General features: G+C 41.4%; 3 protein-coding genes and 2 long non-coding RNA genes across 7 annotated transcripts in view; 4 read left to right on the top strand and 1 right to left on the bottom strand.

Moving 5' to 3' along the window:
• Positions 1-10,641: 10,641 nt before the first annotated feature.
• Positions 10,642-13,059, top strand: LOC147800368 (protein SPATA45 homolog). Its single transcript, XM_087144255.1, has 2 exons — positions 10,642-10,900; positions 12,793-13,059. Exons 1-2 carry the CDS (start codon positions 10,642-10,644, stop codon positions 12,813-12,815), a joined length of 282 nt encoding a protein of 93 aa, XP_087000381.1. The 3' UTR covers positions 12,816-13,059.
• A 1,874-nt stretch (positions 13,060-14,933) lies between these two features.
• On the bottom strand, positions 14,934-39,758 carry LOC147800367 (uncharacterized). 2 transcript variants are annotated; one of them, XM_087144251.1, is made up of 3 exons: positions 39,586-39,758; positions 27,044-27,186; positions 14,934-20,635 (listed from the first exon to the last, which is right to left on the bottom strand). In XM_087144251.1, exons 2-3 carry the CDS (start codon positions 27,099-27,101, stop codon positions 19,929-19,931), a joined length of 765 nt encoding a protein of 254 aa, XP_087000377.1. In that variant the 5' UTR covers positions 27,102-27,186; positions 39,586-39,758; the 3' UTR covers positions 14,934-19,928. The 2 variants fall into 2 exon arrangements, with proteins under 2 accessions (XP_087000377.1, XP_087000372.1); XM_087144246.1 differs by lacking the exon at positions 39,586-39,758 and adding an exon at positions 28,649-28,925.
• LOC147800366 (uncharacterized) lies at positions 21,660-50,258 on the top strand. Of its 2 annotated transcripts, none has more exons than XR_015427371.1 (3): positions 21,660-22,189; positions 48,626-48,753; positions 49,044-50,258. It is a non-coding gene; the product is annotated as an uncharacterized LOC147800366 (long non-coding RNA). The 2 variants fall into 2 exon arrangements; XR_015427370.1 differs by lacking the exon at positions 21,660-22,189 and adding an exon at positions 39,775-39,918.
• A 221-nt stretch (positions 50,259-50,479) lies between these two features.
• LOC147800365 (uncharacterized) lies at positions 50,480-53,293 on the top strand. The gene is made up of 3 exons (XR_015427398.1): positions 50,480-50,571; positions 51,979-52,087; positions 53,023-53,293. It is a non-coding gene; the product is annotated as an uncharacterized LOC147800365 (long non-coding RNA).
• A 3,798-nt stretch (positions 53,294-57,091) lies between these two features.
• Positions 57,092-61,819, top strand: part of LOC147800364 (uncharacterized) — an 11,393-nt gene continuing 6,665 nt past the window's right edge. Inside the window, exons 1-3 of the mRNA XM_087143806.1 lie at positions 57,092-57,159; positions 57,373-57,444; positions 59,076-59,147. Of these exons, the coding sequence (XP_086999932.1) occupies positions 57,092-57,159; positions 57,373-57,444; positions 59,076-59,147 (212 nt within the window). The remainder of the gene's footprint in view (positions 57,160-57,372; positions 57,445-59,075; positions 59,148-61,819) is intronic.

Genomic DNA, 61,819 nt, shown 5'->3' with positions numbered 1-61,819 from the left:
CCATGGCCAGACAGGTAACCCCTTAACAATTTTCCAATCCCATTCCCCCAATTCGCGCCAGTGGCTATTGGTGTTGACCAGTAAGGGCCCCTATTTGCCCAAACTGCAGGCAGACAGCAGTATCCCGGGGGAGGGTTGACGGATTTTATTAATATATATTGGTTTTTTTGTTACAAAGAATTTACTAGGCCTATCAGATATTACCTCCAAACCCCTACGAAAACATCAACATGAAATGAAAGCCAGGATGTTGGGACCATGAATAAGACCTTTGATTTTTCTCCCAAACAACATGTTGAATGAGCCAAATCGCCACTGCGCCATCAAAAGCTAGACAGGGCCTACACTGCTAGACAAGCCTTTGGTTAGTTTGCATCATGACCACTAATACATTTCCCAAACGTAGGGAATATTTTTATCCAATGATGTAATGTTAATATCCATATTTAAGTAACTATCAGCGAGAGAAGGCAAGGGTTCTTGACCTACTGTTTTCTAATTTTGTACAATTCAACCTTTATCTACACTTCAGGTCCTATTGGCGCGCAAAGAAGTCTCCAGCATAAATAACCTAACAATTGTCAAGGTCTGTCAGTCGACGTCATCTGAAAGGGCACATGTTATTCTATAGAATGATGAACGTTTAATATCGTTATTTCATGTAGTTAGGGAAATATCTGCGAAAGAAGGAGAGACTTCTTAACCTACCGCTTGCTGTTTTTGTGCAATTCCACATTTCTCCGGTCCTGTTCCCACGCAAAAAAGTCTGCATATATTCGAGTATAAATGACCTGAAAATTGTCCTAACTAGTCAATCGTGGTGGCATCTGAAATTGCACTTTCCAAAAGTGTGAAGGCGAGAGCTTGACTTAAATTTGTACAATTCAATCTTTATCCACACTTTTGGTCCTTACGTACAGTCGGCACTTGCAAGGGTCGACTTTCGTCGTGTCATTTCAAGCCTCAATTTCCATTGTACCACCGTTAGGGAGGTTCGTGTGTAGTCAATTCAGGTCTAACCAGTCCAGTAAATTAAGTACAATACCAGACTGAAGAAACACAAACACAAGGGTCTCAACTGAAGCATTAATTGAAAGAAGGGTGCAAACATTCGAGAACGAATACATTACCAATAATAAACACATATTGATGGTAGTTGTTGGGTGTCCTCAAGGTGTCATGGCTCTGTAGTTGAGTTTTTGAGTAACTAGTAAGTATTTACCATAAGCTTATATAAGTTTCATTTATTTTGAAAGCTCTTTCTTTCCTCTTTCACCGATTACCAGAAAGTTGATGTCCATTTCACATAATAAACTGGCATTTAAAGTCAAATTAGCCCTGGTGTTCTTTAGCGCGGCCCCTGATTCTTCCCAACAAGCTTGGCATGTGAAAAACATGGAGTCTACATGCACGTAAATCATTAGCTTCTCTCAACCTCTAACAAATCCACATAGGCCTACCCGCAGTGCAGTGAATTTTTCCAAGGGTCAAGCCATGGTTTTTGTAGCAACATTTGACCCGTCATTTTGACACCTGATACTAATTATTTTAAAATCAAACATACCGCTTTCCCATCTGTTCCGTTGGAGAGCTTAGTCAAAATGTAGACACATTTTCCACGAACGTCCCGGATGTACTTTGGCCGACATGCGTGAGGCCGTGAAATTCAACTCATACATCACAGTGAGTTGAAATAGAAGTGCGTCCCTGCTTAAAAAAAGAGATGAAACCATAGAATAAAAACATTGACACCCTGATGAGTTTTTTCTACATGCATGATGCCAAAACAGATCAGGCATAGGAAGCCCGAGTGAGATTCAGATTGTGCGAAAAATATCCCGCCTCTTTTAGAGTCGGTGTTGGTATATAATCATGTGTATTACATGTAGTTGAGGTTAAAATGTTTAATAATATTTTTTGTAAAGGTAAATGTATGATATGATTTTTTTTGGTAAAATCATTGAATAATTACAGGGAGGGAGTTATGTAAAACGAATCAAATCGGTTAGATGATACGATAAATAATGGACTCTCTAATGAGAAATGGATTCTCAAATGAGAAAAGGGGCGATTGGTAAAGCCAAAGTAAATGGAAAATGCCAGTTTTGTGTTGTGTGAAGTAGAGTAGAGGTTCAAATTTAGTGCATGTGACGTGTCCATTGTTGAAGTCATCTTATGTAGCGGTGTCATCATGATCCCTGGGGATGATGCTGTACCCATTGTGAGATAATATGTTGTTTGATCTGGTTGGTTGAAAATAGGTTTCACGTGAATCCCTGGGGCTACGACACCTTGTTTGTTATATCACTTTTGGTGCCTAATTTATTTCCTTAATGTGCTAATTAGCACATTAAGCACAAGTATAGCCGTGTAAGGGTGGGTGAACACACGTGCGCCTGAGTGTCGGCGAGGTTCCAAGTTGTTGGTGCATAATGGTGCAATTTATTTTTCGTGCCCTGCGTCACCTCTTCTTATGGTGTACTGTTTAGTGTGGCGCGTAACTGACATTTATTCAAGTTAAAGCGGTCTCTTTTGATTATTGCAAGGTATCCCAAAATGGATATTAAGATTTTAGTAAATCGTATTTGAGATAGCTTGAAATCCATTTTACGATATCTCAAATTCATTTCTAGATATCTTATAATCTGTTTGAAGATATGTCTAATTTATTTGGAGATATCTTGAAATAGATGTACAGATATCTGAAATCTGTTTTTACAATATCTGACAAATGGATTTCAAAATATCCTGAGATCGAATTGTAGATATCTTGAAAGTAATTTAAAGATATCTTGAAAACGATTTCAAGGTATCTTGAAAACGATTTCAAGATGTCTTCAAAACGAAAATATCTTAAAATACATTTAGAGAGGTCTTAACATCATTTGGAGATATCTTGAATATGAGTTCAAGATATCTTGAAATTGATTTTAAGATATCTTGGAATCAATGAAAAGACATGTCAAAGGCCTTAATCAAAGGCTTTGAGAGTCGAGAGTTTTTCAAGTTATCTTGAAATAATCAAAAGAGACCGCTTTAACTTGAATAAATGCCACTTATGCACGCCATAATTTATAAATTCATAAATTTGAATTTAGTAGCGTATGTCATATTTTATTGAAAAAAAAAGGAAAAAAAAGAGAGCAAAATCTACATATAGGAACTGCGCTCACATGATAAGTATAATCCTAAAATTTCTCACTCTTTAATTATCTGGCCGATCCTTCTTCCAATTTCTGACCAATTTCTTTTTAAGAAATCTCCAAGCAGTCTCCCACCCCTCCAGGCAATATTTGTCAACAATTGTACTACTGCAAGTTTGACCACGGGTTTAGGTAGTTTACCACGCAGCCTGCATTATATTATTACCCTCAGAATATTCCATCTTCAGTCTTCCGTCGGTCCAGTCTTCCTCGGTTACCATCACACTTTCAGTGATATCAGTCTGTGTTTCTAAAATAAAGCACTAGTGCTGTAGATCCTACTATCATTGTGACAGTGCCTTTTCTTCAACTCTGTTTGGCCACTCGCATTTCCCATCGGATCCGCATATTACATTAGCAAGCTCGTACAGGTCTATTGGCTCTGAGCGGAACAAAAGAGGACGTGTTTGTAAATTAAATTAAAAGTCTTTTCACTTTCTTTTCAAACTTCTATTCATTAACCGACGACCTCTGAAGATATTTATTTCCACTTAAGGTCAACCCTGAAATGCAGTCTTGAAGTCCCTCGCCATTTTGAAATATTGATGCCTACACATCCCGAAAAGTAGACCGTTTTCAGACACCGATTTCTTCCAAATATCACTGAGACGCTAACTTGTATACTCTTTAAGTTACCCGTCTAAATTTTACTTTTCTACAAATCTTCAAGTTCCTGGGCTGCAAAATGCTCAATTTCGTAGAGGATTTGCGTGCACACAAATTGTGATTTGGCTCGCGAGAGCAAACAGTTTTCGGCCTATTTACTCTCCTGCATCCTTTAGAAAACGCCAGTTTTGACAATTTTCCCGAAAACGTGTAAAACAGAGGGGAAAAAGGTTCCAATATCGGTTTGGGGTGAAAAATTGGAAAAGGTTGTCTCTCATCCAGGTTATGGGCCTATGACCTTAGGGCTTATAGTGCATAACTGCGTAGTTTGGCCGTTAGGCTAACGTCTGTGAATTTCCAACTTTTTCAACTGCTGGAAATAATCGCATGTGACTGCAAGCTAGGGTCAATTTCTGCTGCGCTGATAAGCGTCAGGGTTTTGCCGACTGTAGGTTCGCAATTCGCAAACAGGGTTTACCCTTGACCGGGGTTGGGCGCAGTACAGTACTCATGTTTTGAAACTTAAACTCTATGCTGGACCAATCAGGCCTTTGAGTTTCAAAATTTGGGCAAGCAGCCCATCGCTCTCCTATCTTGTAATAGCACATTACACCCACCAGTCAAAATATTTGAATCGACCAAAATTTTTCAGACAAGCCAGTGATTGTTTCCCAATCCATCAGCCTTGAATATGGAAATGAAATTTGCTCAAGTTACTAAATGGCGCTGACTTGAAAAAAAAAGGAATTTCATCTATAATTGTACGTTTTTAGAATAAAATAAAAGATTTCAAAACATTTCACATGCATGAGAAAAGGTATTCAGAGCGGTTTCTCAACTTGGTTGAGTGCCAGTACTATCAAAAACAAAGCTGTCCGTTATATGTACGTGATTACTTTACTCCGCCCAACTGTGCCACCCTTGGATCTGTTACTTCTTAACCATAAACAATCACTAGATACGCTACTGCTTTTATATTGAGATCACTTATAATAGAAGAAATGTAACCCGAACACGGTTGGGATCCATTTTTATTTTCTATGTAGGAGATTAAGATTACAAATGAAGCCTGAAAACAGCATCAATCCCTTTGGTCACTGTATTCAAACCTAGAAAATTGCCTCGTGGGTTCTGGGTCCCCAGGGACGTGAAAAAAATGCGGCGAGGGGGGGAAACAAAAGTTATGCGGTGTTGACCAAGCATTCAGGCGCACGGACTCCTGAAATTCGCTACGAATCGCAGTTACCGGCTTCCATATAGGACTCTTCTGGGTCTCGGGTTCCCGGCCCACCGCACTTCCTCCCTGCCCATCCATTTAACCCAAAAGGGTTTGAGCGACCATGCAAGGGAGGAAACGAGACAAGCCCCTAAGCCCTGGCCGCCGAGTCGGCCATACGTCTCGAACCTGTACTAAGGCGCTCACCTGGACTTCACGGACAGTCCCAACAGAAGAGCTTACCCGGTAGGCTAAGGTACTGATGGTATTTGACAGGGTGAATTTAGCGTCTCTTATAGCTACTTTCTGACAGCAAGCGCTGGGAAAATAAAAAGATACCGCTGGGATTCGAACCCACCGACTATCGATGTGAAAACCGCGCCCTTAACCATTTGGCCATTTCAAAGAAGTTGCATTTGGCTGTTCATATCAACTTAAGGAGATAACAAAACCATTAACCTTACTGTATAGAGAATGTTTCTACGTAAAGACTGAGTGACCAAAATTCTACAGTAGTGCATCACGTAGCCAAAAATACACATAAAACAATGGTCGTCAACATGAAATGTTTTTCCTGACAGCTTCTCCTTAGTATTTCATAAACGCGCGCATTAACACGGGCAAGTGCCCGTACCGTGCACGTCTGGACACCCGTCTACATGCATGAACTATTAGGTTAATGGCACTCGATTTTTTTCTCCTTTTTTAGGGGGGGGCGTTTTCCTTATTTGCACAAAATGACAGCCGAAGGTTGGATCAGGACCCCAATAGTTCTGCTAAATAATATGTTAAGTGGTGGATCTGATTTGTGGTGTAGTTCTCAAGACACATTCCCCTGCCCCCCGAATGGTGCCTCTTAAAGTGAATTTCTTCTCTATAAATATGTAATTGAAAATTGCGTAATTTTCCTGTCATGTTATAATTCATTTTTAACATGTGGACCTTAAGTTGTCGTATTTTCAGTAGTGTGAAATGTCAGTGCGCTTCTTCCTATCAATACTATCTTGCGTTGAGGATTTCTCCCGGGGTAGCATCACAGTTGTGCCATGAATATGGAAAAACTCGTAGCATGAAAAACAAAAAGGCAATAAAACACCCTTTGAAAATCTTGAGACAAAGTTGAAAGTAAGGTTAACTGAGACAGAAAGGTGCTCGTTGAAGTTTTACATTAAAGAAATTGATTGTAAGCTGTCCTTTGTTGCAAATTCAAATTGTCAAAATGTAACTTGATACAAGATATGTTGTCAGTGAATATTCAAACTGTATACATCACATGATCGCGTCATCTTTTTATGCCATTTCGCACATGTCAGTCTGAGAGCCAGTGTTGGAACAAAGGGTTTGATCCAAGACTTTGACCCACAAGCCTTACGTCCAAAGCTTTATTTACCCCGAAGGTCAAGGTCCTGCATTGTACTACGTCTGTAAATCATGTCACATCATATCATGACTTGAGTATCGTCGGATTGGCAGTTGTTCTCAATGCCGGCCAAAATAAATTTGTTATTTTATTACAGTGATATCAAATCGTCGCTTGTCCCAATGCTACGTAACTGTTATACAGTATAAAATTTTGCCGTCGCGTCGTGCCGTTACTGCATCGTATTATCCTGCCGTTGTGTCGCAATTTGGTGTCCGATCAAGCCTTGCCTTGTGCCGTCTTGTTTGCACATTGTGCTGTTGCGTTGTGCCGTCGCAACGCGCGTTTGCGTCATGCCGGCGAGCTGTCGCGTCGTGCTATTGCAGTGTCGAGTCTTTGTCCTGCTGTCGCCTCAAATTTGTGGAAAATAGACGCACCCTTACAGACGTCGCCCTGTTCCTACAGACTCATTAAAAATATCTATAGACCGACAATAGAGGCCGCAAGAGCGTAGTCTCTATGCTCGAGTTCGGGCGTCCTGTTCTTGACACGGGTTTCTTGTTCTCGCGCTCAAACGGCGGGAACACGACTCAAGAACACTGTTCTCGGAACAGAAGCACACACTACCTCGTCGTCAGGTTTTTACAGGAACACACGGAAGAACTCGTGAGATTTTCATTTTTGAACCAGCCGCAAAAAATAGCGAAATGGCTCACAAAGCCAGAGACAATTTTTTGTTATTTTCCATAACAAAGAAATGAATGTTCCTTTTTAAACAGAAAATAACTCTGTCAAATTTTCTAAAGTTTACTTTAAAAGAACGTACATGGATGCCGCCATGTTGCATGCAACAACCAGCGATGACTGGTTGTACGTTCCCGGCGTTCGAGCGTCCGACTAACGAGCGCCAAATTGAGCTGTTCGTGAACATACAAGAACAAGCCTCCCGAACTCAGCCTCTGGTTGCACTCACAGGTTATTTATGTCTATGGTTGCACTACAGCAAATACGTGCCCATAGAAAACAGCGCAAAATCGGACCGAAATGGTGCCGCGCCGCCTTTTGACTCTCGTGGAGAGGTTGGCCTCCATTTTTCAGCAGTAACACTATGCACTCAGCTCTGAATGTAGCCGCCCGCCTCTATCCAAAATAGGCCCGCAATTTGGAGCTTTTTGTGAAAGAAATCCCCGAACAATACCTTTCAGTCCTAAATTCGCGATCTATAGAAATATTTCCACGTTCCCTCCTGATTATGGCATGCCTTATTGTAATATCCCCGAGAGATCACAAAATATTAATGAGCTCGCGCGCAGAAATACATGGAACATGGTGGAATAGATAAATACCCTAACTTCAAAACATTAGGAAAAATACTCACGAGAATCTCAGGCGTTTCAAATGCACTTCAAATTAAAGCCCAGTTCATAATTTTCAAATTTCCATTCATTAACCGATGATCTCTGAAAATATTTGTTCGAATTTTATCGCTGGAATATTCTTTAACTGTGCATAATTAAATTCCTTATACCGAGGGGTGAATTTGGCCACGCTTTTTGATTTAGTCACGGGCCGTCTGTTGCACAGACATATAAACGCATAGACCACCGGGTCCTATTCAAAACTACAGGGGTTTTTCGCGACCTGCGCGGCGCCCGTCTAAAATCAAAACTACGAGGCAAACTCACCCCTCGATATAGGGAATTTACGCACAGTTAAAAAATTCCAGCCATAAAATTCTACGAAGCCATTTTGATTGCCAAAAAACCCTCTAACTTAATCTGGCCCAGAGGGATTCAAAACAACAGTGTGGTTGGAACAGTTGAAAAGAAGAGATAGCTGTACCCGGCCGGGAAGAGCAAAAAAGGCGAACGTATTTGGGAGCACGTGTAAAAAAAGTACAGGCCATACTTTTTTTTTTAAATCATGGGTATACTATGGTGTACTATTTACGACAAACATTTCTCTCTCTGTAGCCTCCCTCCAGGCGACGCAACTACACGACGCGACGGTACGACGGCTCCCTTGCGGCGTGCCGTCGGGTCGCACCTTCGCCTTCTTGCCATTACGTTTGTATACACACGACACGTCGCGTCGTGCGTCGCGTCATGCCGTCGCCCGTCGCGTCGTGCTACTTTAGGTATTTTCCATGTTGCATTTTTTGCCGCCTAAACGTCGCCCCTTCTGTCGCCTGTCGCGTCGTGCTGTCGTGCGTCGCGTCGTAGATTGTGTCGTGCATCGCGTCGCCTGAAGCACGACGCAACGCACGACACGACGCACGACGCGACGCGTCGTGTGCTGTTGCCCTTTACTTCATGGTGTTTATAGAGGGTGCCTTTACTGTTTTCTTTCACCTTTCTTGCAAAGTACATGCTATTCGCTCTTTGGTGTTGATTTTTCATTGTTTTTATCTCATCGATTCATCGATTGGGATTAATTTCAGTCATATTTTATTGAAAGAAATGATAAAAGTGGACAAGAAAATCCGAATAAATAGGAACTGCTTTCTCAAAATAAGTGGAAACTGCAAGCTCAGAATTCGTCACTCCTTAATTTCCCAGTCAATGATTTCTTTTGTTTTCTCTAATTTCCGTCCAACGCGCTTGCAAAATACATGCCCTGAGCCGCAGGCGTTAATTTTTTTTTGGGGGGGGCTTTTTCATCCGTTCATCAAATTGAATTAGTTGTGTCATATTTTATCCCCCCAAAAAATGAAAACGAGCAAAAAGAAAATCTGCGTATGTAGGTGCTCTCACATAGTAAGTGTAAGCCCAGAATTCGTCACTTTTTTACCCGGCTGATCCTTGTTCGAATGTCTGTCCAATTTCTTTTTAAGACCGATGAAGTTCCCATTTGTGGTAAATTTGTAACCTTATAAATATTTCTCTGTGATCCGTGCCTGCAGTTTCCAAGTAGTTCTCTCACTCCTCCAGACAACTTGTCTACAATTCTACGACCGCAAGTTTGAGCACGGGTTTAGGTAGTTACCATCCAGCCTGCACTATATTATTACCCTCAGAATATTCAGTCTTCAGTCTTCCTCTAATTTAGTCTGCCTCGTTAACTTCATCAGCACCACACTTTCAATGATATTAGTCCGCCGGCGTGTTTTTAATTAAAACACTGTAGATCCTGCTACCGTTGTGACGGTGTCTTTTCTTCCTCTCTGTTTGGCCTCGCGCTTAATTTCTCATCAGATCTGCATGTTACATTTCTGCAAGCACGTTATACTGATTGACGTATTGTATCTTAGAATTGATTTACAATATTTATTAGAAAAATCACAAATAGATTAGGAGAAGCTAAAACATTGTAGTGGCTGACGTTAATGTTATATATTTCCTGGAGACAACGCCGATTAGTCGCGAAACTCTTTCTGATTACATTTAATTTACAAAAGAAAAAGAGTTTTCTTCAACAAATCACTCTTAATGAAAACACAAAGTTAGAAAGAATCCTCGAAAGAGAACAACAGAATCATGGCCTGGTACCTATGGCATGTACTGTGCAAGCAAGGGTCGGGGGAAGGAAATGAAAGAAAACAGTAAAGGCGCCCTCTATAAGCACCATGAAGCGTCGTGCGTCGTGTCGTGCGTCGCGTCGTGCTTCAGGCGACGCAATACACGACACGATGCACGACGCGACGCACGACAGCTCGACACGACGGGCGACGGAAGGGGCGACGTTTAGGCGGCAAAAAATGCAACATGGAAAGGACCTAAAGTAGCACGACGCGACGGGCGACGGCACGACGCGACGCGTCGTGTGTGTACAAAAGTAATGGCAAGAAGGCGAAGGTGCGAACTGACGGCACGATGCAAGGGAGCCGTCGTGCCGTCGCGTCGTCTGGTCGCGTCGCCTGGAGGGAGGCTAAAGAGAGAGAGAAATCTTTGTCGTAAATAGTACACCATAGTATACGCCCAAGAATTGGCGGTCTATGCGTTTTTGTCTGCGGTCTGTGGTACCAATCATAGACTTAACCAACGGGTTGTCAATAACGCCCTCTTTTGATATGCATGGCGAGGATAATGATCAACCGTTGCCAACGAGCATGGGACCGGTTGCTACGTGTAAATAAAGAGCGTCCTCAATTGACAATATTGAAGCGTTCACCTTGTACGAAGTTATACCAAAGATTGTATAGCGCCGCGCAGATTGTATAGCGCCGCTGCGCGGCGCTATACAATCTTTGGTTATACATGTACGTGTACGGTGTAAGCCTAGTTTTCTTTCCCGGACTTTTGAAAAAGTTCTACAACATGTCCAAGAATACGGCCCAGAGCGTTGGCAGTGACAAGTCAAACATGTATGAGATCAACGTGCAACGAGAATCGTGGTGCACGGTGGAGATGAATAGTCGGCAGGACTGGTGCAGAGCCGAGCGGAAACACAGCAAGAACGCTTTCAAAAGCACCGTGTTCAGCGAAGGACAGTCACAGCCCGAAAGCGATTCCCGCTGTTCCTTTGAAGTTAACGACAAGACGCACATGGAGCGGAGGCATTTCCCGAACAAATCATGTAAGTTCTTGTGGGACATTGTGAGCTCGATTACCATACAAAAAAAAAGGAGCAAGCATTGCCCCTTTTCCTTCCCACAATGCCTTTCTACTATTGTGCAAAATCACCCATGCAGTATTTGCGATAAGACTTAGGCCTGGGCCTGTGTAGGCCGACAGGGTGTTGGTCACCTTGCTCCATTTGAATCTGAAAATTGCCTTTTGCCTTGTCTTTCTGGCCACTAGTACAAGGTTTCCGTTTCCACTTTGGCCCACTGAGTTGTCAGGTTGTGCTTGATTGTTTTTGAAAATGTTGATAGCAACGAGCAGCCCCCAACAGAATTAGGCCCCTATGATGATTTCAGATGTAAAATCACTAAATGACAAATTTGGCATAACCAATGCCCCTTCTGTATAGATGGTGTGGATTAACACGTCAGAATTGCATTACACCAAATATGCCCCATAGAAAACAGTGATAGCGCCACCTGTTGACTCTTGGGAAGAGGGTGCCCTCCATTTTTCAATGGAAATTCAGTTATGGCCAGATGATCACTTTTGTTTCAATTTTATGGGGGTCAGCCACAATTTTTATTTTACTTGCCTTTCCCCAAAGATACCCCTAAAATAGTAGTAAAACTATACTGTACGGTTCGTGTATGTGCTTAGCTCTGAATATAGCTGCCTGCCTCTATCCAAAATAGGCCCGCAATCTGGGGCTTTTTGTGAAAGAAATAACCCAAACTGGAAACTGGAAATCAGTCCCAAATTCGAGATTTATAGAAATATTTCTATGATTCTTCCTGATTTTGACATGTCTTATTGTAAACATCCCGTGGGAAAATTAAAATGTTAATGAGTTCGCGCGCGCATAAATACAATGATTTGGTGGAATTCACCCTTAGCCCTGTGACAGTGGATTTCATAATAAAATGGAACTAATGAAAGAAAGGATATACAATTGATTTAAACTTTCGTCAAACTTTCCCCCATTTTCTCTCATGGATCGGCTCCGGTCTTTTCTTCCATTTCAGTCCTTCCATTTGAAACATTTCACGATAGGAGCAGTAAAGTTTTTGGAATCCATTACCAACAGACTTGACTTGTAAATTAGACAGGAACACAAAATTGAATTTTAATTAAAAAAACACAACAAAGACATCACCAGGCAGCGAGAGATCATCTTACCAGTGTGCACTGTCTGATACTTGAGATTGCTTGACATTACAAATGCAATATTCACATTACGTGATCGATAAAGAGTTGAAGTAAACCAAAGGTTTCGATAACTAGTATATTTTGATGCAACCAAGTATGTGCATTACAACTTTTTTCAACATAACTTCGCTCCTAAAGGCAAAGACCATCGCTGACTTTGCCAAATCGAAAGAATTAGATAAATTTGTTGCCTGGCCATGTTACTCTGTATTGCATTACTTTGCATAGGCTTGTAGGCAGAGATCTTATTGACGATTATGTACATGTAAGCTTTTCTTTGGCAAATTTCCTAAATTGGAATCTTTTGGGCATTAACCGTCCAGGTTGCAGCATCTGCCTATAAGTTCAAACTAAAAGTAATAACGTTTACACCGGGGGTGAAGTGGTAACCTGTAGGGTGAAATGGGGCAAAGTGGGTATAGTGCAAATTAATTGAGGATAAGTGGCATGTCTGGGGGGCACACATTTTTTCAGGGCAAAACGAGAAAAGAAGTTACAGCTGCATAGCTATTATTCACAGATTCCAAATGGAGCGGGCACATGCATCCACTTGGCAACCCCCCCCATTAGGGCAAAGTGAAATGGGGTGAAACTGTAAAGTCAGGTACTTCACCCAGAGCTCAAGCCCCTTTGTCTCTATGATTTAATTGATTTGGGTAATGCTTATCAAAATACATGTAATTGCTTATTCTACAGACTACAGCCATCTAGCAATTTAACTGCCAAAGAAACAGTGGGCCATGTGCAACACTTAAGTGAATGGGCAAGTTTCAAGTCATCTTCACTGGACACTGGGCTGACGAACTGGAACTTGGTCATACGTAAATCTGCTTAGTTTGAGAAGAATATGCTGGTGTGTGCTGACGCAGAATTAAACTTTCTACTGGCCTCAGTGTTAGATTTGTGGTCAGTTTTGTAGTCAAATCATCGCAAGGCCTCATGAGACTATCAAAAGACTTCCAAGAATTCCAGTCGGGCTATTTAAGCGCACTGCAACAAGAGCATCATTTATTTTACTTGTAACTGTTCGTGTGGACATCTTGAAGATACTGATTTTAGTTAATCAAGGGGGTAATACCTAATCTCTGTTTACTGCTGTATTATTATTGGAGGTTGGCTTTTATGACTTTAACTCTATGTTACTCTAACATGTATGTAGCTCTGGCCATACATAAGCACATGTACTGGGCGTACATTACTAGAAACTGGTTTCACTGTAATTTTCTTTAATCCTTTGAAACACTGCATAACCATGATACAATCAAAATGTACATATATTTTGCATATAAATTGCTTTTCATTTGTCTTTATTTTCTATAAAATGCTTGTGAGAAGTCATGTAAGGGGTGAGATTTGTCCAGAATTTCCTTGAATCCCAGATTTCTTAGCAACAGTTTCCTGATTTCAGGACCTTTCAACCAATCTTTCTTAATATCTTGAAATTCCTGAGTTGATCACTAAGGCATCTTACAAACTTAATATATAAGCTGATGTGGAATACAAGATATGGGTGGTTTTAGGACACTTTCAGGCAAACAAAAATGAATACTGCAGACTCTATGAGACCCTCAAAACCTCTGGTTATTATTTTGTAAGGATTTTATTTCCTACAATACAATGTGTAAACAATGTACATCAATAGCTGACCCTGCAAAATCTACATACATTGTACATTGTTTAAGCAAGATTGTGACAAGAGCATAGTATTTGTTCAAATGCTGTAACTAATGTCTATCAGGAAGCCAATCAGCAGGCCCATTCTACATACATGGAGCAAAAGCTTAGCCACCATGCGGCAATTTATTAATGTTTTAAAAACGCACAGACCGCCAAGCCTTGGGTGTATACTTATGATTTTAAAAAACATGGCCAAACAATGGCGAAACGATAGATGGTAGCAGGTTCAGTGCCTGTACTTTTTTTACACGTGCTCCCAAATATGTTCTCCTTTTTTGCTCTTCCCGGCCGGGTACAGCTGTCTCTTCTTTTCAACTGTTCCAACCGCACTGTTGTTTTGAATCCCTCTGAGCCAGATTAAGTAAGAGTGTTTTTTACAATTAAGATGGCTTCGTAGAATTTTATGGCTGGAATTCTTTAACTGTGCGTAAATTTCCTATATCAAGGGGTGAATTCGCCCCGTAGTTTTGATTTTAGACGGGCGCCGCGCAGATCACGAGAAACTCCTGTAGTTTTGAATAGGACCTGGTGGTCTATGCGTTTATATGTCTGTGCAACAGACGGTCCGTGACTATATCAAAAAGCGTGCCCAAAATAAACCCTCGGTATAAGGAATTTAATCATGCACAGTTAAAGAATATTCCAGCGATAAAATTCAAGGAAGCCATTATCGATTATGAAATTTCCTCTGTTTACTTATTAAATTTTGCCCATGCAGATTCGAAACAATTTTGCGGCTGCAACATTTGAAAAGAAGAGACCATAGCAGCATTAAAGACGGAACGTATTGTGAGAGCACATGTAAATAAACACATGCTATCTAACTGCACCACGCGCAAGTCACACTAAATGCACTTGTGGACTTTGCGTTATGTCTGTGAATGGTACGCACCATATTAATACATCATAAGTAAAACTTATTGTGTACTATTTACGACACATTTCTGCCCCTCTCGCTGTAGGCAACGCAACTGTACGACGAAACGGTATGACGGCTTCCTTGCGTCGTGCCATCGCGTCGAATTGTCTCCGCGTCTTTATTGCCATTACGCGGTTTGTATACACGACGTCGCCTGTCACGTCGTACAGTGAGCCAGCTCAAGGTCAAACTGCGCCAAAATTGTTTGGCGTATTTATTTGTGCTAATATGAAGGTATTGGGGGTTTTATGACCAGCCAAAGACAATAGGCATAATTCCAACACGCTGTGACGTCATTTAGATGCTGAATTTTTATTGGCTGAAATATTAGTGCGTTTGGTATTGTGTTTTTGACGAGAATTTGAGAATGTCTTCTTTGATTAAGTTTTTAGGAATTTTAATTGTTATACAAATGTATGTCAATGGTTTATAATCTCATTTGAAGCAATGTTCATAAAATTTTATAACCATTATAATTTTGATTTTGTATTACCACCCGATCGTTGTTTTCAAAATGAAAACAATCAGAACTGAACAAATTAACAAATTTTATTCAACACTATAACCAAATCTACGAAATGTTTATTTTGTCAAGGTATGAAACCATAAAAATAAAGAAAAATTAATTCTAAGTAAATATAAGAATTAACCATTAATCATTCGTAACTCATTTCTACCTGTTGTTTGTGTTTGTTATTTAGTAGTTCAAATTAACACTTATATTCTAAGCGCGTCAAAACAAAATATAGTTTTCGGCAATATCGGTTAGAAAGCAGAATTATGCATGTTCACTTTATGTCCAGTCACATAGCATGGCGAAAAGCGACGATTTGATTTCACTGTAATAAAATAACCAAAAGGCTGGCATTGAGAACAACTGCCAATCCGGTGATACTCAAGTCATGATTGTTACTCAGTGAACGTCATCGTCAGTGCACTGGTATTAGACCTTACTTTTTAAAAGAATATTGCTACTATCCCTGAATGAACCAGGTTTTTCTTTTCGGACCATCTCACAGGCGGTGTTTGTGTATGTGGGTGGAGGGGGGGGATAAGCCCCAAGAACTCGGCCGTCCCATGCTAGATCAATCTAAAACTAGGGGTGCATTAAAAAACATGGCGTTTGAGCTCATCTGAATTTTTTTTGTGAATTTTTTTAGAAGCTGTATTTCAGCACAACGTGGTGTTTATTGTTATGGTTCGCAACCTCAAGAGCTTCAGAAAGCGTCCGTTGAACACGTCAATGGGAAAAGTTCACATTAAATTTTTTTGGACATGTCTCGGGGGAAAAGGTGGTTTGCGAAAATCGTGAGTCCAATTTTCATAAAATTGAAATCGATGGGTTTGACAAAAAATGTATTCGCAACAATATCAATGAAAATGTGGGGGAGGGGTCGGGTTCCAACCCGGCTGTGTAAAGGTTAAAGGGATCGGCGTTTACTTACTTGCTATACGGTAAACCTCGGCTAATAAGTCAAAATTTTAAACCCAGGAAAACTTGACAATATGCTCATCGTGTCATGCATGCACATTACAATGCAGCTATACTTTTAATGGCATGAGTTCTGTACCATTATTATGAAAATTCTCACTTTTACCGCACCCTCCAGTTTCAAGTCACTAGGTATTTGTCAACCCACTTCTTGGTCCGTCCCATTACAAAATTCGATGAAAATAATTACATATACATGTATTGTCAAAATACCGGTACGTGATCAGCGAGAGTCAAATTACAAGGGTGCTCTGGTCAAGTGAGGTCATGGACATTTCGGCTCTGAATGTGAAAATGGCACAAAGAACTCCGTATCAAAAACAGCAAGACTTTGGATATTCCCCAGCAATGATATCTGACATTTCTCTAGTTCTTACTTTAATTGTAGCTTTGGTACCTTGTATGTGTATTTGTTTTTTCGGGGGAGGGGGTGTAAACTTGTGGCTCAAAAACGGTCAGAAAGTGAACGGAGTCGGGATGTATCGCCCATCTCAAGTATATAAGCATACATGTGTATTGAGCAATATTAAAAATAAGGCAGCACTTTAGGATAGGTTAAAATAGGCCCAAGTATCTAGCCAAAACCTCTACCCGGCAACGGTTTTGGAATCAATCATTTTCGTATACAGTATAGCCGAAATTCAGTGGTTATGTTGGGGGTGGGTAGGACCGAATAATATTGCTGGTTCCAAATTTCCGATTCTTGGTATCAAAACGGGCCAAATTGCTCGCTCCTATGATGACTGATAAAATTAACGGCAAGCAGACCTCAGGAGGGCCGTCATCATCGAATCCTCAATTGCGTTTGGGAGCAAGGAATTAAAAAATCAGAAGCGACCACGGTATGTGGTAAAAATGTTATGGACGAGCTTGAGGGTGCATCCTTATAGTTTCAAATTTTGTGTATGCATGCATTTAAAAAGCATTTTGAAAACAACATAAAAACGGTGAAAGCAAATGGGTGGTTTTCGACATGACTGACAAAACAACCTCGGTATATACATACAATGTATGTAAATTACAAGATAGTGGTCTTTAATGGAACTTTTAAAAGTCTCCAATTTTAATGTATGCGTTTGTAGCATGTGTCCTCTACAGTCACTTGTAAAACGGAAGGATGCAAAAAAATTATCTTCTTTTCCAGTTTTGATGATTGGTGGTTGAAGTTTTAATGCTATTTAACAAAAAACAAATGCTTTGGCAAACGTTTCATGCACAACGGCTGTTGTTACGGGGTCCTGTCTGTCTCATCTGAACTATTACATGTATACATTTTTTTCGAAAGTTAACTTGATACTTGAAATAAACACCACACTATTATACACAAGCGGTATTGAGATTGTAAAAGGTTTATTTACATCATTTTGTAAACAATTTCGTAAAAAGGCTGTACACAGGCTGCACGGCCTGACTGAAAACGTAACATGGAAATTCGTTTATAAAGTAAGTTTAATGACAAGGAACGAGGTTGATATTTTCAGCCAATGTTTATATTGTGTAGACAATTTCAGCTACGTTTGGCAGTTTATCGCACGTTACTGCATGCATTAATATACCATATAATATATTATTAATATAAGAACATGTAAGCACAACCTTTTTAAATAGTCATGCAATGCCACGTTGGATGCTGTTCCTACAAATGGATATTTTTACCTTTCGCAAATTTTGTTTACTTTGGTATATTGTTGACGCTGAAGTAAATCTTTTCCATTGTGCACATTTTGGATGCACCAATTAGAAACTGACATCACAGCTGCAGTATCCTCATTTGGCAGGGAAGGCGTGGGCAATTTCAAATTTGTTGAAGTGCACTTTTAATTTATAGGGCAACCTAAATTATGGCACATAGCTTTCTTATACGTTTAAGAGTTGTGACAAGTTGCACAGAACATAACGTTCCTGGTGAAAGCTCATCATCAACTCTTTTTTAACGGGCGAGAGTGTGTAATTTCATAAAGTAAAGAAGCAGAGGTGAAGTGTAGTTGACAGGTTTGATGCCCTTTTTTGAAAGTGGGTATCTTTGTATGTAATGCATAGGCCTCATAAAGTGTATAATGTGTTAACCTTATTGTCACGTCCTTTAAAGGATTTTGTAGGTTCCCAACTTGCCCTAACAGTTTGATGGCAACATGGCAGACTAGTAATTATGGCGATACTCCACGCTTTTTCGGTCACACACGCTCTATAAAGTACATTTAGATCGAGAAAATAATAAAGCATACCTTTGTTATATGAAAGTATACTTACAGTGACATTCGACACTCGATGAGTCTTGTCTGTGTTTTTCACGGGCCTCAACCCGCAAATTTGAACCTGTGCATGCAGTAACGACATTACACGAAGTTTTAATGTTGTCAGCGAGCATGAATTACTACCAAAACTGGTTAAAGCCTGAAATGGAGTTTGATCTAAATAATTAGAAAAAAAAAAGAAAAAAGAACGCGCTCGAGAACACTGTAAGTTTTTGTGAATACTTGAAGATGGCGCAGTTTTGAAAGTGGATAAAAGGGGGTTTGGATTTTCCCTTGCGGTAAGATTAAACGGAACGACCGGCAGCAGAAATGGGAAAACCGATTTGTGGCAGCCATAACATTCTTTATATGTTCTTTTGAGAGGGCACTTTCGAGTACAAAAAAACAAAACAAAAACAAAATTGCATGGCATTTTATATGGTATGCACCAAATTAACACATTAGCACCTGTACATATACACAATATTGATATCTGCTTAGAGAATATTGTGAAAAATGGGAACTAAAGGGTTAAATGGATATAAATATTTTCTGCAGAACAGCTTCAGGGGAAAGGTGTGCGAATAAAAATTTGAAAAGCTTTCAAAATGTTCCTTAATTGTCTTTCCCTTAATGTATCCTTAAAATCGCCCGAAATGGATTTTAATGGTCTTAGTATCAGGAAGGATTATGGCTCAGCGACTTGATATGCGACAGTGTAACTCAATTATCAAACCCACTAGAAGTCTGAAATGCGATGACGGAGATGTCCAGCGGGAAGGGGGCAAACCGTTTTGTGAAAACTGAAAACTCCAGCACTTTAGAAGTATGGTAATGGCCCTTTTGTTGAGGATGTATTTGATCATTTAGTTAAAAAAGAACAATCATTCAAGAAAAAGAATCCGAATTTTACTCCCATGGACTAGAGAATGGTTTCCGCATCGATGTAAGAAACGCAGAGAGCAACGCAATCAAGACGCAAACCGCAACGCAGACAAATGGAAACATTTGGTGCGTTCGATTAGCTTCTCTGAATACACCAGTGTTAAACGCAAGGGAAGCTTCGAAATGAGGGTTATCGAACGCTACAGTGTACTCGCTAAAGCATTCTGGGAAAAGGTCAAGTCCCCACCACGTTCTATTATGTACGTCCATGCACGAACAGTCCATCCGTGACGTCATTACACTCCGGCAACCTCCAGAGACCCGCTCGCCAGCCGGGGTAGTAGTGGCTGACACCAGGGCAGGCACGAGGATCACGTGATGGCTAAACGAACGCTCTCGTGTAAGTTTGACTTACACGTGTAAGCTAATCGAGTAAGCGTACATATTGCTGCATAAAAAGATAGAATGGATCCACAGCGAGCAGACAATGCCAGAATAAAAAGCGGTATTGCCAATCAATGCCAGACTGTTATTTTACTAGGAAAGTTAATGCTAGAAATTTGAAGTTTATATTTATTCACACTTTCAAATATAACTAAAAGGAAAAACTGGAGCTGGCCCTCAATTAGTCAGTAACTATCTTGGCATCTTCCTTTGTATGAACCATGCGGACTTCTTGTTGCAGTTTCTCTGGACCGAGTCCTGTGTAAAATATGGGCACATTCTCCCCTTTGGCTTCCCCCGTCTCATCGCTGGGTTCTGCCCCAGTCCCCTCACCGCGAATTTGCAGTGCATAAGGGGTCCTTGAGAGCGATTTGACAGCGGGGAGTTCCGTGGCGGACCTGCTGCACCCCGCCTGGTCCATTCCTTCGTTTTTTGGCAAGCTATCGGGTGCTGAATTGGCGGCTGATGGATCGTCAGTCGGCTTTGTGACCTCGTCTCTTCCACCTCTGACCGAATGGAGTTGCTGCTGTCTGTGAGTCAGAGGCAAGCTCTGCTTGGCCCGCAGATTTGCAGGCCTAGTGACGACCTCATCGATGAGGAGCAGCAAACCACTTCGGTGTCGGTCCAGGCTCTCCGGTGACTTCTTAAACCGTCTCTTTTGGCGGTCCATGACGGCGGTGCTGTAGGCCCGCTCCCCGTCGATGCGCCGCATGACGTTGCTCAGCCGGCTGCGATCCACGTCGCTCAGCACGGAGACACGTGACGCAGTGCGTCTGGTCTGACGCACAATGTTCATGTACTTGCTGTACGTGGCCGACTCTGATTTGCCGATGTTCACGCCGCTTTCACCACTAAGCGCGCAGGCCTTCAGAGGATCCAGATAAGTTCCTGTAATGTGAAAAGAGAACAATCTAGTTTCATATCGGTGCTCACAAAATTGAATGTTTCGGTCATGTGATGCCAACCTTCAACGAATTGGATCCTCTTTTGCCCTGCACAATCTCTCGAAAAACACGTAAAGATGAGTATAATTCGAATAATAGCGACAGAAGCTTAAGTACCGTATATATGTACATGTGTGTATTTAGGAAGCCTGCAGGATATGGGTCGGATACACAGCAAGATCTATACTCGAGCTCCACATGAAAAAAGAGTTACAGATATAAAGGCTTTGGAAATCACATATGTGGTCTTTACCTTTTTTAACTTTCAGCCTCAATTTCAACTTTACAATCCAGTAACAGATTTCTCCTAGCCCTTACAACACAAGCAGGGGCATAAATCTGAGTTTGGGAGGTGGTGGCAATAATCCTAAAACTTGCCAACCTTGGAAATTTCCCCCGAAACGTGTATGTGTATGTAATGGGGGGCTCTAACGCTGGGGGCGCTGTTGTCTGTGTGCCTGTCGGTGTATGCAGTAGTTGCCTGCGCCGTTTTGTCAATTATGCTCTATCTGTAAATTTTCCATGACGTTGGCTTTTTGTATTAATTACTAGCTTCCTCTTTCATTCTTCGTTTCTAAATTTTTTTACACTACAAATCTAGAGAATGACCCTTTGTTACACCCTGTCAAAATGGCATAGAGATAAACCCCAATCTCCTCGTGAAATACGCCATTCATCAAACACACGTTAAGATTATTACAATAAAACTCACAGAGACGACAGCACACACTACAGAAAGCAAAAGGGTGGAAGACCATTTGTAAAACGGAAGAGGCGACTCCTGCAATGGGCCGTGCTCTGCTCTCTTGTATCGCTGTTCTTAAAATATTAATCGTTTAGCAGGAAGAGTTTGGTCACCACATGCGATGGAGGATTTGCCTCTTCATTCGCGAGACATGATTTATGAGTAATTAATTAATTAATAATAATAATAAAGTAGTGATGAATCACTAATATCTCTGTATATTTCATGACCACGCTCGTGTTACACCATTTAATTTATTTATGCTGCGTACAATCAAGGATGTACATTTGTTGTTAGTAAAGAGGCTTTTCACTCTATCAGTTTAGCAGATGGCATCTGAAATGCAATTGACTTGTACTTGATATGCATTCTATTCACCTAAAACAACATACAATCCAAAGGTCGAAGTTTAAAGAATGATTTGTTTGAATTTCATTTTATACATGTGTAGAGGGGACTCTTTTCACTTAGTTGTTTTTGCTTTACCTGCTTGTGTATAGGAGTTGCCCCCTGGTTTTAACATTTAATTTCTTGTTACCTTGCCCTGAATTTGCTAGGAGTGGTTCCCCCCCCTTTCCAAAATAATCCCCAGAGTAAATATCCTGTCATGCCCTATTGCACAAGGCCTGATGCATGTGAGTTCCTTAGATATAGTCAGATGCGGACCGGCAGCAGGAGAGACCACAGCATCCACCTAATCCTCTCTTTGTACTATGCATCTTCTGCCTTCAGCTTTGGTCTGCTGTGAACTTGGTGAGTTGAATTTGTAGATTATAAATTCTCAGGATTTCTTACCTTGTATCTTGATTGTACTATTTTTGATGTTTTCGAACCAATGGAGTATTGAGATGAAAACTTCGATGGAACTCTTGGTTTTGTAAAGTTTTGAGTTTTTTTACATGTACGTACGCGATACGTACTAGGTCAGCAAGCGGCTAATGCGCGCTGCGACGACTGACAAACGCCTTGACCAAGGCTATATTCTCCTGGACGTGCTGTTGCAAAGCCGCCAGTATAACGCTTGACCTGACTCATGTCACAAGAAGCAGTCACAGTCACTGATGATGTAATATTTTTCCCCATTGTGTTGCATTTTCAAAAAATAAATCAATAAACTGGTTTAAACTTTAAAAACGAATCAATATTGTGATTTGTGAAGCTTTAAAAAGTAACTTCAAAACTGCGCCAGAGATCCGATGTTCAACCCTTTCAGACAGCCATTGCAGATCAAAATTGTTCCCTCGATTTTTGTCTTCCGTCTTTGAGATGTCAACGTCTGCGTTTCTTGAACAAGAACTGCTATTCAGTGCTGGGGATGGTTCACTGATTTCAAACTCAACTTCTGTATCTTTGCCAGGCAAAGATTTCAAGCACGGGTTTACCTGCATTTTAACTAGCAACTTCCTGCGGGGAATGAATGGTATATGTGCCGCGTGTGAACAGAACAATGATAATACATTATCATGCAGGCCTTAAAACAGACCGAAAACTGCCTGATTTGCATATTAGAACATTTTGTGGCATTTGAACTGCGTGGTTTGTTAATGCTTTGAAAATGGTTTGCAAATGGATTGCCAGTTTGTATTTCCGAAATAAATCGGGGCACTCCTTTTGATTCCATTTTGCACTGGAGAGTGGGCATTGATTTTCGAAATGGTGATGGACTTCACGCCTTTTTTTCTAGAAAGATCATCCAGTTTGCATGGAGGGTAGAAATATCTTTGTAAGTCGTCAGCCAAGCCTGCTCTAAAATTCAAAAGAAAACGAAAGATGAAGAAATTAGCTCTTCTAGTTTGATTTGTGCTTTCAAAACTAGCGAAACTTCTTTGTATTTTTCCAGAGTGTTTGAGGCACTTGTCACTGTCTTCTACAGCAGCTTAAGAGTGGTCTTGAAACACATGTTTACATGCTGTTGGTAGAGGCAGGACAAAACTAGGCTTGCGACATGAAGCATACATCACAGAAGCGCTGCGGGATACGTTGTACGTTGTGCGTTTTATAACAACACTATCAAAACATCTCGTTTAACGAAGCGCTGTTGTAAAAATGTACGAAGCAATTAGGGGTCACGGAGAGATTCCTTTCACGTTTTGATAAATGCGTCATTTGCAACTGACATCGTCCCAACAACCCGCCGGGAAGCAGAATCGATTTGTGACTGCGCAGCCTGAGTTGGCATAATAAGCCATACGGAGTTTTGACGGCAAAACGCTCCAGTCGGCACTTCCCCCCTTTTATTCCTAAGGACCTGTGTGGAGAAATGTAGTGTGCATATGTTGTTACGGCCAATAATGTTACAATCGGTCAATAATGTAACACCGGCCGATAATGTGATAACATAGAGGCCGATAATGTAATAACTGTAGATTTGTTAATTTCTTAGAAAGCTTTGGGGGACTTTGGTTTTCTTCGAGTTTACACTGCAGATCCCTCTTAGGCCCTATACTAAAGAAACTATAGAAAGCTCAAAAAACAAGCTATGTGTACATGAGAACAATCAAGAACATAATAAGGTGGAAAAGGAGTAGCTTGAGCCAGGATGAGATTTTGACAGGTTTGTGCAAGGATATTTTTCACTTTCATCTATTTTCGAGGTTAGAGGGTAGGAATCACAGTAATACTGCTGAACTGAGAGTTTGGATGCTGACCTGCTGGGGGACACTCTGGCTTGCTTCTTAGGGAGTATTATATTCATTCTGACGTGATGAGCTCCTCATTAAATTGAGCTAATGTTCGTATACAACACAACAGTTTCGCACTACCCGCAAAGAGTCAAGCCAGTCGGACATGACATACTTCAGAAGATGCAGGGCTTTAAGAGATACATCTTCAAGGGCGCACCGCTACAAATAAATTCCCATAGACTGCAAAGATAAATCCCCACACTTTGCAATAATTTTAAAAATACTCACAACTCTCACAAGTGTCCAGGCTGCACAGAAATACGATGATCGACATGTCCCCTTTCATTTTCCTTTCAATTTTCGGGGGGTTGACTAATGAATTTTTGAGAAATTTTCACCAGAAGCAGACCACCCCTAAAATGAAGAAAATGTCCCTGCCCAGAAAAGTAACCATTTTGAAAAACCATCCCTCTGCAAAACGGCCAAATAGTGGCATTTTCGGACCCAACTGCATCCAAATTACTCAGAATTTGAAGCCCAGAGTCCGGGCCAGGGGTTCAGTGCCATATTTCTCCAATTCCCCAATTTCATGGCTCAAAGGACTCTCTAATATAGAATATTTTGAGTGTATAACTTTTATTAATGAGCTCGGCGGACATATTTAGGGCCTTTTTGCAAGGGTGCACCCTTTAACAGCAGGCAACTTTCATATTTTGGCATGAGAGTCCAATCAGTGGAAGCAGAATGATCTGGAAAGTAATTTTCTGCAAAAAAAATTGAAAAGTACTGTTCCTCTGAGAAACCACAGGGCTTAAGGTGTAGGGGTGTGGCTATGGTGTTTCCCAGTTTTTTCAATGGGAATGCACGACTGCTGTGCATGTCTTGGGCATCCTGAGGGCACTCAATTTTGTCCTTTCCACGTCCAATTGAGAGAAGAATTCCCTCATTTACGCATGCATGTTATTTTTGGGGCAATCTGGGTTCATTTTGATATGTTGTTTTTCCACTTTAGGGGCGGAGGGAATTTTTGAGAAATTTTCACCAGAAGCAGACCACCCCTAAAATGAAGAAAATGTCCCTGCCCAGAAAAGTAGCTATTTGAAAAACCATCCCTCTGCAAAACGGCCAATAGTGCCATTTTCGGACCCAACTGCATCCAAATTACTCAGGATTTGAAGCTCTGAGTCTGGGCAAGGGGGCCAGTGTCATATTTCTCCAACTCCTCAATTTCATGGCTCTCAGGACTCTCTAACATAGAATACTTTGAGTGTATAACTTTTATTAATGAGCTCGGCGGACATATTTAGGGCCTTTTTGCAAGGGTGCACCCCTAATGTCACCCGACATACTGATAACGTCATCGTGACATGAGGTCAATTTTCGTCTATAGCATATCCCTTTTGTGATGTCTGCAAAGTCTTTACCCAACTTGACACGTTTTTAGAAAATATATGGGGCTTTAACTAAAGGGAGCACCTTTCATGTCACGCGATTTGTCAACTGATGACGTCATCATGACATGATGTCAGTTTTCTTCCTCAACACTTCCCTTTCTAGCTACATGTATTTGCAAAATCTCAACCCAGTGGGACATGTACTTAAGGGGATAGATGCATAGAGTTTGGAAGTTTGCATATTCAATGCTTATCAAGCCCAATGGGTGACTGTGCTGTTAATAGAAATCACCTAAACACTAAAAACAACATTTATGTAATGAGCCACCATAATTCATCTGAGTGTTTTATATACCTTGGGAAAAGATTATTTCTATTCAGTTATAATTTGACAAAAAAAAATGAAAAAAAAATTGTCACTTCAAAAGCAATAAGGAAGGATATTCAAGGAAAATTCGAAGTAAACTTAAGTCCCCAAAGCCTTCTAAGAAACAAGCAAATCCATGGTTATTACATTATCACCCTCCATGTTATTACGTTATAGACCAGTTTTAGGTTATTATATTATCGGCCGATTGTTATTACATTATCAGCCGGTATTACATTATTGGCTGATTGTTACATCTGCCGTAACATGTGTACCACTTAATTAATGTGCATGTGGGAGACAAAACGCAGGAAGTGAAAATGAGTGGACTCCGCCTCTTTCACACGAAGTTCCACTCTCTCTGAAGAGGTTTAGAGCATTACTGGGTATGGGAAGGAACATTCAAGGAAACTGTCAACAAAAATCCAACAAAAAAGGTCGGTGATCAAGTGGTGAAGACATCCGTACCAGCAAGCAGGAAATTGTGACTTTTTTACATAAGCTGTCAGAGAAGCACTGAGTATACACCGTGCAGTGTTTATGAATATAGGCCTACTCCGGTGTAAGGGTAAACTCAATAAAAATCCATTTCAAACGTAGTGTTCAAAAGTCAAAACGAGTTCGTTCACCATAGTTTCTTCACTATACACTATACGAAAACACGGAATGTCCACAACAGAATGTATGCAAAGATGTGCAGGCGTGGCATACACAGTGTGGACCTCTGCACAAAAGAAGTCCACATAATGTAGGGTATGGGGGCGTTGTGTGAATGGGTGTGTGCGCGGTGGGCGGCAAACAGCAAGCACTTCTGCATTCAATCAATATGAACTAAAACATTACAGATATGTAAATCGATTACTTCGTAAATCGGCTTTTCAAAACGACTTCTACCTCTTTCACCCAGATTTGGGACGAACGTCCCAGATTCATATCTAAGGAAGATGACGTGCGCCAGACCAAGCCTTACGCATGACTGGACATTAAGTTCAAATTAATTACTCTTCCCTCGAAAAATACTAATTTCGGCTCCTTTAATCGAAACCTCACGTCTCCCCCAGTTTCTTCAATCAGAACAAGAACCTTTCAGCCTTGTCTTGTTCAAACGAACGTGAGATGACACATGCCAGAGATTCCAGTTTTCAACCGTGTCCGGTAAAAAAATTCAAAACGGTCCACGTCAACCTCTCAATTCGGTGTTAAACAATTACAAAGTGCTCACTTCTAGGTTTCGAAGTTGCATTTATGGCATTTGTGCCTCCGTCCGATGATGTTTCCATGGCGATGCGTGTCTGTTAGATCACCATCACCCGCGAGGTTTAGAAACCGTCCCGCACACTTCGTCCTCAGAGGCCCCGGTGTGTTCTGTTCGGTAAATATGGAGATTTTGGATAGTGAAACTGTTGAACGCACACCCTCCCTGCACTAGCAATTCGGCTGCAAACCAGGGTAAAAAGTGCAGTCTGTCATACTAGGCCTGTTATGTCTGCGTGCATCTGTCCACTGCAGAGTTGATACAGATGTTCCTTCCTCCATGATCCAATCAGCACCGTCATGGGTACAGTACGTATACGTTGATATGCACACCGGGTACTATTCGCGAGACCCAACGTAGCTTACACGCTTGACGTGTTTGATAGAATGCTGAATAAAACAGGGCACAATACTCCCAATCATTTTCATTTTGATGGCCTGCTCCCTCAATAAACCCCAGCAATGAATAAAAAGGGGGGGGGGGTATTTAGACGGTAACCCGTGGTGACGTTTGGCATGTTTGGAAAGGAAATAATGCACCCAGATAATTTTTGTCAACGCTGTCAGGTTATATGTCAGGCGGTTGTACATGACGCCCGAATCACTTAGTTGATTGACCGGGTTATTTATTTATATGCAAACCTACAGATGTATTGTACACGGTGCAATACTGGACAGGCCATTGCAACGACCGAAAAAAAAAACACGCGCGTTGACCTGTTTCCATGTTCAGAGCGCGCCTTAACTGTGAATTATACAGGTAAACAGAACCAAGTGGTATTTGTTAAAGGAATACATGTAATATAAATGGATTACTAAAATCCTTGAAATTACACCTAAGTGTTTCAGTTAGCCTTATTTTCAATGTTTGTTTTGCTACTTTTTTATCTGAACTGGAAAACTTTTTAAAATGTCAAGAGCCCCATTTTCACATCTTTAAATGTGTTGGATTTCAACGGCACTCCCTCAGCCTGAGTCTCTTATTTAGTCCTTTTTGGAAGCAGCACGTTGGAGACATTTCGCCGTCCTAGCCCAAGTATTTTAATAATAAAAATAATATAGATTAATATTACACAGAAAACCAATCAAGGCGCAATTTTGTACTCGGAGTGTTGGTTCGCTTACTTGGATTAACCGGATAGATCTCTAATACAGTTGTCTAACCTACGCATTTTCAACATTTTATGAAGCCCGCCCCGTGCAGTTTGGTTTTGATCAAAACAGCGAGTCTGATGAAAACTTCTTTGCCCAACGGAGGAACAAGTACTTGAACTTCAAAGCAAAGATGTCACCGTGCTGTAAATAAACAGGAATTTCCATTATTTTGATTACAAATGCTACAGGCGTATTTCCCACGAACGCAATTTGGCTTCACTTAGGTGGCCCAAAAGAAACAACTGGAGTGGAATAGCATTCCCATCCATGAAATTCACTCTCGACAGTCTCATCCCTAGATTCAACCGCAACGTTGTGAAGAGCAAAAAAATTAACTATTTGGAAATAACAGACCGCTTTATACTTACAAACACTTCAATACCTATAAATGTCAGATTGCAATCTTGACCTCGCTCACCTCACAACGCAGAAATTCACAGTATACAGGTCTCAACTTCTAAAACCATCCACGGATAAATATGAATGTTCGGCCATTCAGCTTAAAACTGTGTGTTCAGATATACTTCCAGAATTAAGTTCTACAGCCATTCAGTATCTGATTTCATCCTTGCATCGTATCTGCTAGGAAACAACAACGAACCCGCTTTATCTCTGAGCTACATTTCAAGTGCAAAGACTGAACAGTTACATATCCACATGAATATATACACGTAGGTTGAAATAGGCATTCGATATGGTTTGACTGTTTGACAAAGGGTCAAGAGATACTGAACTATCCCTCGTCCTTAATAACAGACAATGCGCGGAGAGTAGCTTCCAAACTCCAAAGGTTGGCCATGCACTTAACCTGCTCCTCGGCAGTGGAGTGTCAGTAAAACATTTTTTGAAACAAAAAAAGGGCTCTTTTTTAAAAATAAGTTAATGGGTCATTGGCTTCGACGCGCGTGGGCAAGTGAACAGCCTGTCACTCATATTCCATGAAACGGTTGCCTGATAATGCAATTTGTCATGGCCAGTTTCGTCAAATTTATATTCTCAACAGCAACGGCGGAGAAAAGAACGACCAGTGGCTTTGTAACAGACGACGAAGATACTCGCAAAACTTGACATGCCCTGAAGCCAAAACCATCAATGTCGTTGCAATGATTTTTTCTGAGACACACTTCTTCTTCAACTTATTATTCTTCTTTAGTGTATGGAAACTGTTTTACCTTCCAAACTTGATTAACTGCTTTGAAATTACATGTTTTTAAACAACTAATATTATCCATATTTTCCCCGTCAACTAAGGGTGTTTTATTCATCTGGGAAAGACATGGTTCATCAGGGCACGGTGTTTTTATTCAAATTGTGATCCCAAAATTATTTCTTAGAGAGGGACTGGTGCTTTCTGATCGCTATGCACATAAACAGCACTGAGAGAGAAAACTAGGTCCAGGAAAATCTATAAGAATGCAGGACACCCCCTCTACAAACCAATGTAACATTGAGGCTTCTTTCTTATATGACGTCACAGTTTTGTTCATGAATAAGGAAATTTCATCAGTATAAACACCAAAACGGCCTTAAAATATCCCGTGAAAATCAGAATAAGTGAGACGCAAAGGTTTGTATTCGACAAATTGATTCATTGCAGCCACCCTTTAAATGATATTTTTCTTCATCTTCCCGTCTTTGCTGTGAATACGGACGCAGAGTCACAGATTATAATATCTATTAAATAGAGGTAGTTGCCCGCTTGTACTGATAGACTCTGGGGGAAGGAGAGTTGGATAGGCATTATGACTCCCCCAAATATTAATGTTTTAAATGGAAGTCAACTCGGGGACCATTTTCATATCTTTTCGAAAGCGTATAAAAGTCCCCAAACTTAGACTCACACCTCGGAGAGGCTACACAAATTCCATAAATCTTCCATTTTTGCCTCCCCCCGGAAATTAAAGCTTGGCGTTTGGTCCATCTTTGCTCGATATGTTTTTACCATTCATTGCCAGCCAGCATCAGTGGATGGTTGTGTGATTTTCTAGTTTGCATTTTGGTTTACAAATAGGGCAAGCATGTATGATATGGAAATACATGTAGAGGAGTACACCTCAGTGAGTTGGTCAGTCAGTCCCAGCAGGTGCCCATAGCCTGCCTGGTTAATGTTTGGGTATTGTCGTATGTGCCAACGGAAATTCAGGAAATTTCATAGTGACCATGGGGACACGCCGAGTAACCCCCCCCAAAGGCATTCAGTAAAGTTAATGACTCCTGATGGGTCGCAAATCCAAGTACTCTTGGAGTGCAGTAAAGCCTCCGTGTGGAGGCCGTCGTGACAATGGGCATGATTTTCGGCGGAACAGGGTTCGGAAAAGCTAGCCGCTGCTTTAACACTCGTTTGAGACCGGCCACGTAACGGTCTCTCCACTATAGTATAGTGATGCGGTATATTGTGGTGAAGCAAACATGATGAAACAGTCGTATTGTAAATCGTACGTTCGAGATATAAGTCTTATTTACGTCGTAAGTACGAGACACAACTTGTACGACTTCAAGTCGCGCACATACGAGTTAGATCGAAAACAAGATAATTTTTTTTCACCATGACCTAATGCAGCTTTTTAGTCAACAAAAAGGAATGGCTGGCTATGTAAATTTAAGTAGTTTACGAATTTGCTGTTATAAATTCCTGTCTTAAATTTTATAACATTAATTTACGCGAGTGAACTTCCAGCACGGTAAAGACGTTTCTGGGGCAGGGTATTGGTATAATGGAATAAATCCCAGGGATGGAGTACCAGTATACACCCCTCTACACTTCATGAGGGAAATAAGTTAAAAAATCATTAATATCTCCATTCGATATAAGGTTCTGTTTAGAGCTTGAAAGTAAAAGGTCACGCAGCGAGCTTCCGGAACCCTTGTACCGTCCTGCTATGGGGATTTTACGTTTACGTTTTACGTTGTTCGATAATATTTGGAAAAAAAATTCCTAACTGAAAACAACCCCATGAAACACTCAACTTGGAATTTTACCTTTGTCTTCCTCAAGTAATATTTAGGAAAAGTTACATTGAGATTTATCCCCGCATGCACAGGACCAGAGAACTGAACTCAGGGACAGGTGGACACTCGCATTCCAACTTTTGTGTCGATTGGCCTGAGCAGCCGTTTATTGAACTTGACACAGTTCAGGTTGTTCCCGCCCGAAGCTGGTGACGCGGAACTGCAAGCATATCTTACATTGCGTTTCAAGCAAAGTGTAGCTATTCAGCAAAAATTACAGAGATTGTTCCCGCCCGAGCCTGGTGACGCGGAACAGCAGCACATATCAGCAAAAGTACCGGTACTATGACAATCAGCAAATGTCAGCAATTGTTCCCGCCCGAGCCTGGTGACGCGGAACAGCAACTCATATCAGCAAATACATAGAGCCATCAGCAAAAATGTATGAAAGCAATTATCATATCAGCATTTGTTTCCGCCCAAAGCACATGGAGCGGTAAATTAATACTGGGATGTACCTGCTCGGTACAAAGCCTTCGATATGCAAATTCAAACAGCAATTACAACTGGCAGAATGCAAAAATACCCAACTTTCATGAACAAATTAGCAAGGATTTACTCCAGCATACAATAACTTTGGGCCAGCCATCAAACGCTGGGATCGGACACCAATTTCCACGAGGTGCGGCCCGACTTGGGCTTACACTGGGTTGCTGGAATAATGGGCAACTAATGAGCATTTTCAACAACCACTTACAGCTATTTATGTCAAACAGCAGAAATTAGTGAGTACGAAATGGCTTTTCTTAATTTGGCCCTTAATAATCTAGTGACTCCCCCGACAAAGGAAGGGATCAGGCCTTTCCTTTCGGCACATTCCCATAAGTGTCGTAAATAAGAATACAGTGCCTTTAAACCGAGGTCGATTTGCGGTCCCTGAATGAAATTCACGCCAAACAAACCACCTACGTCGGTGACTTTGCCATTCTAAGAACGGCGAAAACCCCCCTAAAACCATTAAGGAGAAAAAAAGGGGGGAAATTCCCTTCTGGCTCCGCAAAACTGGCAACCGAGTACAGGATTTACCGGATCACTGTCAATTACTCTAGAATCGGCAAAGTGGACTACCGACGGAATGCCATCAACATTTGTTTTGCAAGGCAACAAAATAGGTATAAAAGTAAGCTACAGCTGACAGGTGGTGGCATTGAACGGGGTGGAGGAGGGTTGCTTTTGCAAAACAGACAGATTTTCTCTTTTCCAACCAAGCGCCACGGCTGCTCAAGCAAAAGTGACCGGGAGTAACTCTCTCCAGTGCTACTACCATTTTAAGGTCACGCCAGTAACTAGTTCGAGGCATTAAATCACCTTGCCAGCAACCGCAAGTAAACACTACTGACCCACTTAGTGACAAGAGCCTCCAATGTTCCGCGGTGATAAATTATTTGAAGCTGCAATTTATTTTGCCTCAAATTGATTATCCCCGCATGCACAGGACCAGAGAACTGAACTCAGGGACAGGTGGACACTCGCATTCCAACTTTTGTGTCGATTGGCCTGAGCAGCCGTTTATTGAACTTGACACAGTTCAGGTTGTTCCCGCCAGAAGCTGGTGACGCGGAACTGCAAGCATATCTTACATTGCGTTTCAAGCAAAGTGTAGCTATTCAGCAAAAATTACAGAGATTGTTCCCGCCCGAGCCTGGTGACGCGGAACTGCAAGTATATCTTACAATGCGTTTCAAGCAAAGTGTAGCTATTCAGCAAAAATTACAGAGATTGTTCCCGCCCGAGCCTGGTGACGCGGAACAGCAGCACATATCAGCAAAAGTACCGGTACTATGACAATCAGCAAATGTCAGCAATTGTTCCCGCCCGAGCCTGGTGACGCGGAACAGCAACTCATATCAGCAAATACATAGAGCCATCAGCAAAAATGTATGAAAGCAATTATCATATCAGCATTTGTTTCCGCCCAAAGCACATGGAGCGGTAAATTAATACTGGGATGTACCTGCTCGGTACAAAGCCTTCGATATGCAAATTCAAACAGCAATTACAACTGGCAGAATGCAAAAATACCCAACTTTCATGAACAAATTAGCAAGGATTTACTCCAGCATACAATAACTTTGGGCCAGCCATCAAACGCTGGGATCGGACACCAATTTCCACGAGGTGCGGCCCGACTTGGGCTTACACTGGGTTGCTGGAATAATGGGCAACTAATGAGCATTTTCAACAACCACTTACAGCTATTTATGTCAAACAGCAGAAATTAGTGAGTACGAAATGGCTTTTCTTAATTTGGCCCTTAATAATCTAGTGACTCCCCCGACAAAGGAAGGGATCAGGCCTTTCCTTTCGGCACATTCCCATAAGTGTCGTAAATAAGAATACAGTGCCTTTAAACCGAGGTCGATTTGCGGTCCCTGAATGAAATTCACGCCAAACGGGCTTGTTGCTGAATGAAGTCGGCAACATGACCGCCGCCAAATAGACCTCAGGTGGTGGTATTAAGGGGAGATGCAACAGGCAAACAATATGGCGCCAGGGCTTGGTAGAAGTTGTGGAGAATGAGCGAACAACTATCATCAGTCAAATGAAATTCGTCCGCATGAAATAACGCCGCGGACGACCACTGGATCTGGGGGTGCCAAATAACACCCCCATGAGAGTTTCGAAATAATGAATGAACGTACGCGTTGAGCGAACGTCGCATACGCTCGAGGGAACTCTGCTTTAGGGCGTGAGGGTAAGTTTGGCGGGGCAGTAACTCGGAATAAAAAATGACAGTATGCGGCAGTGCTTCTCTGGTCAAATTGATGCACTGCCGTGCTAGAATACTCAGTAAATGTTTGTGTACAAGCCCCAGGTCGTTGGCGCCAAACTGCAGGATGATGACGTCAGGTAAGATCGGAACTGCCGACCACGCTTCCAACAGGAAATCAGAGAACTGGAACATCTGGAGTCTTCGCCGTCCCATCCAGTGGATATAGGCCAGCCGATTAAGACGCTCTCCCCAGGGCGATGACCCCGCCACCCGAGCACACCAGCACACAGAGCTGTCCCCAATGACCCACACAGTTGGCTTGGCAGGGGCCAATTCTCGCAAGAAAAATGAAAAGAAAATCGGAACAAAAAACGAGCAAAGTACGTAAGCTAATACAACGTGTAGCGTTCAATGGAAAATAGCTGGGGGAATCCGAATGTAACGTCGGTAAGCCCCAGACTTCCAACGCCCTAAAATTTTAACATCATCCTCAGACACACCTGCCATAGCTGCAGACGTAGCTGCCCCTATGCGAAAAGAATGAGAGGTAAATCTGGCGTCATAAAGCCCTATATACTCAAGGGCACGACGGAGTACCGCGACAAACTGGTAACGCGTGACAGGACGCCCATCGAAATGTGACAAAAACGGGCCACGGGGGGATGTGGAGCAGTCAAGATAGGACAAAGTCGCCCGGACGGGGCACATAATGTTTTGCCGGCTATGCGCTGCTGGGATGGAAGCTACATAACCATGGCCATATTGATCTGTTTTCGAGTGACGTAGGATAAGTTCGACCCTTAAAGGGGAGTCTTTGACGGTAACATCAGACCGACACAACGGGCTAGAAGATTGGTGGGATTGGGCAGTAAATTCCCCAATGCGAAGGAACCCAAAAAACGCAAGTAAGAAAGCCACTCGGAAAAGCCGAGCCTCGAAATTACTCGAGCAAACAGCCTGCAAGGCTGGGACCATACGACATAAAATATCATAAGTGATAGGGCGCCGTCGGTCGCGACGACTACTACGCCTACGACAGCCCTCCAGTAAACGTTTGACCAGAAAATGCTTAGTTAAATCAGGATAACTCATTAACTGCAAATTGGAGGAAACCCCCGAGACGTAAGAGGTAATCGTTGTGGGGGCATACCCAGATACCGACAAAAATGCAATAAATCGAACTATCTGAAGCAGGGAGGGGGAGTGCTCGGCATCGAAACCATGGGTTTGACGAAACCATTGAAAAAGATGCCAAGCCCTCTGATAAGACAAGTTCGTGCGGGGGGCCACCGCGTCATGCAAAAGACTCTGGACCTCTAACTGAAGACACTCCACAGGTTGTCGGGCAAGGGGGTCATATCGCAGTCTGCAGCGGGTGCGAGATGACGAAATCTGGTCATCTGAAAACGTGAAAGAGCATCAGCAATGCCATTATCCAGGCCTGGAACGTGCTGCGATCGAAACTGGATATTGTGAGACATGTCACAACGAGGCGGCGCACCAAACGCATCATTAAGTGACATTTAGACGTTTGTCTGTTGATGACACTAACTACAGCCTGATTGTCACACCAAAATATCACACGTTTATTATGCAATGGGACAGCCCACTGCTGGACCGCTAGCACAATAGGGAATAACTCCAAGCAGGCAATAGAAAGGGGCTGACTTTTTACATGTTCGGGCCACTTCCCTTGACACCAGTGCGCAGCAAAGTAAGCCCCAAAACCAATTTCAGCAGAAGCATCAGTGTACATGTGCAATTGGTCACTATTGTACCATACCGAATCCGGAAACATTATCGTTCCGCTGAAATGTGACAAAAACTGTTGCCACGCCAGCAAGTCTGCTCGTGCACCTGAAGTGATGCGAATTTTGTGATGAGGTTTGGAGATACCCCTAGCTAGATCATGCAAACGACGGAGAAAGGCCCTGCCAGGTCTTACCGCCTTACAAACAAAATTGAGACGACCTAGCAGGGACTGAAGATTGCGCAGCGTGATTTTCTTCTGATCGAGCACACTCACAATCGTATTTTGTAAAGCAACTTGCTTATCAGTCGGGATTTGGATCTGTCGTGCAACCGTATCGATCGCTAAACCCAGGAAAGTGAGGTTCGTGGCTGGACCTTCGGTTTTTTCTTCCGCGATGGGAACCCCAAATCGCCGACAAACTACTCTGAAAGATTGGAGGGAACGTGCGCACTCGGCATAACTAGCCCCAACGAACAGGAAATCATCCAGATAATGCACAATGTGAGGAGATTCGGCCACCTTACGAGTACAGTACTCAAGGAAAGTACTGAACCGCTCGAACGTAACACAGGATATAGCACAGCCCATAGGCATGCATTTATCAAAATAAAATTGGCCGTTATGGGAAAAACCAAGCAAATCAAAATCACTTGGATGGACGGGAAGTAAACGAAAGGCCGATTTAATGTCTGACTTAGCCATCAGGGCACTGCGTGGTAAACCTGCGATCATAGTTATAGCCTCATCAAAACTCGTGTATGAAACGGTGGTGTCTGCGGGATCAATGAAATCATTCACCGATTTGCCGATAGGGGACGACAAATTATGGATTAACCGAAATTCACCAGGAGTCTGTTTGGGCACCAGGCCCATAGGTGAACAACGGAAATGAGGAAGAGGCCGGGACAAAAACGGGCCAGCAACGCGACCCAAAGCAACTTCACGATCAATTTTTGACTGCAGAATGTTGGGATGTTTGCGAGCAAATGCAGAATTACGAGCAGAGGTACTAACCCTGGGGCCCAAATAGCCTACCCGGAAACCGCGCAAAAAACCTACTTGCAAAAAGTGGGAGTCCTGAGTATTAGGGTAAGCCCGTAAAAAAGGGAGCATACTACTTAGTTTTACTGGGGTTGATGCCAGCTGCCGGCACCCGTGCTGAGACGCGAGACTGTGAGTTTCCCCGACAACGGGTTGCGGGGTGGCCAAATGCCCTGCAGGTGGAGCAGCGATGCGCGAAGCGACACAACGGGCGATTGCACTGACCGCGGTTGAAGTCGTTACATGTAGGTTGACCAGACCCGGCGACTGGGCGCCGACCAGGCCCGAAATCGGACCAGGGGTTGGTGGCAGTGGAGGGGGCACGCTCGCGTTGCTGGTACGGACGAAAATTATGCTGGTGCGAAACGGGCGCACCAAGCAGCACCAGCCAAAGTTCGGCATCAATAGTTGCCCAAGAGCGCGACGGCACACGCGCCTGGCGCAATCGGAACTGGATGTCGTACTCGCGCCAACCATACCCCACATGTCGAAATGCTGCCGAGCGAATAGTGTCTGCGTACTTCAGTAACGAACGCGCGTGGGTAGGATGGCGCAACAAATACACGGATGCAAAAACTAGAAACGCTGACGTCCACTGCTCGATAGACGTTATACGCGGAGCCTGCTTATGGGGACGAATCTGCCAAAGTGGGGACTCATTGGACCCGATTGTAAAAAGTGTCTCGTCAAAGGAATTATCCAAGCTGGTGCCGCGCGACGACTTCAACAAGGTTCCAAATTCTACGTACTCCCCCCTCCAAATTTTGTCTTTTAGATGTTGAGGAATCGCGGGCCCCGAGCTCGTCACAGACGCTAGTTAATGGCATATTCGAATCGGAAAAGGAGGTAATTGACAATGTGCTTGGAGCCGAAGTTCCCGACACCACGGGCGTGAAAATGGAAGGTTGCGGGGCTAATTCAAAAGGAGTAGCAACAGGGGACTTACCCGGCTCCAAAGTTTGCGCCGAGCTCCCTCCAGGCCGACTGATGGTAGCGGGCGCTGGCGTTGCATGGGTAGCCTCAACACTCACACTGTCTGGAATCATTCCGACCGTAGCCAACGGTGTAATAGTGGTATCCGGACCGGACGATGCAAGCTGCGGTGCACTAGACCCTGCAAGGGCCGCAACCACCGACGCATCTTGACGGGAAGACTTGCGAGGCCGCCCCCGAGCACGCTTCGCTCCACTCGTCGGCCCAGAAGGAGCCCGCCGCTTGGAATTGGCGCGGGGCATAACTAACAAAATTGCTTTTGCAAAACAGACAGATTTTCTCTTTTCCAACCAAGCGCCACGGCTGCTCAAGCAAAAGTGACCGGGAGTAACTCTCTCCAGTGCTACTACCATTTTAAGGTCACGCCAGTAACTAGTTCGAGGCATTAAATCACCTTGCCAGCAACCGCAAGTAAACACTACTGACCCACTTAGTGACAAGAGCCTCCAATGTTCCGCGGTGATAAATTATTTGAAGCTGCAATTTATTTTGCCTCAAATTGAATGTAAAAAACGAATTTTCTTAATGACCTTTCACTTCCGGCGATATCGTACCTAGGTCTCCATATTCACGCACGTTTGTTGTCACTGCCCGTGCTTACGTGAAAACGAGATTGTACAACGTTGCAAAGATTTACCTACTTGCAGTCGATGGGTTCCAGATTCCGTTTAATTGACATCACGCAGTTGTTGTTAACAAAGGTTAGGTAAAAGATTAGAATTTTTCGTAATTGAAGTAGAATTTCGTTATAAGTTTACTACTTCTAAATACAAGACTATCTAAAATATTTTGATCTACTTTTATTTCGGTTTTACCGACGGACTAGCATAAAATTTCAAACCGTGAATATTCATCTGTGTACGAGACTGCCGCATTGCACTGTTCTTCATGTATTTTAGATTTTCGGAAGTGATGGGTTATTTTTTGGCAGGATATTTCTCTTTTAGGTCAAGTGATTTTTCAGTTTCTATATAAATTGATATACTAGCAAATATCTTCCAAATTCCCCTTTCCGAGTTGGATTTTTATGGAAATAACTGAACGAAAAAATATTAAAAATTCTAAAATCTTTGCACGTTATTTTTTCCTATCCAAGGGTTTCGGAAGTGCGCCATCAGGGGTCAACTTTCAGGCTCTATTGCAGATTTGTACCGCATTATGAACATCGTCATGTATATGATATCAGCACCTCCCTTTCTCAGTCGACACCCTAGCTCCTGACAGAAATTTAAACCACTTGGCTATTGTAGTTAACAGCTTAGTAGGGTCCAATGTTAAATCCAGACCAAGAGCTCGGTCAGATTCCATCGTAGGATCATCTTGTTATACACAATGTAAATACACGCCATCTCCCATTCCCCAAACGTACGGTTCGCGTTTTCAAAACAGTTTCGTGTCAAATCTGCCTGTTTGTCAGAAACAGCCGCGATGCCGAAGGCATGATCGTTCTGACAAAGACTATCAATAATAATGAATTCATCACACTACACGGACCCTCGTGCTCCTTTCATCACAGTCTTCACACCAAGCACTCCATAGGATATGCTCACCGTTATACTGCATATACTGTTCATCTAAAGTGAATTCTGTGAAGAAATCATATTTATTAAATGACCACGGCTGAGGTGAAATTTCAGAGGGGATAAGTGGTGCGTATCCAGGTGAGGGATAAACGCAGGCACACACACCTCCAAGTCCAAAAAAAACTAGTTTCACACGGAGTTTGTACATTTTACATGGAGTAAGGGTTGGTGGAAGGCATCAAGGGAAATATGTTTAATTAACAAGAATCCGGCTGCTAATTCATAATAAGTGGGTTCTTTGTCCGATATGGTGTTGATCATACCTGTATCTGTTCCTTGCTGTATGGTCTGATCATGGTCTAATGCATTATGTGTAGGCCTTCTTCGCTGGCGTACTTGTTCACACTCGTATTCGCCGTGTAATATTTGACAGGCATATTCTCTTGAAGAAGTGTCTACCTTTTGGGACTTACGATGCGTAAATTAGTCTCCCTGTCTTGTTGGCAAGGATTTTATACATTAGATTTGTGCATCGACTTGCTGCAATGATTGTTTCTGAAGTCGAACGTTTTTCTTCACCGTAGGAGGCAAGTTCCGTGACCTGGGATCAGTCAAGGACTTTTTTGGCCACATGCCTAATTCACTGCGCAGTCACGGTGAGTCTAGTTCCTAGTCATGCTAGTGTGGCGGTATTCGGACTGTTTTGTCCCAGCCCGTAGACCCGAGCTGTTGTCACCTCTACTGTCGACATCGTCGCCTTGGGAACTTGAACTCAGGGGTTACGGGTGGAACGTGTAAATGTTCGGGGCCATTTATCCCCGGAGTGGTCTCATCGAGGCTCAAGTGCAAGATTGACACATTTGTGATTTAATTTTGCTAATATGTATTGATCTGATTGAACACGTGGCTATTGCTGAAAAGTATTTGTCGGATGGCTTTGTAATAGGTGGCTTTGTCTTAAATTTAAGGTTACACGGCAGGTAAAAGCACCGTGCGTATGTGGCATATGATCGGATTCCTCTGGGCATATTGATGTTACCCGAGGAGCCCTCCGTGGTTTGAAAACAATGTTGTAATTTCAACATGGCCATCATTAATAAAAAAAATCACTTCTCGTGTATTTGGGGCCATAAGAATCTCACTGGTTGTAAAATATTAGGCCCCTGAACAAATTGAGTTTCATTTTGAAGAACTAAAGGATTAATTAGGCCTATAAGTGCATCACATTTTCCTAATACACGGGGGCCTATTGTATTCATCTGATTAATATTTTGCAGTGTATATAAACAGGTCGAAATCCTTTTGCGGTCTGTTAGAGTGTAAAGTTATGTTTATGTTTACACTGCATGTAAATGCATGTAGATCCCTTCAGGCATAATACGCACGAATAATTCAGTAGGTAAACCATGCAGAGATCATGTAGACCCCGTCTTGTGGCACCTTCTCATTCCAATGAGTTACACTCCAGTTGATTTAAACTTGAGACAAGACGAAATCATGAAACGTACTCATTCGAAGATCGAAATGCCAGTCGAGATTTTTATTTGACTGAGATGTCCTTTTGCAATTTTTTTCGATCTCAGCTTGGAGTGATTTTCACTCTTTGGGAGAGGCTACAAACTTTTGATGAAAACATAAATTCCCTGATTGCTAAGGTTTTGATTCCTTCGGTTCCCCATTTACTTTACCCCAACTTCGGTAAACTACAATTGTCTGCATGCTTGATTAAAGTTTGCCCTGTGTCGCCTTTAAATACAGTCTTCATAAAAAGGAGTAGTAGTTTCCTTGTTCGAACGGCATCACTGTACAAGAACCCGGTGGTACAAGCTAATGTTTCGTTCTGTCATCAACCTTGAACTAAGATGTGTTATACAAAGGGTAGCAGTAATCCATTTGGTTTAATACAGACCTTCAAAATGCACCTTTCAGTTAACTTTATTTTCAACTTTTGTTTCACTAATTCAAAGAGTATTGTACTGCTTTTTTGGTTTTTATACTGATGAGTATATATATTCATGAGCGAAATTCAATTGTGATTTCGTCCCAGGAAGAAGCCTTATGTTTTCACTGGTTTGTGTTTATACATTTTGCTGGACTAGGTTTTCTCTTCTTTGTTGATTCATAGTTATTTATGTGCATTAAGCAAGTACCAATTTCTTTCTAAGAAATGTTTTCAGTACGTAACTTAAAATTCTGGGTTCACAATTTGAACAGTAAAACCCGTGCAGTGAACCATATTTTCCCCGGACGACTTCACAGCAATAGCGCCCTCGGTTTTCCAGGGAAGCATGGATGATTTTTGATTGTTTTAAAATGTGCACTTTTTCAGTGAATTTAACTAAGATAGGAATGACAAAGAGTTTTCATACACTGGAGAAGAACGTAACATTGAAGAAAAATTGTATCTAAGACAAATTCATCGCATATACACTTTAAACCAAATTTGCTGGTCCACAATAATTTCGTCAATTAATGTTGGACAATTGCAAGATTTGATGACGGATTGTACCTTTAATTAATTTAACTAATTAATAAATCCCTCCGATGCCCGACCTGATATTTTACTGATCATGGACCGTCAAATTTTGAACGCCACTTACAATCATGCCCCCAGCCCAATATACCCTTTAATAGCATTTAAATTGATTTAAGGGTGTCTGCCAATGCCTACTAATAAAAAAAAAGAAAAAAAAAAGGTCAGAATAAGGTCGCAGTACCTTTTATCCAGTAAAGAGGGGGGCACCAAGTATAACACAAAACATGGTGTGATCTGGACATTGCCTTGTTTTCGAAACCCCTACCCACCCCTAATTAAGTTTAGTCTAGTCAATTTTAGTCTAGACAACCTAGATTCATGTTGTAGACAATATCGAATCATAAATGGGGGTGGGGCTACATCTATTGGTAAACAAGTCTTGAGCGTGTCCATGGTAACTGGAAGTTTATATGCACCATAATGACAAATCTTACCATGTAAAGAGTTTTTGCAGATTGTATAACTTGTATTTGTTGACATTTTGTCGTTTGGGATACAAATTGGGAATGGAAGCATCTTATTTATTTTATTTCTATTAGTAGTTGCTGGCGGGGAATGTGCTTCAGGTTAGGGCGCGGTCGGTAGCACGGCAGATGTAAGCTGATTGAGCAGTCGCGTTTACCTGCGAGTCGACAGTTTGTGGGCAAATCGACCTTTCATTTAAGAACACTGACTGCGTTTGAAGTCAAAAACAGGCAACCCGTGCAGGCGTTCAGTGGCCGTATGGTCACAAAGTTGGCTTTCATTGTCTTAACTTAAGGAAGGATGAAAACTGCAAAGTAGATGTGACGGAGCCCCGATTTTGCGTCTTTGGCTAATGAATGTGACAGCTAGCACGTTAATCGAACTGAAGCTAATTAATTTAATAAACACGAATTATGCTAGCCTATTTCAGGAACTTTCACGCACAGAAGGAGGACAAAACACACACAAAACGAAATAAAAAACAAACAAAACAAAACTCAAGCAAAGCCCAAAGGATGGCGACAATTTAGTTTTGAATGACCGCACGATTCTGGAATCGGGTGTCCTGAGTATAAAACTGAATATGACAATGGGGAAAATGAACCAAATAAATAAATAAAATAAAAAAGTTATTGCTGTAATTAGCAGGCGAATGTACATAGGTAGCTTTTGGTTTTTTGTTCTTCTCTTATAGGGTTTATAATCTTTTTGAGGGTTTCTTTTTCTTTGTTGTGGTTTACAATGAAGTCAAAAACGGAAACACCATAATATTTCCTTCCAAAGTATTGACTTATTCGTCGTAAAAATGCGGCGAGGGGCCCACGTTCACTTACAGATAAATGAATAATTTATTAAATAATTTATTGCCAGTATTCGTGGGTAATTTGCAAAGACAGTATGAGACAAATTACTGGGGTAATTTTCGTGACAGATTTCGCTTTTTTATGAATTCCCGCTTCGCAGTTTGTCTACTATTGTCAATTAATTTTGTTTCTTTGTGTCGGCGCCACAGTCAGAGCACGTATCAATTAATTTTTTGGCTTGCTTAGTTGATGGCTTCCCGGATTTTCGGTTATAATAGGACTCCGCACTAAGTGTTCCGTGTCACGAACCACACATTATGTATCTACATGGCGAGTCTGTCCAATCCTTGTTCTTTCTCATCAACCACAACAAGTAATATGGCAAAAGCAATAATCACTAAAAAATTAAATTTCATAATAAAGGCAAGGCCACAGCGTGTTGAACAAAGGAGGGGGAAAATAACTTTAGTTTGGTGATTAATTTTCGATATTACCAAGTGATGATGGGCAGCAAATGATCTTTATTTTGTAAAGAATTAATTTTAAGCTGCAAGAAACCGTACTCGCAACGCTCCCCTACAGAAAGGTGAGGCAATATTAATTAATATTTTATTACATGCAGTTTCAAAGGAAACTATCAACGAGTATGGTTTCGGGACGCTTTTTGACAACACCAATCTGCCGACAAATTAGAAACTACTGTGACAGTGGCCCTGTGATATATGCCAGTGAACCCTCATCCTAAAAGGCAGTTGGAATTCTATCTAACAACAAAATCCTTCTTTTCGTAAACTTGCTTTATTTATTTCTGTCAACAAATATAAGAAACTAAAATGTGACTCTAATCAGTTATCTTAGATGGTAGTCGCATACAGAGCGCTACGTTTGTCAATGGTTTGACAATATGGGCGGCCATCGCCAACATCGCCAACATGAAAAATGAAAACAAAATTAAATTTAAAATATAAATGAATTAAAAAAAACAACGAATAAAAAAATAATAAATAGAAATAAAACAAAAACAGGATAACACAAATAATTTAAGAACAACAAATAAAAGAATGAACAAAAAACAGTCAAAAATAAATAAAGTGAAGGGTGAATAATATGAGAAAAGATTACACTATAAAACTTAAAAAAATAAGAAATAAACACTACAAAATATAGATAATCAAAAGATAAATTAAGAAAAGAGAAGAAAAAGTGAAACAAAAAGAGAATTCTATGACAAATGACAAAACAAACCTGATTTATTATTTTAAAGAAGTAAAAAAACAATCTCGCAAAACAAAATTGTCACTTGCAAGACAAAGTTGTATCTCACAAAACAAATTGTATTCTCGTAAAATAACTGACCTACTACGAACTATGGTGTACTATTTACGAAAAACATTTCTCTCTCTCTTTAGACTCCCCCCAGGCGACGCAACTATACGCCGCGACGGCACGACGGCTCCCTTGCGTCATGCCGCCGGGTCGCCATTACGTTTGTACACACACGACGCGTCGCGTCGTGCCGTCACCCGTCTCGTTGTGCTGCCTTAGGTCCTCTCCGTGTTGCATTTTTCTCGTCTAAACGTCGCCACTTCTGTCGCCCGTCGCGTCGTACCATCGTGCGTCGCATCGTACGTCGTGTCGTGCGTCGCGTCGCCTATTACGTCGCCTGAAGCACGACGCGACGCACGACACGACGGACGATGCGACATGTCGTGTGTGTAATGGCAAGGAGGCGACAGTCTGACCCGACGGCACGACGCAAGGGAGCCGTCGTGCCGTCGCGTAGTGTAGTTTTGTCGCCTGGAGGGAGGCCAGAGAAAGAGAGAAATGTGGGTCGTAAATAGTACACCATACTGAAGAGCGTGTGCTCGCACATCGCTCTGGCGTACATGCACGTACGCTCTTATTATGTAATCCTACTTAATTTTGTGTTCGGGGTCTTTTTACCAGAAATTTTAAACCTCAAAGGATGTTTCTTTTGTTTCTGGCACCATTTCTGTACTCTCCATCAACTCCACATCCCTCCATGAAAATTACTGCGAAAAGGAACCATAATTAAAGCCTTTTACTTAGAACCAGGTACGTTTCACCATTGACCTCAATTTACAGAGTAAAAACAACATGCAGTATGGAATGGCAGTTGAAATTGAATCAGCATATTACAGACATGATTTTCTTCGTGTACTTGCGCAACAAACTGTAACATGTCTTCTGTCCTAATTCAAGTCCTTCACAGTTACAGAAACCTACATAGAAAGATATGCCGTATATGCAGAATGCACATGTACTACACACGGATTCGTTTCAATTCTTATAACAGCAACATTTAACTTTAAATAAACCTTGTTTTTTGTTTTTGTACTAAACATGAAGACATTCATGACAGAGACAATCATTCATGCCTCATGTCTCATTGCTTTCAAGTTACCGGTACAATTGAAATCCCAAAGACTCGACATGATGGACTGGGCCAAAGACCTAAATTCTAAAGTTGGACAATTTGCATCACTGTTGCAGAGATGATCTCAGCCAACCTGTCGCTCCACGTGCTCGTCTCAAATCCGAAGTCCTTAGTGGAAGCAGAGGCATTCCTAATTTAGAAATACAACTTGGCAGAAAAAAAAACAGAAAAAATGGAAGAATTAACAATAACAGGTTAGAGAACGAACTACTTAACATCCAAAAGGAAAGAATTTTAGGTTAAATCACTTTGGGTCTTATTTACAATTTTTGAAGGCACTGTGATTCTTGTCCCATCTCAGTGTAGATAGGTAAATTCCAGAGGAATAGAACAAGACATTCGGTGTAACTTCCCAAAGAATTTCAAATAATTTGAATAAATTTGAACACAATCCCCATCCTTCACGGTCACATTCCCGACGCGAGCCTCTCACAGAGGTTCTCTTCATTTTTGGAGACTCTACAGAATATTTTTCTCCAACGTATTCCTGACTCATTATTGAGATATTGCACTCTCCGTGGCTTACTTATAAGCTTCCTGGAGGGGGAAGGCAAAGAAAGAGGCCTAGTGATAGGGGTTCCAGACCAGTTGGGTCGCTCAACGAACTGACTGCTAGTGGTCTACTGTTAAAGATGGTCAGTGCTTCCATTAGGAAAGATGCAGAGACTCATCATTGAGCGAGGGCTACAATCCTGGGCAAAGTTGTTGGGACTCGTGTCCATGGCCACGCCCTCCCCGGGTTGCACAGACCATAACCAATGCATGTTTCAGAGGGAAATTATTAACTGCGCATGTCTTATTTTTAGGGCCATTTGCATACGTAAATACGTCTTGTTTTCACTTTTTGGAAATAAAAATACCTGACAAAAATATTTTCATGGTAAGATAAGGCCTTCTCCTTACGTGCTTTGTGAAAATAAAATTGAGAAATAGTGCCTGAGTGGTCAAAAGTAGTGATTTTTGTGGAAAGCGTTTTGTAAGAAGTAGTTTGTTTACGTTTCGATTTTTGAAGACTTGAAGCACAGAACTCGAAGTCTTCCTGAGGATTTCAAAAGTGGGCTGTGGTGGAGAAAGGTGTGAAACTTTTAGATTTACTGATTTACTGATTTTTTTCACTAGATGTTTTTTCTTTTTCCAACCGGATGCGTTTTGCATATCGACCTGACTCAGCACCGATTCCATTTATCCCGCATAATCTATACGTGCTTGCGAGCGTAAGATTCAGTGACTCTGGAACAAAGGACGAACGCAAAACTACAGTAAGTTAAAATGAAAGCAAGTTATTGAAACCAAGGTCTATCGGTCATTATGGCATTGCCCGGAAATGTTGAAATTCACGATTATAATCACCGGCTCCGATACGCGCGAGACAGGCTGTTGCTTGCAAGTGTACCGTATGTACCGTGCACGGTACGTGGCTTGATCGGTTTTGCGCACGTGAAGCACGTAGATCGTGCTGCGTGGAAGTGTCTGTATTTTTAACTCAGTTTTAGTCAAAAACATCTAACTAGACAAAACCAACTTTACATCTAACTAGACAAAACCAACTGTATTGTGTGGTTGAGATTCTGGCCTGTCGCAAGCGGTGTGTCGTTGTTCTGGGTAGACTTCTAAAATTGAGAAATTTAGTGGAAAAAAGACCAAGAGATCGAAGTTGAAAATGGAAATATTTTATCACCTTAGCAACTAGTTTGAGCCTAAGTTTCATTTTTATGTAGCATTTCTTTTCATTATTCTGTGGTGTTTTATTTGGTGTAAGCCTGGTAGAGCACATACAATGGGTTTCAATCGTTTGTTCTTCTCGTACAAACGAAGTCTTCAAAACGAAAAGGCTCAACAAGTTACTAAGGACATGTCCGCATGGTTCACAAGGGTCTGGTCAAGTAACTGCCACGCACGCTCGATGCCGTTACTTTCCACACGTCGAATGGGAGTGATACATACTGTACGTGCGGAATTGACACTAGCATCGAACAGTTTCTACTGGCGACAAGGTCATCAACATGCGATCAGCTCCGCTGTAACCCACCCCATGGCAACATCTTAAGCTTGTTTTCAAGATGTATTTTTGCGTTGGAGAGATGTTAATTATATATATAACGGTTTTGCACGTACCCAACGTATATTAATAAGCACTGTATGCTCAGTGCTTGTCTGAGAGCTTGCGAAAAAAAAACCTCACAAGCTTACTCGGGTGGGACTCGAACCCACGACCTCCTGCTTACTAGTGCAGATGTCTTAACCACTCGACCACCGAGCTTGCTAGGGTCGGCTGGCCGGTCCGAGTCAAATGAAGCAGCGGGTACCGCGAACTAGTTTTCGAGATATATTTTTGCGTTGGGGAGATGTTAATTATATATATATAACGGTTTTGCCCGTACCCACCGTATACCGAAGTAGTTTGTTTACGTTTCGATTTTTGAAGACTTGAAGCACAGAACTCGAAGTCTTCCTGAGGATTTCAAAAGTGGGCTGTGGTGGAGAAAGGTGTGAAACTTTTAGATTTGCTGATTTACTGATTTTTTCCACTAGATGTTTTTTCTTTTCCCAACCGGATGCGTTTTGCATATCGACCTGACTCAGCACCGATTCCTTTTATCCCGCATAATCTATACTTCCTTGTGATCTTTAGATTCAGTGACTCGGGAACGAAGGACGAACGCAAAACTACACTGTGTTAAAATGAAACCAAGTTATGCACCGTACGCGGTACGTGGCTTGATCGGTTTTGCGCACGTAAAGTACATAGATCACGCTGCGTGGAAGTGTCTATAATAATTCAGTTTTTGTCAAAAACATCTAGCTAGATAAAACCAACTGTATTGTGTGGTTGAGATTCTGGCCTGTCCGCTGTAACCCACCCCATGGCAACAACTTAAGCTTGACTGTTTTTGGCCGGTTGAGGTAGCCCCACCCAATCAGCTTTGCCTCTTGGTTCTGCATGACAAGCACTCCATACGGCCAGAGATCTTTACAAGTGCAAACACCTCCGCCACTGTGATCTTTATCCATTTTATGTTCGTAAAATTAAGCCATCTATATCTCGAAACTGGCAATAGGCCTCCGTTTGTATCTTACCAGTTTGCCCACTTCCTCACCAGGCATGGTATCGAGGACTGTGTAACTGCCCGATCCAATCAACAGAAGACCACATTCTACATTAACACTAAGCGTCGACTGGTGATTGGGCTAGAATTAAACAACGACTAAAACATACTCAAGAAGGACGGTAACACTCGTCTCTTTTGTTCAGATTTGTTTCACAAACCAAACAGACATGGGCACAAGAAACATTAATAAACAAAACATTGATTTATTAAAAAAAAATAAGCCGGTGCTCAGGGAGTGCAAATTTACAGATTATAACGTTAAGATGATTAAGATGACATTCAAAATACTTTTGGACAAACTATGTAGAGTGTTTGGGTCTGTGACAAACATTTGAAATCTCGGTTCACAAACCTCAAAAAGCATACTTTTTCGATATCCTGTAATTTTCCCCATTCTTCTTACATTCAGAATCTGACGTGCTGGTTTCAGCACCTCTGCGATGGCGCCGGCTTTACTGATGGTTACCATCGCATTAACCTGGTGCTCCGTTAAAGGTGTATACTCTTCGAGTTACAGTTCCAGTGAGGAATACGAAAGTATGATTGTTATTGTTAGATCGGATATCTCCAGCAATTTCATTCCACTTGAGAGCGCGAGGGCGCCAAATTATTGTTGATTCTGACCGAAACATTTCGACTAACACATAAAAAATATATTCAAAAAAAGGAAAGCCGGATGTATTGAGTAATTGCTCATACGGCTCAATTCTCCTTTGAAGTGTGTTGCATTATTTATCAAGTAAACTAAATTTTCTCCTCTTAAGTGCAAATCTTTTACTACAGCACTTGAAGATACAGATTTTGTTTCAATAAAGATTTTGTCCAATTGTTTGGCTACATAAAGGGTTTTTGGGTGCGTTTTTGGTATTTATGCTATTACGGGATGCTTTTCTGCATTTAACAACTTAATGAAATCAACTAAGAAGCAGATCCACGGCGGAACTTACCGCTGCTTTTCCTCCTTTCAAGAAAAAAATGTCACAATGTCACAACCTCCACTGTTCTATTCAACATTGTTTAACTGTATGCACTTACAATTTGTGATACATTCAAAATAAAACCCTGTCCTCTTGAACGAAGTTTGTGATTTGGCCAAAGAGATCCTAAATAGTTTAAAACAATTGCGTCATTTTGTATTCAATGTTGTATAAATATAGGTTAATTTTTCACACAATTTTATGTTTTTACCTGTTCGTGTCTACTTTAATTATTTGAGTATCCTTTTTTCAAATTACATACCTTCGTTAAACAAGACAAATGCCGACCAAACATTCAGTAAAGTACCTATTATTTGCCTTGATTGCACTCTGCTCTCCTTGTTTTACATAGGTCTACAATTTTAAAAAGACTAAATATCCCATTTTCCAAACTTGTGTTTCCATCTATTGAAGTAATGTTTATTTCCCTTTTCGTGCAAGAAATTAGTAGAACTATCTCTGTGAATATGTTGATTCAGTTCTTTATGTCATTTTAATCGCTTTTTCGACCTTTTATTTTTCTTGTAATACATTGTGCTAAATATGTCTGTGTATAATGGTTGTACACCATCCGATGAATTTGATAGAAACATTCCTGAAATCAATCGGCCTAAGATTAATTTAGCCTTAACATTGTATCGATGGTCATAAGGTGAGCAAATATTGGAAAAAAAATGACTGATTATCTGTTGGAATAAGCGGTTACTGTAGTCTTTTCGTGTTCCAGTCTTCCAGACACAACATCTAAAATTATTCCTTATGAATTTGAACACAAAAGTTTAAAAGGTAAGGGAAAATCTCTATTGCTAAGGAATATTATAACGCTTTCCACAGATGCAACGTTATCTGTCGTATTAGACGATATGTTGTATTACTGCGAAGACGGCTCTTCTGCGACTCCAGATGCTAGATGTAACCGGTTTCAGGACTGCCTTAGCGGAAACGACGAACACGATTGTGGTAAACAGTTTCGTGCCTTACCCACATATTGTGCATTTTCATTGTCTGAGAGCTAGTCGCATGGCTCTCACTATTTTGCTGTATGGCCAAAACAATCTGTGGCGATCAGATAAATATCCGGTGTGGCGTCACCTTAGTTTAAACCACGCCTACTGCGCAAAGGAAATTACTGCACAAAAGAGAATCAGAACCACTCTACAAGTACGAAATGGGACAGAGGGTACCCCCTTCACAAGTCCAATCCCCATACACACCCCTGCCTATTGTCAATTAACACATCCCCCTTTGATGTCTGTCCCATAGTTAGCTTCATATGAGAGCCACTGGAACTTAAAGTCAACGCATCTTGCGTGTAATCCGAAGTGCATGAGCATGTCCATGTATGGCAAACGAACCGAATGTGCAAGACCACCGACATTGTAACTAAATGCTAGTGGGGTTGCTGATGCCACAGGTGTCAAAATTACCAGCTTTTTTACGAGATTTTACGAGGAAATCTATAGAAAACCAATAGTGAGATCCCTCATCTTTTTATTAGTGGCAAGTGATTGAATAAATGTCGGTCTCACTTTTTTCGTTAGATCTTCGGTTAAAACTGAGAAGACGAATTGATGATGTTATCATTTGGCACCCAATGTCACATTAAAGGTCCACATTTTTAAAGGTTTCTTTATTACAGAACTACGACTTTGATTGGAATTAATATTGGCATGCGACTACGTCTATGTTAAGGAATTGAGAAGACGTAATCGATACCCATATCGCGGGGCACATGACACCATCTTAAAAGTGCACTTCTAAGGTTCCATAACAAGATAACTGTTCGTCTGATTAAGTTCAGCCTTGTAGAACAAGATGTGTCACATCTGTACGTGAAATTGAGTTAACGGCATGATATTTTCATCGCTGGCTACGTGACGTCATCTTAATTGTGCCTACAAGTAGAGAATGTGCAAATGTTGGTTTATGATTGTCATTTGTTGGATTTATGTGAAGGATTCCAAGTGAAGTCGTGTTTGATGGTATTAAATGCATTTTTTAGGTCTGCTTAATACACAAACCATTTACACAGATGACTTAAAATGGAGACCAAGACCGGTCTGCTTTCGACATTGTCTAGACAATGTTCTAGACATTGTTCCAGACAGCTAGATACAGCTTTTCCACTATTACTCGAAGTTAACTCAAGTTGCTTCAAGACGCTTCACACGATGGGACACAGAGTTAACACCGTGACGATTTACGGTCTACTAAGAGGACCGTGTCAGCAGCAACAATCTAATAACTATTCCAAGAACAGCCTCTGAGGAAGTTTCCTGTTATAACCTATTCCATTAAAAAAAAAATTACACGTATTTTATGATCAGACAGGCGAACTTCTTTTTTTATTTTTGTTTTTTTTTCCAGAAAGCGTACTTTGTCCGTCTGTGTGCAGATGTACGTATTCGAGAAGTCAGTGTTTTCAGGGCTGGAATCTTCAAACCATTCGTAGTTTAAACAAGACAATCTGTTGGCTGTAAGTTTCACTTGTTTCTGCACAAAAAAGGTCTAGTGGCCACGATATTCTACCTTGCTTATTGTACTTGTCGCATTTTCCATTTAATTATTTCTTTAGAATACTTTTTTAAAAACAATTACGGATTAGCCGGTGGACTGTCATGAACAGTCCGTTGCATTGTATTTACATAACCTTGTTTGCTGGACGCAGTACCTCAATTTAATACCTTGAAAAGGTTTAAAAGAAGTTCTCGAGGGACGTCTGTGACAAACTGAATCACTTATCAGCCATCTTACCTGTTGGTTTACCAGTGATTTGCGAACAATGATATATGCAGAGATCCAACCCCAAAATCCACCCCACAAACGTAGCCCACAATCAACCCCCACGCACCACTGAACACTGCTGGCCAGCCAGCAAGTCCTGAGACTGCTATTTGGGTCTGGATTAGCTGTTGTTTGCCCTTTAGATGTTGATGAAGTGATAGTGATTGATTGACAACCAAAATATCAGTGGCAAGAATATCTAAACAAGAAAGATCGGGTTTGTACACACTCGAATACGGCTTCCCTGGAATGCCAGGTTTCTGAGGATTGGTGTGGTCTCTGGATGGCTACCACATCGAAGGTGTTGGCACAGGCTCAAAATAGGTGGGGTGAATGAGGATTATATGATAGTCTCAGGTGTGAGACTTTTTATTAGTTAAAATCGATTTTTTTCTTTTATTCTTGAATTGGGATAGAAATGGAAGGTAAACCTACAACAGTGCAAACAGTAACTGAAAACTGTAACATTTGGCAAGTACACGGTAAAGTGCATGAAATCACATTCAAAAGTTAGATTGTTTTGTTTGCCCTTCGTTGGGTCGGAGTTGGTCGGGGTCCGACTTGGTCTGGAAACAGGAACCGTGAAAAAGCAACCAACACATTTTGTGTTTTTTTTGATGTATACAGGGATCTGCTGAACGGTAACATCTCGGATTTAGAGCCCGGCATTTTCGAAGGATATTCCACCCTGCGCGATCTGTGAGTGATAATATTGTGTGCTTGCTTTCTGTGTATTCTGTGTACGACAACTTACATTAACTATAACACCAGGCATTGTTTCCTCAGTTGGGATCAAGTTACTTATGAAGTTCGAGATTCTTCCCCTCCCTTTACCAAAGTTTGTTACATACACGTAGTCTACAACAAAGAAGATCTTACTTTTTGCATTTACTAAAAACACTCCAAAGATAGTTTGGTACTTGTTTGCAAAGATGACACCCACACCGTATGGATACGTGCCAGGCCCCTGACAAAACAAGCATTGTGGTCCAGGTGGCATTTCATCAGCCACAATACAAGGAGGAATCAACTGAAGGACAATATGGAAGTTACAATTCCGTATAGATCACAACCGTGCACTCACTGTGGCCTGACCGACAACCACCTGCAGAGAGGAAACGCCCAGCCCACTGCGAGACTTTCAACAAACCCCGGAAATAGAACCACTTTTCCGCTTGCCAAGCTGATCGACCACGCGAACAAAGCAACCAGTCATCCCACCCCCCCAAAAAAAAAATCTACGAAAACAAAAAGACGAGCATGAAAACAAGTAAATGTCGTCTGGCGACGAGATTTCAATAATCGCCTTAATACAGCTAAAACAAACGCAAAAAGCATTTATGTTGGCTGCGCATTCACCTGTTGACCACGATGATGTACGCATTGACCCAGAGCGTAGAGCAGACGTTAACATCATATATGATGTTAACGTCTGCTCTACGCTCTGGGTCAATGCGTACATCATATAGACGAACACCATCACAAGACACCATAGCACAGACCGAGTAATCCACAAAGACTACAGGCCAGTCAAATCAAGCTACACACCATTCAGAACGACTTTACCTTGAAAGGAAATTCCAGACGATAATCAGTAAAAATATATGTGGAACTACAGCAAAATTTGTTGTCAGCAACAGCAGAATCAACTCGGCCCCACGTTCAATTCAATTCAATATAACTTTATTATCCCACTAAAAGGAATTACTTTAGCTTTTTTTGCACACATAAAACAAATGTAAATTAAAAATACAAACTTTAAATGTCAAAAGTTGATAGCTACATGATAAAAACCTTACTAATACTATACGACAAACTGATCACTATACAACATTGAAAGTTATAAACAGAGAACGACGAAACTCCAAACAGATGACTTGCTTGCCAAAACGAATGACCTTCGGATTTCAGACAAGACTGTCACGACAATCACCAGCACGCTACATACAGCACAACATTACACACAGAAATTGATTGGGAAATACTAAAATGCACTTTGGAGTAAAAGCCTGACCCAGGATATTAAGAATGACAAACAAATCTTTGTCAAATTCGGCATGAAACCAGAAGCAATACAATTTGCCCAGAAGCTGTTGCCAATCTTCAGAAATACAGTGGTAGGCCTTATGTATCGAGGGAGGCAACTTTGAGACAGTTATCGAGACGAGCCAGCGACACGGTGTTTCCCACTCGTTACGCAATCAAAGCCGGCATTCAGAAGGACGTCGAGAGATGAACTAGCTAGACATAGGCAGAACCAGTGTCGATATACGCGTTCCAAACAAATTCATTTAAGGGAAAATGATCACTAAAGGGCTAGTTGTTGAGGATTTTAAGTATACGTTCCACGACTGCACAGTCTTCTCTCATCTTGAGATAAAATATGTCTAGGCCTATGTCACGAACACTTACTTGACGCAAAATCGTTAGGAGTAGTAACCTTCAGCCCACCACTGGGAGGGGAAATCTGAAAAATCTTTTGTGCCAAGTCATTCAAGTCCTCTTTGATGAAACAACCTTCAAAATCTATGGGTACATTCCAAAATCAGCTAGACAACATTCTATAGGGGGAGAAACATCGAAAGATTCACGAAACTACAAGCAAGCTTGCAGAGAGCCCCACACCTGGGTATTACCATCAGCCTTATCTTCTTACACCAACTGTGGTCTTAAAATAATTGGCATAAGACTTCCTTTGGACTTCCACATCGGTGGTCTGTGCCAAAGGCTAGGACTGATCACTTGGCTGTGGCTTGAAAATAATTAGAAGGAAAATAAATAAAAGGAAAATTTCATGAATAGAAACTAGGCCCTTGTCTAATTGTTGGCAGTCAGCTATAATCCAACTGGGTGGACACAGTGGCAGACATCTGGTATCACTTGACAGTTCTTAAAGGATTAATGTACATGTACTGTAAAAGTGTAGTGGTACACATGGACATTGTTATGGCAAAATAAACAGTACGTGCTTACGTGTATTTGCAACTCAAGTGAGTTAAACTCATCTGTCTCAAATTATAAGTCTTCAGTTGATGCCAGGCCCTGTTTACTTTTTACAGTGAGATGAAATAAGGCGCAACTTACCTTGTAGACTTGAAGGAAAAGACGTGTGGCTTGCTTTTTTATGGACCAAACTGATTTGCGACTTGAATTGTGACTGGACCAAATGACTTGTGACTTGGTTTAGATTGCAACAATTTACAAGTGACTTGACTTGGACTAGCAAATACTGACTTGCTACCACCTCTGTCACAAACCCCAGATACCCGTGTTAGGGATAAAGCGGCCAAACTCTCTATCTGAAGCAGGAAGTGGGCAAAATGACACAGATGTCGACTTTGAAGTGGTCTATGAACCAGTCTAGACGAAGCAGCTCTCCTTGACACTTTTCCAGACACCCCTCGCTGGAGACTGGAACAGATGGCCCTAAGAAGATGATATAGAAAGTCCTAGAAGCAGACCCTGCAGTTGTCATTGACCAAAAGAAAGAAAGAAAAAAATCCAGAAACTGCGACAAAAAATATGCGCTTAAGTTTGGAAAAACCGCACAAGCGACCTACCTTTATTCATTTGTAACCCGAAAGGAGCTCTAAAGGCTTTGGTTTAGATTTGGCTGTATCGACACGCCTTATTGCTACAAGAAAGCAACAAAGGGCTTTCTGAATTTGCCAACCTAGACGCATTTTCCAACCCTAGATCTACAGTGGATAATGTCAGAGTAAACAGAGAAGCTGAAAATGTCACGAAGTCGCTGAAAAAAGCAGAGGAAATCGACCGTCTCCAGATGAGTTAGGGAAACACCATCATCCAGGAGATGCACATCGGATACCATTCATAACCACACCCAGCGATTAACACCACACCGTGCGAAGCGCTAATGAGCAGACCATGTCGAACAAATGTTGGCCGCTAACCTGGAAAACAACCCAAAATGTTATGGCATAAACAGCACAATGAAAGGAAACAATAGAATACTGAAAACGAGAACAGAAAATCAACTCCAACTTCGTTGTTTGAGATGACGTCTTTCTCACACAGACATATTTTAACGAATGAAGTTGAAAACGAACAAGTAATCTACATCGCATACGTGTACATCAGAACATCACATAAGTGACGTTCTGCTTTTTTAGCACACGTGGAAATTTCTCTATTATATATTAAACACAGTCCATCCCTTTGTAAAGATAACCTACCGTGCGTTATTTTAAGACGTAACGTTGATTCTCGTCCTATTCCAGAAGCAATTAAAGGCCTTTGGCTTGCCCCTCCCTGGCACTCATACGTTGTGGATCTGTCTGCGTTTTTTGCTAATCCAAATATCATTTAAGTCACAAGGAATTGCTGTTAACATATACATTTGGTGTCACTGATGACTGCTATATTAATATTGTTAGAAATGTTATTTACATTCCCGGGAGCATTCGAGATCTTTACGCGAGGAAACTTGTTTTGGGAAACCCTGGCGTGTCAATCGTGAATCTATTTCTTCGAACCAAAAGGGAGCTCAGTGCAATAATACTGGCCCGTGTAAATGGGAAGTAACAAAGAGGAATTCATCACTGTTTGTGTTTTGAAAACGGAAGGGAGTTGTGAGCATTTCTAGATTAGATACAGACAAATAAAAAAGGCATACAGATTTAGAAACCGATCCGATAATACATCCCGTATGCAAATAGAATATGTTTAATTGCTGATGTCCAGCCCAGTCTTACGATACTTAGCCTGGAGCTTCAACCTTTCGACGCGCCTTTCGATACCAAGGTGTGTCATCACAGATGGAAGTGTCTTTCTCTTTCCATAAATTTTGTTTAAAGGTGCTCATTTCCCCTCTATTGTTCCCAAGAGGATGAGCTTCGTAGTTATCTGCAATATTTCTCTACGGAGAATGGCCTGCAAATTATCAATTTACTTTCCAACTTTGCAGGTATTACTTTTTTCACTAATTTTCAATGATGTTACCCCTTAATTTGACAGGAACCTGACAAACGTTACCATCGGTAACATTGAGTCCAACGCGTTCAGTGGGCTGTCTCATCTCCGAAGAATGTAAGTTCTCTGCGATTTTTTTATGTATTTTGTCATTTTATGTCGGAGAGAAGACAAGTGTGTGCTTCTTTCCACAGCAAGCCAATCGTTTTTTAGTGCCAAAAGTCCCATCTCGGTTTGGAGTACTTTTGATAAAAAACATTAAATGGTTTCTGTCCTCACAGTAATTGTGTTTTGCTGAATGACTCTATACAGGGAAATGTAACTTCTGGTAGATAACATATTTAAAATCATTTTTTCTGTCTGAGCTTTGGTATCTTCATCGAGTTTCAGTGAATGAGGTTTTTTAATGGAACCACAATTAGCATAAACGGCACTATGCATATTCCGGTCAAACATCATAACCTGCAGGCTGAGATACGACATTGTATGCCCCATAGACACAACACGATGCCTCTTTACTAATAATTAAGGAGATTATTCTCGTTAAATCACCAATTAGTATTGAAGCCCCTAATCAGCTCGAAGTTAGATGGAACTTCCCTCTTGCATCTAAAGCTTGTTATTAAAAGCGTTTAAAAGCAAATGCCATTGTGTTCAATATTCTTGTATTTTCCGCAAAGTTTGCGTTTTGTTCTCATAATATTCTCTACATTTGAGCATTTTTTCAATTTAAAAAAATAAACGATATTAAGCAAGTATTGAATCTTGATCATTAGGCTTGACTTAGGGGCTTTTCGAATAACGTTCTTCAGGTTGTCTCATCGCAAAGAAGTGAACTCTGAAGAATTTTGAGATTCAACGTTTTGAACAAAGAAGGCTTTAAATGGCAGTTTGCGTTAAGTTCGCCCAGATAACGACGTTTTAGCACAAACTGGAAGGCGAGTTACTTCTGAACGCAAAGAGACTGTATTCATGTATCAGGCTACCTTGAATTGAAACTGATGCAGAAGTTCTCAATTCGGGAACATGATGAGAATAAGAATAAATCAACGCAATAAACGTTCATACAAATCAATGCCAGTTTTGGTTTAGAATAATTTAGAAGTCAATGATTTCTGAATGTTTAAAGGCTCATAAAAAATTAAAAGTGAGATTTTGATTCCAAAATAGCCTGACACCGACCCACTGTAATAGATTACATTGAATACGATAAATCTCAGGGGATAAGATAAAAAATGCCTTCTCTGTGGCTTGCAATCAGTATATATCAATGAAATACGCCAGTAATCATTGGCTGAATCTTGAAAACCACACATTTAACTTAAGAAATGGAGTTATGATGTTTTTGCTCTGACGACGTATCGACATCAACGCTAGTCAAATGGCGATATGTTTAGTTTCGTTTGGCTGCCGATTTTACTATCTGGGACAAATCTATAATCTCCCATGACTGCCACGTAGTGGATTTTACTTGATTCATTCTTATATTTTGATTTGTCTGTTGTTTGATTTTGTTCGGTTTATCTGTAAGTTGAGTACACAACGGCTACAGGCCTTGTTTCGTTGAGCGGACTGGATGCCCTTATATTCCTTATCTACGGTTTTGATATAACGCAACACGGATCAGAGATGTTTTTGCTTTTCTTAACTATTAGTTGGCTGTCCCCCGCAGTGTGATCTTTAATTAAAATATACGTTACATCTTTTCATTGATTTCTCGATTGTGTTACACTCTTTTTGTTTGACAGGTACCTGGAAGCCGTGAACATCGGTAACATTAAATCTAATGCGTTCAGTGGGCTCTCCTCGCTTTGTATTTTGTAAGTTTACTGGGATCATTGATTTGTGATATTATAGAAAACAATGAAATCCAAACACCAGCTCTCATAGGAATTTCTCGGTGATAAATGTAGTCACAAAGAATAAGCATTAGGCTCCACGTTCAGAAAGCTGAATATAGCCTTTTACAAGGTAGAATCCCAAAAAACGGAAGTTCTTAAGATCATGTAATTTTGTCACCACTGCAGCATGCATGCAATGTTGTTAATAACACCTGCATTGTTTTGTGTGGGGCATCTCTGAATTGAAGTCAATACCAATATCGATATGAATTTTTTCGTCGACATAAACGTTACAGTGTTTCGTCCCTCCAACGATTAATTTCTCAAATACACTCGCAAATCCAGTTGATTGAGCATGCGTCTTTCCCCTCTCTTTGAAAAGGGGGTGGCCCGTTTAATCAAGGCACCTGTGTTTTGTTTTGCGAAAAACTAGAAAATGTGCCCTGAAAGGTTCACGCACATACGCCTGTAATGAAATACATTAAGATATATGCATCCGTATCATGAACCACTGTTCACTATTTCATCCACTTGTTATGTCAGCTGAGTGTTTCTTCTTCTTGTCAGCCAAACTTGGTCAATTCCATAGACCGAGACCAAGACCATAGATCAATCCTCATGTAGGGTTTACACAGAATTTCGTTAAACGTTACCTACCGGCGACGAACGGTCATTTGGTGAAATGTCTGGAGCGGCTTCCTCATGCTGATTTGACTTGCTAATTATAACAGAATATTAGCGTCAGTTGGTCGAACTCTGAGCGAATTGAACCCGGCAGTGAGGAGTATACAATCACGCGAGTGTCGTGGCTGTATACATCTAACGTTGATGAAAAACTGCTGCATTTCTAAATTTGCTGCGTCCTTGATTTTTGACGGTAGGCTTTCAGAAACCAAGATCTTCTGGCCAAGTTCTAATATTTTCTTACCGTTTTGCGCTCACGTGTCTGGTCCAAAATAAATTTTGAAAACTCCATGCTATTGACTCCGCCACTTTGCGTGAAACAGGTGAACAAACGCAGGAAAGATGGAGAAAATAATCAGTTTTATCACAAAAGCAGGATATCATGACGCGTCAAACTAAGACTGTCACAAAAGTGATTCTACGGCATTTAGTCTCTTGCTTTTCCTCAATTATGCATGGATTCCATAAGCCGTCGTCGGGAAACACTGTTACTGTTACTATTACAGTAAGTTTAGTTGGATATGGGATATTGGAGAATGACATTCTCGTAGGTTTCTACAGCGAATGTCTCGATTAGGAGAGATTGAACATTCCCATGCGTTTCTACAGCTAATGTCTCGGTTAGAGAGATTGAACATTCCCTTTGGTTTCTGCAGCGAGTGTCTCGGTTTTTAGAAATTGGTCATGGATGGGTTTCTGCAGCGCATGTCCCGGTTATAGAGAGATTGAACATTCCCATTAGTTTCTGCAGCAAATATCTCGGTTTTGAGAAATTGGACATCCCCATTGGTTTCTGCAGCGAATGCCTCGGTTTGGAGAAATTGAATATTCCCATGCTTTTCTACAGCGAATGTGTTGATTTCTTAGAGATTGGGGTCATGGTGTCCACAAATGTCATATAGACAATCACATTCCCTTCTATTTGTTTATGAAGACATCAGCTCTTTAGTCCAAGGTTTGGCAATAACTTATAGGTATTATTTGCCACTTCATATGCGGAAATATTGTGGCGAAACAGGGTAACTGTGTAGACTTGTGTTTAGTCTGGGCTATTAATAATTCATGCCCGTGGAAATCGTGCATTAAACATGCACGGCAACTAATCAGAAGAGCGCGTTATCTTAGTTCCTGGTGCTGGCTGCGCGCGTGGGTTGCCGGGACTTCGTAAGATGGCAGCGTGGCGATAGGAGTTTTGCAGGGTTGTATCGTCCTATTAGCGAAATCAGGACTGACGTACAACCGCTGGTGGGTGGGGCCCTATCCTGAGTGCGCTTGGTGCGTGTTTGTTCTTAGTTCTTTAATTCCGACCTTGCCAGCAACATTTTTCTCCACTGATTAAGCCTCAGAACTCCGGCTGGTCGGGGCTGTGCTGTTTCTTCGAACTAGTTGGATGAATCCTCGTATTCCCCAGTTGGTCAATGTACTATGGAAGAGGTTGGCGGCTTAGGAACAGACATACATGTATATCTCTGGTATAAACAAACAATCAAACCTGAATCAGGGAGGTTATAGATAATATGTTTTGCTGCCAGAACAGGGGGCAAAGGTCGCTAAGTGGTCAGTCAGTAAATGTAATTTCCTGGAAAATGGATATCATTACATCATGTCCTCACTTTATCACCAATTCAAGAGGTCCAATTCTGGACCTCTTGCTTTGCAGACTTGGGGCAAAGGGTACCTCGTGGTCTGTGTGGGAATTTTCATGCAAGACACGGGAAAAGCTTTGTTTTGATGGCTTTTAAAGCGAATCATTATAAATGTTATCGGTTACAGCCCTCAAAAGCACCTTAAAGTGACTTTGCAAAATTCACGTAAAAAAGCGTCAGCAGTATCAATTCCCAATAAACATTCAAATGATGGTGCAGGGCATTGATTGGGCACCAGTGTTTTTCAGTGAACTCAACATCGAATGAACATTATTTGTAGGCAGAGGTCGATGTTTACCAAATTTCTATTGGTGGCATAGG

The sequence above is a fragment of the Acanthaster planci genome, linkage group LG01, assembly GCF_054643075.1.
Source record: "Acanthaster planci isolate LZ-2023a linkage group LG01, COTS_SCS, whole genome shotgun sequence".
NCBI classification, from domain to species: domain Eukaryota; kingdom Metazoa; phylum Echinodermata; class Asteroidea; order Valvatida; family Acanthasteridae; genus Acanthaster; species Acanthaster planci.
Note: the sequence above shows the minus strand (reverse complement) of the source record. Positions and strands in the feature narration are given on the sequence as shown.

Excerpts from the sequence above, each read along its gene's own strand:
- LOC147800367 (XM_087144251.1), bottom strand. The coding sequence starts at position 27,101 with ATGGAAACATCATCGGACGGAGGCACAAATGCCATAAATGCAACTTCG. Across the intron at positions 20,636-27,043 it reads TGCAACTTCGAAACCTAGAA|GAACTTATCTGGATCCTCTG; the intron begins GTGAGCACTTTG and ends TTCACATTACAG.
- LOC147800368 (XM_087144255.1), top strand. The coding sequence starts at position 10,642 with ATGTCCAAGAATACGGCCCAGAGCGTTGGCAGTGACAAGTCAAACATG. Across the intron at positions 10,901-12,792 it reads GCATTTCCCGAACAAATCAT|ACTACAGCCATCTAGCAATT; the intron begins GTAAGTTCTTGT and ends CTTATTCTACAG.